The 72089-nt window shown below is 43.1% G+C and overlaps 3 pseudogenes; 1 reads left to right on the top strand and 2 right to left on the bottom strand.

Moving 5' to 3' along the window:
• Positions 844-4463, top strand: Gm9620 (predicted gene 9620; annotated as a pseudogene).
• On the bottom strand, positions 24863-26419 carry Gm7052 (predicted gene 7052; annotated as a pseudogene).
• On the bottom strand, positions 53568-54801 carry Gm7818 (predicted gene 7818; annotated as a pseudogene).

The following is a 72089-nucleotide window of genomic DNA, read 5'->3' on the forward strand; positions in this document are numbered from 1 at the left end:
CTGTACCAGAAAAAATGCCTCCTTGATTCAAAAGAAGCACTCTTCCAATGCCCCCTTGGCCAAACTGTTCACCTCCCCTAGAACCTCCTGCCACCGTTTATTGATGTTCAGTGCTGTGACTTGGACTTGTAGGAGGACTAGGATTGCCTAGACCCTATTGGCAGTGGCTTGTTCAGAGATCTCCTATTGGAGAAGGACAACAGTCTCATTTGTGAACGTATTTCATACCAATATTAAATGTCTTTTTTACTATAATTTTAGTATAGTATTTTCCTAAAATCATTGGTGCTTCTTGGTTTTTGCTGCTCTCAGTGTTTTTTGAGCACTTTGTTGTTACTTCAGGTTCTGTATCTTTCAGTTAATGTTTCCATTTTCCAAAACAATCACAGGAGGGTTTTGCTTAATATCTCCGGAGAATATTAAACTCCATCTACATTGTATTCTAATTGATATGCCCTTTCATCTTTCTTTGTACCATCTCTCCAAGATTTCCATCACCATAACTTTTGTATAGTTTAAAATCATCTCTGGTATTATCCATCTCTCATAACTGTTGAAGACTTTATAGTTTCTTACAATTTTATAAATTTTAGGAAGATTTTTCTTCTATAAAAATCGCCTGTAAATTCTTGTTACAGATTACTTAAAATCTTTACAGAACACAAATATCCTTTTATGTTTCTTCCTGCTTGAATGAGAACATGTTAGTTATGAGTCCGTATTCATGTCTCATTTATGTATTTTTTCTATCTTTTGTTAATATGAACATTCCATTTCACACACTTTAAAAAATTTGATGTGCTCTAGGTTTGAATATTTGTTCTATTTTTAATAGAACATGATCAGAGGGAAAGCGGAATCTATACCTCCGTCCGCGGTAGCAACTGAAGAACTGCTGGAGACAATCTTTCTGGACTCTGCGCTGGCGGAGGGAGTGCTTGTAGGAGGTTGGCCTGGTGCAGTTTGCACCGTGGGGACGCTGCTGTGCATGGAAGGTGAAGAATGACTACGAGCCAGACGTGCACCGTGTCCCCCCTCCCCCTCCATGTTAGGAGTTCGTTTCAAGTAGGCTCATCGTCTTCTCTTAATGCTTTCTAAAGAAGTACCGGGCAACTTTTTTAGTGAGAGGTGGACGTAAAACTTGTTTCTAGCAGTGTCCGGAAAACATCTGCTTTTGAACTGAAGTTTGTCAGACTTGAAAATCATTTTAATGGTTTTTGTGCTGCAAAACTGAACGCGAAAGTCTGGGGTTCGTTTTTTTGACTCCTGGCAAAGCCTAAATGCATTTAAAGTATTCTGAGGATGATCTGGAGGATGTTTTGTGTTTTGACCTTAAAGTATGCAGGACTTAGATAAATCTTAGATAACCTTGAGAACTGCTGCATCTGGGGAGTAGGGCCTTTCAGAGATAAAGGATGCTGGGAGAAGTTGCCAGAGTATCACTGGGCTAGGGAGCCCGTGCTAGTTTCACAATTCCTGGGAACTGGGACTGACCTTCTACTTACCCTCTTAAACTTTTTTCAAGCTAACTTTTTGGTATGTGGCTCCAGCCAAAGCTCAAAAATTATGCTCTTTTGACACATGGATGCTTTTTTGATATTTGGGGTTTCCTTGCAGTCTAGACATCCAGCTAGCAACACCATATCTCTTGCGACTTTCACAATTAATCCTGTGTTTCAGTTAGCTTGTTTTCATCTAGATGTGGCCTTGACTGGGAAATAATATTTTTTGAAGTGAATAGAGAGTGTGTCAAGAAAATTAAAAACCTTGGATATTACAACCTTGGCTTTCCTTTGGATGACTCCAGGGACATGTGAAAATAACATGAGGGTTGAAAATGACTGAAATGTGAAAGTAAGTGGCTGCTGCCCTCAGGGTTGGGAAGTGGACATCTTACAGAAGATAACACTGAAATGAAGCTTTGAACCAGAAGAAAAGATGTTTGGTTTTCACAAGCCAAAGATGACCGAAGTATAGAGGGCTGCTGTATATGCAGAGTCCTCCAGCTCCCGGTTCACGGACAGTAAACATTACGAAAAGGACTTTCAGAGCTGTTTTGGGTTGCATGAGACTCGCTCAGGAGACATCTGTAATGCCTGTGTGCTGTTTGTGAAAAGATGGAAGAAGTTGCCGGCAGGATCAACAAAACAAAACAAAACAAAACAAAACAAAAACTGGAATCACGTGGTAAATGCAAGAGCAGGCCCTAGTCTAAAGGCAACATTGAAACCAAAGGAAGTGAAAACTCTATCTGGAAACAGGATGAAAAGCAACCAGATCAGCAAACTGCAGAAGGAATTTAAACGCCACAACTCTGATGCTCACAGCACCACCTCAAGTGCCTCTCCAGGCCAGTCCCCATGCTACAGTAACCAGTCAGATGAGGGCTCAGATACAGAGATGGCTTCCAGCTCTAATAGAACTCCGTTTTTTTTCCTTCTTAAATCTTACCTACTGGAAAAGACAGAAAATATGTTGTGGGATCATCTATAAGGGCCGTATTGGGGAAGTCCTCATTGACACTCATCTCTTCAAGCCTTGCTGCAGCAGTAAGAAAGCAGCTGCCGAGAAACCCTAGAAGCAGGAGCCGGCACCTCTGCCCATCTCCACTTAGGAGTGGTGACTGAGGTTCATTTAGAAGGGAGCAAAGAGGGTTTTAAACGTTGAAAAGACCACAAAACAAACTGACCCTCCTATTTTTAACTTGGATACCTGCTATTCTGCCAAAACACATTTTCTAGAATAGTTTTTAATGGGTTACTGTCCTTACCCTTCATCCAACAAACTCTGAAGCCAGTCTCTAGCTTACTGCAAGAAAAAGAAGTGTACATAATATTTAAGATGCTGAGTATTTCATAGGAAAGCTGAATGCTCCTGTAAAGTGCTCTTTAAGTCTTTTTTTTTTTTAAATTCCCTCTAATGAATGGAATTAGGGGAATTTCAGGGGACACAGATGGGATTTGTTGTGTGATAAACCATATGTAGTTTAGTCTTTCTGTGGAGAGGCAGTGGTTGGGGCATTTTTAAATGGCTGGCTACACTTGTTTTCCCTCATGATAATTTGTCATAACTCAGTAGCATGACCTGCCCCTAGAAGGTAGTTAAAATTTGTAAATGCTAAGGCGTTGCCAGGTCCTGATGAGTCAGACCTGTACTACTGATTATTAAGCAGGACAGACTGAGCTTTCTGCAAATAGCTTGAAGGAAGAAACAGTTTCTGAACACACAAGTAGCACCGTGAAGAAACAGTTTCTGAACACACAAGTAGCACCGTGTCGCCTCCCTTTATCTTCATATTCATAAAAGACTTTATGTGGATGTTGTAAAACAGAACCAGATCTCCTTCTGGGGAAGGCCTTGCCTCTAGGATGGACAGGGTAGACTAGGGATAGTCCCAAAGCATCAGCACAAAGTAGAGAGCACATGGTTAGAAACCACTTCATCAGAATGTGAGTCCTGGGGATGCATGTGCACAGTTGATGCTGCTTGGGACACGTTTCTTAGAGGGCTTACAGTATGTAAATAATTGACATTGGTGTTAACACGACTGTCGGGGATTCACTGAAATCCACATGATTCAGTTCTAGCTCTGGATTACCTCAGTTGACCTTTGTGGAGGTTTTATCTATAGAGCAGTTCTTTGCCTTGTCATAGACCTTATTAAGGTTTGGGGGTTTGTTCCTTCGTTGTTTTCCTCTCACTATTTAAAGTTGACTAGAAGAGAAGAGTTGTGTGTTGAGGCTAAGTTGGTGGGTTGGGTTGGCTTCTTAACATCAAGAAACTGAATGGAGCTCCACACCTCTAGATCTCAATGATTCGGTTGGCTTCTCGGTGGAACCCAACTGAAGTTGTCTAATTGCCTCTTCTCAGAGTTCAGGAAAAACAGTAGTGCCACTTGAGACCTCGTAGAGGAGGTGTACGTGGCTGCCTTAGTATTCTGTTCCTCGTGATTATTTTAGAAACTGGATTTTAAAAAGTCTTTTAGAGTTTCACAACAAGGAGAAGCCACAGTTTGTGGCATCCTATAGTTTTACATTGTGTATTTCTTCCTTTTAGGAAAAACCTACCTAGTACAAGCTACCACATGCACAGACAGCCCAGTGAGTGGGCCATTTCTCCACAACCCTGGTGTAATACAGAATCCAGCCATTACCATTCTCCTGCGTTACTTTGACATGGGATTTTTTTTGTATATTTTGGCTGCAGTATTGGTGGTAGAATATACTTTGATGGATCATCTCTACTTCTGTATTTATTTATTTATTTGTTTGTTTATTACTAGACCTCAACCACAGCCTTCTCCCCCTCCACTCTCAGCCTGTAGGATGTACTGTATGTAGTCATGCACTTTGTATTAATATATTAGAAATCTACAGATATGTTTTGTACTTTTTATACTGTTGTATACTTATAATCAAAACTTTAGGGTATTGAATAAATTTAGTCTTATTAGAAAAATAAAAATAAAATAAAAAGACATGATCAAACTGGAGGCTGCTGGTTGAAGTTTGAGAAGATTGGGGATATTCTGCTATTGTGTGCATGGTTCTCTGGAGGCCTGCTAGGCATTATTGGTTTTCTATGCTGTTCATGGCCCTCTTTCTCAATGGTGCATGTGATGGTTTTATATGTTTGTCCCAAGGAGTGGAACCAGTCGAAGTTGTGGCCCTGTTGGGGTATGTGTGTTTCTGTGGGTGTGGGCCTTAAGACCCTCATTCTAGCTGCCTGGAATGAAGTATTCTGTTAGCAACCTTCAGATAAAGATGTAGAACTCTCAACCTTAATGTTATTTTTGACATGTTTACTGGCTATGGACCACCAGAGGGCAATGAAGTAGCCAGAAAAAGAGCAGGATATAGAGCTGTAATGTACATACTGTTTATTAATTTTTTTCTTCGGCCTAGGAAAGCCCATGAACTCTGGGCTTTGGTGTCCTGTGGGGCATTGGGCTATGCAAAGACAGTCTGGTCTCCAGTTGAGCTGAGGTGAACACTACGACCCAGTGTTGATAATTCACCTACATGGGATGCTTGAAGGAGTTCTCTCATGTCTCCTGGAACTCTGGCTCCTGTCAAAGTGACCACCCCCTCAACCCCCACAAGAGAAGCATGGTTAGTAGTCACATAGGCAATGTCCCAAGCTTCTCACCTTCAAGCTAAATTTCTCCCCAGTTATGTAGTAACAGTAAGATAAAGCAACCCACTATAATAGGGGCTGTTTGGCCCCTCCTCATGCTCTTACTCTCTCACTCCTCTTGCTCTCTTGCTCTCTCTTTCTGTCTAGCTTATCTTCTCTCTCCCTCTCCCTCTCCCTCCCCCTCCCCCCCCTTCCCCTCCCCTTCCCTTTCCCCTCTCCCTCTCTCCTTTCCCCATTCTTTTCTCTTGGCCATGGCCAGTCTCTCTCTCTCTCTCTCTCTCTCTCTCTCTCTCTCTCTCTCTCTCTCTCTCTCTCTCTCTCTCCACCTTTCCTCTTTCTCCCTTCATTTCTACAATTAAGCTCTAAAACCATAGACAGCCTCTGCTCATCAAGGCCTGCTGCACAGACCCTTGACTGTATGGGAATCTCTCTCCCTAACCTTCTCTCCCATAACCCTGGGGCACAGTGTGTTGCTCCAGAGCTTCCTGGTCCGGGGCTGCCCCTTGTCCACCTCCTGTCGAGTGGGGTCAGTGGCTTAGATCCCCACCCGTGGCTGACTGAAAAGCATCTAGCAGCCCTCCTACATCTGCCTGCTCAGAGTATAGGGGGAACTCTAGCTGGATGTGGGCTATCGTCCCTCCCTGTTCCTTCCCCCAACCCCTTTTAGTTCCCACAGTGCCCCTGCCCTCCATTCTTTTGTCAGTGGCAGTTAACTCCCCATACTACCCTGTTCTCTCCTTTTTCAATGTGAGTTTCGGTTGCCATTCATGGACTTAGTCACTACTACATGAGGATTAGAAGGCATCTGGCCCATGGAGGATGAGGGAACCTGATGAGGGAACCAGTCACCATTTGGATAACTGTGGTAAATACCACCACTTTTAATGCTGGTACTCTGATAACCCAGACTCACTTATAACCCCTACACAGGGAAAGGGATTTTGGTATTACAGCTGTCATCATTGTGGCCATCATTGCAAGCATTGCCAGGGTGACAACAGCTGCTGTTGCCTTGACACAGACAGCCACTATGGTGGAGACTGTCAATGCTGTTGTAGTCTCTAAGCCAGCTGAGGCACCACAGGTGTAGGAGGTACTAAATCAACATCTTTATTAAGCCATCCACAATTTACAACAACAGACTGACTTACTGGCAGAAGAGTTGGACCTTGTTAGGGACATGTCTCTATTGGCATGGGAACCATTTCACTTAATTTGCCTAGCACCTTACCAGGTACATTACACCACTTAAGCCCAACAACATTTGGCTCAATATCTTGAAGGTACCTGGCCAGACAAATTCCTTAATGATTCTGTACCCTTAAGGGAGCATATAGTCAACCTCAATGCAACTAGGGTATCTGTGCTTTCCCTAGTTGCGGTATTCTTGGGAAAAGTGTGGAGCAATATTAAGAGGCTCTTTTACTCCTTATAACCGGATAGCCTCTTAAACCATGATGGGAGGAATTGTCACACTAATAATTATTTTGTTGAAGTGTCTTGCACCACATAACTCTAAGCAGCACTTCATAAATAAGTTGACTCTCCAGGTGCTGATGGCTCTCAAAAGTCCTTATTATACCCCCCCTCCCAAGGAAGTGATCAAAGCTTGGAAGGCAGAGATCCATGAGACCACCATGTAAGATGTTCCTCGTCCCCTTGTGTGACATGCTTCTAGAGTGATATCTCTTTGAGGACTGGTAGTCAATGACAGGTAAGATCCTGGAAGACAGGACAACTGACAGCACAGTCCAGTATACTGGGAATCCTCCAAGGTGGGGTCAACAATCTTGAGGCAATGGCAGCACCCTGGCTGGAACTAGATTGCCAAAATCTAAAAACAAAAGGATTTCCAATGTAGCAGGAACTGCAGGGCCAACTCTATATAAAGGCCAGGGGCCATGCAACTGTAAAGAATCACCTATAGGAGGACCTAATTGAGGACTGCCTGAGAGAGCAATGATTGCTGGCCCAGACAATATCAGTCCACCTGGAATTGCAGTTTAGAAGAGATGCTTTCTTGGGACCAATGGAACACTGTGGGAATATTAATGGAGCTTGAAGCAGCTTGCTGCAGCATTTCTCACCTGTTCCCAGAGTCTGTGTTGTTTATTCTGAGCCACAGCACTTTCAACCTAAGGGCAGGTAGGGCCAGTCAGCAAGTAGTCCAGGGCACAGGCAGCACAACAGGACATGAAAAACACCACTAGTTTGGCTGGCTTCACGACCCTCCAGACTGGTAGTCATACAGGGGGAACTTCTGAGGCAACACACTGAAATGTAGTACCAGGAAAATGTTAGTGATCCTGAAGGAAAAAAAAAAAAAAAAAAAAACCAGACAGGAGCCAATCAGATGCAACTCAGGCAGGGTCTTTATTCTATTTAAGATAGCTCCCCCCCCCCCTACACACACACACACACATACACAAAGCACACTGCTGTCATGCAGGACAGTTTTGCTGGTGGGATAGACCCAAATATCTATCGGACCAAGGCTTTATAGTAAGCAACAAGATGGTGATAATTGTTCAGGCATCTAATGGAAAGCTACTGTGGCCTTTAACATAATTGGCTGGTGCTGACAGTCATATAAGAAACTTAATTTCTGCTCCCCTCTGCATTGATTGTTGTTAAGCAGGTTGTTAGCTTATAATGTGAGGGTTCTGGTTTGTTGAGAGAATACCTGGAGACACTCGTCTTGTTGAGGATGTAACCTGGAAATGCTTTTGTTCTTGGGGATTAGCCTAGAGACTGGAGTTAGGCTCAGGTTTTGTTGGGGGTGGGAGCTTGGAAACTAATGTTAGGTACCAGCCTGTTAGTTTACCAGAGTTCAAACTTAGGTCAGGTTCTCTAAAGTGGAGTGTATGTTTAAAGATTTGGCCTCTCAAGAAATAATGGATTGTGGGGAATTGCAGGGTGGTATCCAGTTGAGCTGAGGTCTGAACCCCGAGGTCATAATTCACCTTCATGACACGGTAGGCATTCCCTCATACTCCTGGAGCTCTGAACCCTGCCTAAGTTACCCACCCCACAGCCCCCACAAGAGAAGCATGGTCAGTAGTCATGTAGGCAATGACCCAACCTTCTGACCTTCAGGCTAACCTCCTTCCCATTTACCTAGAAATGGTAAAGACCATAAAAAGGGCTGTTCAGTCCTACCTTACTCTCTTACCTCTTATGCTCTTTCTGGTCTCCTTCTTTCCTCTCACTGTCACTCTCCCTCCCCTCTCTTTGTCTTCTCTCCTCTCTCCTTTCTCTTTGTCCTCTCCTCCCCTCTCTCCTACTTACTCACCTTCTCTCTATCCCTCTCTCTCTCTCTCTCTCTCTCTCTCTCTCTCTCTCTCTCTCTCTCTTTCTCCCTGCGTTTCTATAATAAAGCTCTTAAACCATAGAGAGTCTCTGCTCCATCAAGATCTGCTGCACACTCACTCTGATCAGTGTTGGGAACCTCTTCCCTCATCCCTCTCTCCTATAACCCTGGTGGCTTTAGCATGGTAGCTCTGGGGATCCCCAGGTAGGGTTGTCTCTTGGACACCCCCTGAAGAGTGGGATACAGGAATTCCCACACAGGGATGAGTGGAAAGGGTATATAGCAGCCCTCCCATGCCTGACTGACTAGAGAATAGGGACTGACTCTGACAGGGCGTGGCCCTTTTTCCTTCCCCCACTTCCCCAGGGCCCCCCCCTTTTTTTGTTCCCAACAATGGCAGAAATTAAATTCGAGGATCTTTGCAATTGCCACAATGTCTAAGGAGAACCATGTTTTCAAACAATAGATGAGGCAAATCCTCTACTATAGCATTCTCATGTAAAGCTGAGCATCCTGTAAACAGTTTTCATAGCTGATCTGGTTTGCATACCTGTCACACGAATGCCATTGCACAACTAATTCCCTGAAAGCTGTGCTGGCATGCAAAAACCCTGTATGAGATTAACGCAGTTCAAAGCTCAGCATGGGAGAAAGGGATCATCAGACCACTACATGTTATCAACAGCTCTTGGCTTTGGAAGAAGGAAAGGAAGTTCTTTTCAGAGATGTACTCATGTACATCCACCTAGTATGTGGATTTAGTACTTTAAAAATTGTGAATATGGAGATGTGAGGAAGCATTATGGGAGTGAGTATATGGATCTGAGGAAGATGCAGTGTATTTGATCAAAGACAGGATATATACATAAATGAGTATCCACAGACCATAAAAACCAATACTTATTTATTTCTTCAGTTTGGACACTTGAAATCACTTATCCAGACTTTACACTTACCCTCACACTAGCAGAGATACCTTCAAATTTTTCCTCGTACTTGTTACCTTGAATCATTATGTATCCTTCCCACTCTGTCTCGGGCTGCCCTGGATCCTCTCTGCATAGCCTCCCCACATACTCTTTGCCAGCCTAGGGATGCTGTACCCTCATGTCTGAACCCCACCCTGGGTTCAGAACCCTTCAAATAAAGGTTATATAGACTATATTTTCCCATTGGTATACCATCACCCCCTTCTCTTCTTGCCTGCACACTCCCTTCCCCTGGGCTAAAAACAGAAAAAAAAGAGAACAAATATCTTAACATTTAATGCCCAGAATCCACTGTACCCCTACCCCCATAAAAAATAACCCTAAAACTACGAAAAAATAATTTGGCTCAAAGAACAAACTTCATCTGTGTCTCCTAAGAAGGGAAATTTATGTAATTCTCAATGTATGGAACTACAAAACCAGAGACATGTTCCAGAAGGAAAAAGCTTCTACAGCATGTGAATCAACTCAAAATAAGATAGAAACAAAATAATTTGGGACAAAAAACAGAACAAATATCTGCAGGAGACATCTTGGATCCCAGACTCCACCAAGACTACTCTGCACAGGTGAGAGTGTGGACTATAGAAGCTAACAGCTTCTGGGACAGGTCCTGTTTCGGGCCTTCATCTTCTGCCAGGAGGCAAGTCTGATATCTGTGCAACTTCCCTAAAAGAGGAGAGCCTGCCTGCAGAGAGTGCTCTGACCAATGAAACTCAGGAGAGAGCTAGTCTCCCCTGTCTGCTGGTAGAGAATAACAGAATCACGAGAGGAACAAGCTCTAACCAGAGACAACTATAACAACTGACTCCAGAGTTTACCAGATGGCGAAAGTCAGACATAAGAATCTTACTAACAAAAACCAAGACCACTCACCATCATCAGAACCCAGTACTCCCACCTCAGCCAGTCCAGGGCACCCCAATCCACCTGAAAACCTAGACCCGGATTTAAAGGCATATCTCATGATGATGGTAGAAGACATCAAGAAGGTCTTTAATAACTCACTTAAAGAAATACAGGAGAACACTGCTAAAGAGCTGCAAGCCCTTATAGAAAAACAGGAAAACACATCCAAACAGGTGATGGAAATGAACAAAACCATACTAGACCTAAAAGTGGGAAGTAGACCCAATAAAGAAAACGCAAAATGAGGCAACGCTGGAGATAGAAAACCTAGGAAAGAAATCTGGAACCATAAATGCGAGTATCAGCAACAGAATACAAGAGATGGAAGAGAGAATCTCAGGTGCAGAAGATTCCATAGAGAACATCAGCACAACAATCAAAGAAAATGCAAAATGCAAAATGCAAAAAGATCCTAACTCAAAACATCCACGAAATCCAGGACACAATGAGAAGACCAAACCTAGAGATACTAGGAGTAGATGAGAATTAAGATTTACAACTCAAACGGCCAGCAAATATCTTCAACAAAATTATAGAAGAAAACTTCCCAAACCTAAAGAAAGAGATGCCCATGAACATACAAGAAGCCTACAGAACTCCAAATAGACTGGACCAGAAAAGAAATTCCTCCTGACACATAATAATCAGAACAACAAATGCACTAAATAAAGAGAGAATATTAAAAGCAGTAAGGGAAAAGGGTCAAGTAACATATAAAGGCAAATCTATCAGAATTACACCAGATTTTTCACCAGAGACAATGAAAGCCAAAAGAGCCTGGACAGATGTTATACAGACACTAAGAGAACACAAATGCCAGCCCAGGCTACTATGCCCAGCCAAACTTTCAATTTCTGTAGATGGAGAAACCAAAGTATTCCATGAGGGAAACAAATTCACACATTATCTTTCCACAAATCCAGCCCTTCAAAGGATAATAACAGAAAAAAACCAATACAAGGACAGAAACCATGTCCTATAAAAAACAAGAAAGTAATCCTTCAACTAACCTAAAAGAAGACGGCCACAAGAACAGAATGCCAGCTCTAACAACAAAAATAATAGGAAGCAACAATTACTTTTCCTTAATATCTCTTAATATCAATGGAATCAACTCCCCAATAAAAAGACATAGACTAACAGACTGGCTACACAAACAGGACCCAACATTCTGCTGCTTACAGGAAACCCATCTCAGAGAAAAAGACAGACACTACCTCAGAATGAAAGGCTGGATAACAATTTTCCAAGTAAATGGTCTAAGGAAAAAGCTGGAGTAGCGATTCTAATATCTAATAAAGTCGACTTCCAACCCAAAGTCATCAAAAAAGACAAGGAGGGCCTTCATACTCATCAAAGGTAAAATCTTCCAAGAGGAACTCTCAATTCTGAATATGCTCCAAATACGAGGGTAGCCACATTCATTAAAGAAACTTTAGTAAAGCTCAAAGCACACATTGCACCTCACACTATAATAGTGGGAGACTTCAACACACCACTTTCACCAATGGACAGATCATGGAAACAGAAACAAAACAGCGACACAGTGAAACTAACAAGTTATGAAACAAATGGATCTAACAGATATCTACAGAACATTTTATCCTAAAACAAAAGGATATACCTTCTTCTCAGCACCTCACGGGACTTTCTCCAAAATTGAACATATAATTGGTCACAAAACAGGCCTCAACAGATACAAAAATATTGAAAGTGTCCCATGCATCCTATCAGATCCCCATGGACTAAGGCTGATCTTCAATAACAAAATAATTAATAGAAAGCTAACATTCACGTGGAAACTGAACAACACTCTTCTCAATGATACCTTGGTCAAGGAAGGAATAAAGAAAGAAATTAAGGACTTTTTGGAGTTTAATGAAAATGAAGCCAGAACATACCCAAACTTATGGGACACAATGAAAGCATTTCTAAGAGGAAAACTCATAGCTCTGAATGCCTCCAAAAAGAAACTAGAGAGAGCACACATTAGCAGCTTGACAACACACCTAAAAGCTCTAGAACAAAAGGAAGCAAATTCACCCAAGAGGAATAGAAGGCAGGAAATAATCAAACTCAGGGGCGAAATCAACCAAGTGGAAACAAGAAGAACTATTCAAAGAATCAACCAAATGAGGAGCTGGTTCTTTGAGAAAATCAACAAGATAGATAAACCCTTAGTGAGACTCACTAGAGGGCACAGGGAAAGCATCCTAATTCACAAAATTAGATATGAAAAGGGAGACATAACAACAGATCCTGAAGAAATCCAAAACACCATCAGATCCTTCTACAAAAGGCTATACTCAACAAAACTGGAGAACCTGGATGAAATGGGCAAGTTTCTAGACAGATACCAGGTACCATAGTTAAGTCAAGATCGGGTTAATTATATAAACAGTCCTATATCCCCTAAAGAAATAGAAGCAGTCATTAATAGTCTCCTAACCAAAAAAAAAGCCCAGGACCAGATGGGTTTAGTGCAGAGTTCTATTGGACCTTCAAAGAAGATCTAATCCCAGTTCTGCACAAACTATTCCACAAAATAGAAACAGAAGGTACTGTACCCAACTCATTCTATGAAGCCACAATTACTCTGATACCTAAACCACAAAAAAGACCCAACAAAGATAGAGAACTTCAGACCAATTTCCCTTATGAATATCAATGCAAAAATACTCAATAAAGTTCTCGATAACCGAATCCAGAACACATCAAAACAATCATCCATCCTGACCAGGTAGGTTTCATCCCAGGGATGCAGGGATGGTTCAATATATTGAAATCCATCAACGTAATCCAGTATATAAACAAACTCAAAGACAAAAACCACATGATCATCTCGTTAGATACGGAGAAAGCATTTGACAAAATCCTACACCCATTCATGATAAAAGTCTTGGAAAGATCAAAATTCCAACTCAATTCTTCAACGAATTAGAAAGGGCAATCTGCAGATTCATCTGGAATAACAAAAAACCCAAGATAGCAAAAACTCTTCTCAAGTATAAAAGAACCTCTGGTGGAATCGCCATGCCTGATCTAAAGCTGTACTACAGAGCAATTTTGATAAAAACTGCATGGTACTGGTATACTGACAGACAAGTAGACCAATGGAATAGAATTGAAGACCCAGAAATAAACCCACACACCTATGGTCACTTGATCTTTGACAAGGGAGCAAAAACCATCCAGTGGAAATAAGACAGTATTTTCAACAAATGGTGCTGGCACAACTGGCGGTTATCATGTAGAAGAATGCGAATTGATCCCATTCCTATCTCCTTGTACTAAGGTCAAATCTAAGTGGATTAAGGAACTCCACATAAAACCAGAGACACTGAAACTTATAGAGGAGAAAGTAGGGAAAAGCCTGGAAGATATGGGTACAGGGGGAAAATTCCTGAATAGAACAGCAATGGCTTTGGCTGGTAAGATCAAGAATTGACAAATGGGGCCTCATAAAATTTCAAAGCTTCTGCAAGGCAAAAGACACCGTCAATAAGACAAAAAGGCCACCAATAGATTGGGAAAGGATCTTTACCTATCCTAAATCAGATAGGGGACTAATATCCAATATAAATAAAGAACTCAAGAAGGTGGACTCCAGAAAATCAAATAACCCCATTAAAAAATGGGGCTCAGAGCTAAACAAAGAATTCTCACCTGAGGAATACCAAATGACTGAGAAGCACTTGAAAAACTTTTCAACATCCTTAATCATCAGAGAAATGCAAATCAAAACACCCCTGAGATTCCACCTATCACCAGTCAGAATGGCTAAGATCAAAAATTCAGGTGGGCTTTCCTTTAGCCTTTCCACCCAGACTATGAAGTTCTTTTGGGGAGACTGTCATGGCTGTCTTCATTCTGGCAGGCACAGTCTGTGGATGAGTATCTAAGCTATTGGAGAGTGGACCCCACTGAGGAATTAGTGACCTTGAGTCATTTTTAGACCCAGGGCCTATGCCATTTGTTTGGTAGCATGTAGTATCTGCTCAAAATGTAAGCAGACACTCTCCATCCTATAGTACCATCTTGGAGTGTGGGCAGACTCTCTCCATGCCAACAGCTGTCTGGCACTCACAAATGTCATTTTCATGCTTTACACCTGGCATTTTTAATTTTTCTTTTAAAAGGCAGTGATGCAATGTTACTAATTACTCTGTATTTATCCCCTGGGCTCACACATGGCTGAGACTCTATGAGGCCTAAAATTTGAGCTAGAGCTCAGCAACTTGAGAGAAGACTATCTAAAAAGAGACCTCAGCTCTCAGATGGGAAAGCCAGGGATGGGCCTGGTGTGGGAACTGGATCTTCAGTGAAATATGCTTCTTGTCATTGCTTTAATGTGTGTGTGTGTGTGTGTGTGTGTGTGTGTGTGTGTGTGTGTGTGTGTGCTCACCAACACTTCAGACATAACCTGGTTTCTCTTCTCCCTGAGTAGGCTGTTTGCTCACTGAGGTTGGTGGTGAGCCTGGATGGGGCCTTAGCACAGCTTTTCCCCAGATTCCTTGAACCTAAGATGATAGGGGAGGCAGTTGCCTGGTGGGGAGACTCCTCTTGGATCAGGAGCTTGACTGGGCCCACTACTGGAAGAGTAGCTGGATTGTTGGTCACAAGGACAGGGAGGACACGGCTACCTCAGGAGACATAGTGAGGTCCAGGATCTGCACATATATTGTAGAGCCATACATAAGCCCTGTCTGTTCCCAGCTCTATGTCCCAGTCAGGTTAAAGCTCCATTCCCATTCTTCCAACTGTGATAGGGATGGAGACCATGGGGTTAACACAGGTCATGAGTGGCTTGCAAGAGTCAGCATGGTGCCAGGCACACAGGACCAAAGATGTGGTTATAGTACTAATCCTCTTTAGGAAGCAGGTGTTCCAAGCTGGGCATAAGTGACAAGAAGCCTCATATCCCAGAGAAAGGGTGGCAAGCCCCCAGACTCCTCTCTGTAGAACTACGGGTAGCTGTTACAGCTAAGTGAGCCTATACAATAAAGAGGGCAATCTATTTCACTTGTCTCAGAGTCCAGCCTGTGTGCATTTTCAACATGGATGCCAGGGCCATTAAGGCCACCTCCATTGTGACAGGCCTGGAAGAGGTCCAATAGATTTACCTGCTGTTGGTATTGTGTGTAGCTGAAGAGACCACATTGACAGGAAACACTTTTGGTATCATAACTCTAATTCTGGTTCTCAGATGGTCTGTGTTGTACCTTAGCTTTACCAAGCTGGCACAGAAGCCTGGATACACATCCTCCAGACCTGTGGGGACAGCAGTGACCTGGCTGCCTATCATTAGCTGAGGGTTTGATCTTTCCTGTATCCTATCACTCAGGATGATTTCAACAGGATGCGAACCAGCAGCATTGAGCCTGAGACAAAAGGGGAATCTGGAGTGGGACTACCTGAATGAGGGATGGTAGGACTACCAGAACATTCAGGAAGTCTCCCACATGATCATGAATACCTTCCCTGGCAGGGACAATAGGAGCTATTAAAGGATCAGGCCCGGAGATTCAGCTTAGGACCCCAAGTACCCTCATGGATGGAACCAGGATAGAGCTGGACATCACCAGATGCTGACCCCTGTGTCTGACCAGTGGTACTGGCTTAACAACACATCAGTGGGATGCAGGAGAAGGAGTAAGATTAAGATAAGACTAGAGATAGGGTGGCTCCCTGCTCCTTAATTGTCTCTTTCCCTGATGGGCCCTGACCATGGCCAAGATGAAGCCCCCAGGGACTGGATCTGTGAAAAGATCCACATGTTAATTTAGCCTTCCTTCATCAGACACTGACATCAGGGCAGGTAAGGCAGAGCTTGGGTCTCTGCCATGGTGCCTTATGTCCAGAGCAGAGCCACAGTGTCCTGAGCAGCAAAGCACACTAGATTATGACTGTGTCTCCCAGTTCTGCTCCCAGTGTGTGACACAGCTGTGTTCCTCCACATCACCAGGAAAGCAAGCAGCATTCAAGTGGTGGTCTGCGAACAGAGTGGTGCATGTTCCTGTGACTGGAGGATGATCCTTGGCTAGGTGGCAGCAGCTTAGATAACTAGCAACCGGCCCTAATGGGCTCTAAACCAAACAGGGCCTAAACCCTAACTAGCAAGCCTATTAATGAGTCTGCATGCATGGATGTGCAGGGTAATGGCACGTTACAATGCCCTCTGGCTAGAGAAAGGCCAGCCTGCTCCTTGCTTTCATTGCTGTGTCTTTCCTGAACTTCAGAGTTAGGTCACAGGAAAAGGGAATTGAGGTACTGAGGAAAGGAAACAGTTTGGGAAATTGAGAGGAGCAATTTTCTGAGAGGAGTCACAACTGCTGGCTCTAGGGAACATTTGGTTTAAATCTCGGGAAAATGCTTCTGGCCTCCTAACCTGTTCCAGAGAGGGGAGGTATGTGTTCTAGGAATTATTGCCAGTCTGTGGCCTGTGTGGGGATGAAGGGAGGTGTGTGACATGGGATCTCTACCCCTTCATGATGTCTGCAGGAGCCAGAGTCAAAATAGAGGATGGTAGATATGGAGAGATAACCAACCACTAAGTCAGTCGGTAAGTGATAATAAACAGCTGGATCATAGCAGCTAACCCATGACGGCCCCATTGGTTCTGTAGTTTCTACATTATTGTTCTTACACAGCTAATAGGCTGATCAATAAGTGGATCTGATCCAACCTCCCATATCAAAACATTATAGTTTCAATAGGCAAACAACAGGTAAAAAAATATAGAACTGTTAGACACTTTGTGATCTTTCTGTGAGGTCTTCTGCATCAGTGTGCCATCACACCCACAACATCCACACACAGCACTCACACCCACCACACCTACCACACACACACACACACACACACACACACACACACAGCACTCATACCCACTGCACTCACACCCACTACACTCACACACAGTCCTCACACCCACAGCACTCACACCCTCAGGGCAGGTGCTCAAGAGCCAGAGTAGACTGAAGGAGAGGTGGATTGTAGCTATGCCACTCTGGAACTGTCCACACCTCCCTGACCAGGATGACCAGCATGCCCCAGGCCCTAAATTTCTAATCCCAGGCTGAGTGGCCTTGAACTTCCACACCCCTCCTGCCCTCCCGCCCCCTTCCCACAACTCTCCATGGCCTTTCCCAAGACACAGCTGTATCAGAGGAGTGATGTTGCCTTCAGTGGCCCCTAGGATTGATCCTCTTGGAAAAGATGTAGAGGTTTAGCTGGTGAGTAGCTGGCCCCACTGCCCACTGACATTCACATCCTACAAAAGGGGTGTCTTCCTTCTCCTACCTTAGTGTTACTGCCTTAGGCCCTGTTCACACACACCCCCCAACCCTGCCCACAGGCTGGGACTTGAAAGCCCAGATGCCTAAAGGACAAAGGTCCCCACCTCAGGGAATTACATTGGAACAAAGTCTGTTCAGCAGGCCTTCAGTACTCTGTAACCTTGACTTCTGGTTTCTGCTTAGAGGCCTGAACCATTGGCCAACCCTACCCCGAGTGTCTGCTGCTGACTTCAGGAAGGTACCAATGGGATGCAACTAAACCCAGCTGCACAGGACACTCTAGAGTTCCATAGGTATAGACACAAAAGTAGGTCAGGACAGAGCCTAGGCCAAGAATGTTGCAGGGAGCCACACGGAGGGTGAGCAGGTAAGGATCAAAGAAGAGCCAATAGCTCACAGCCTTGTAGCTGGTAGCTAGAATCTGCTTCTGTATGCTGGTTGGGGCTGTGTGCAGACAAATGATTCAGGGGACTTGGTCACATGTCCCTGAAAGTCAGCTTCTCCACATAGCACTTGAGGCTCCAAGATTAGTGCTTCATCTTCAACCTGATTTTGAGGTCTGAACCCTTCATAGATGGTCCCAGGGTAGTGCTCTTTTTGCAAGAAAGAATTAATAGGACAAATGCTGTCTTTCTGAAGATAAATGAAGGCAAGATTAAACACCACCAAGCCCCAGCCTCTAAAATGTGGGTAAATAGGCACCAGACTCAGAGTGACCATGTCTTCTGTTTCATGGTGCTGGGCATCAAATGCTGGACCATACCTGTGCTGAGCAAGTAGTGCCACTGAGCTACTTGCCAAGCCTGACAGCACCCTTATGATGGTCAGCAGCTCGTAAGCAATGGCTTAATTTATTGCTCATTTCTGTGCTGCCTTCTGGCCCTAATTTCCTCCTGGTGTGGCCAATGTAGTTTCTTTCTAGAAAGTTTTAAAGTTTTCTTTTCCCCAAAGCTTGTTGATTTGGAGGCTGGTTCTTTTGTGTCCTGACCCTATATGACCCCAATACCATATGTTCTGGCTTAGGGGCAGTTGGCACATTGCCATCATGACATGAGGTCTACACTCGTCTATCCATTCCAGAGTGCAATGAGCCAAGGTGCCAAGTTCCAGCAAGCTTGCTGCCCTCAGTGAGCCAAAACACATTCAGCTGATGACCATCTCTCATATCCCTGAGCTAAGGAGAACTCCATCACAGGTCCTGAGATGGATCCTATCTGTGGCAGGCCCATAGTGCCACTGATCTCCACACATGTGATGCTATAAAGTGAAAGGGGAGAAGATCTCAATGACACATGGCAAATGTCTTCGTCATCATGTTTTCAAAATTGCAACCATGTCAATGTACTATTGGAACCCCAAAGCTTCATCTCTATTGGTGCTGAAATAGTTGTCCTGCCTGTCCCCAGCCTCATGGCTTTTGGGTGGCCACCTCTATGAAACCTCAGGTCAGAGACATTCATAAGGCAAAGGCACTCCCATCAGAAGTGAAAAGTGGAGCAGGGTTCTGGCTTCCACTGACTAATGAGGTGGGGTCATCACTTCTGTGTAGTCACTCTTCTCTGATGACCATGTCACAAAAACAGCCACCATTGCCTGCACACCCCATCCAGAGTTTCTCATCCCCCTTACCCAGTGGGTACCAGGGCCTAACAGCAGACTTTGGAGCTCCAGTCCCTGTGAATCCTGCAGAAATACTCCATGGCTGTAGCTAGACAATTGTGCTCCCAGGCGGTGTCTCTTTGCTGGACACCTAGCTGTACCTTCAGCCTGATTCTATCATAGGACCAGCAGGCCAGTCAGTATGAGAGACAGTTAACAGAGTTCAAGCCTCTTTTCAGGGAACAGAGGGACTGTGAGTGGTGGCTTTCTCTCACCTGTCTCATAGACAAATATAGTAAGGAGACTCTGGGATTCTGCCTGTGCCCATCTTATGCCCACACCGTGCCCCCATTGCACCCTATTGAGAAGAGGCTTGAGGAGAGCCTGGTCTCTAATATTCCTCTCCATTCCCTAAGGATCATGACCACAGTCTGCAGCTCTCCAAAGTCTCACGGCCAGAGAAACATGGCATAGTTCCCCATGCCTCTCCACAGGCCCAGAGGAAGGACAGAAATATGAGTTTTTAGGGGACCCACATGACTTCTCAGGGTCAGCCAATGGTCTTGGTTCCTTCTTGTCTGTGAAGACACAGGACGCAGTCCTGACCTCCAAGCAGCCTTAACTGCTGCACACACACTAAAGATGAGCTGAGCTGGCCTCTGCTGCTCTGGAGAGTATTGTAAACCACAATTCTAGGCAATTCCTGGATCTAGTGGGGGACAACTGAGCACAAGAACCCTGCCTGCTCCCTAAGGAACAGAAGACCCAGCTGGGTTCTTACTGCTCTATTCCCAAAGATAATGAAGAGCAGCTGTAACAGCCAGCCATGCTCTGGTGGGAAGGGCAGACAGGCATATCCAGGCGAAGAGAAGAATGTACTGTTGGGTTGTAGGCCTATCTGTTCCTCACAGGCATACTTAGCTATGCTACCCAGCACTTACTCAGCTCTGTCTGGAGTGCTTTGGTCCCACAGGAGTCTGTGGTGGTGAAGACACTGACAAATCCAAGGACCTAGACCCTTGCCAAGCACCTGTCCACACTTGAGTTCTGCTGGGTGTCAGGACTATGTGCAGCCATGTAAAACTAGGGACATTGACGACTTTCTTCATTGGGATCACTTGTGAACCCGAGGGCCAGATGACATGCTTGAGGCCAGGCAACGATAAGAAGGAGCAAAGTGACCTTACATGAGCTTTCGGGATAGGGGCCCCAATGAGGGGAGGGACTAGCCCTGGCTCACACTCTTCAGGAACATATGTGGTGAGGGTAGGCATGCTGAACACATGCACATGGTAGACTTCCAACATACTAATCAGTGAATGTCTACATTTGTGTATGAATGTGGTGTGTGTGTGTGTGTGTGTGTGTGTGTGTGTGTGAGTGTGTGTGTGTGTGTGTGTGTGTGTGTGTGTGTGTGTGCATGGTGTCTGCATATGCAAATGCATGTTTGCCTGTGTGGGTGGGACATGTCCTGACACCAGTGCTGCCACAAGCAGAGCCACCACATTTGGTACAGTCCACAAGTAACACCAGGGTTTTTTTTTTTTTAAACAAAAGTCTTCTAATGGAATATATTATGCCTCTCAGTCAGGACAGGTTCCCGTCATTTTGTACCAATGAAGAACACTGATCTTTTGGTCTTGCAGCTTGAGCCAGGCATGGGGGCTTGGTGCCTTTGCCTTTCTACAGTTCCCAGTCTGTTCTGTATCACCTTGTCCAGGGAACAGAACCCTCAACTCAACCAGCGCCCCGGTTTGAATCCTTGCACTAGCTGAAATCCTGGCTGACTATCCCAAAACCACCAGTTCTGACTGAGGGGAGTATAACACAGAAGGCCTAGATGAGAAGGTGCTTCCACACCCAGCCAGCCAGTCGTGAGCTCCACTCTGACAAATGTTAAAGGGTGTCCAGATGTGGCCCTCCTACCAATGGGTGCAAGTTGGCACAACTACCAAGAATCTGTGACAAGCAGTGGCATACAAGCCTCCTCTTGTCCAAGTAAACTGACATCAAGTACTTCTTTGTACCTTAGGCAGTAAAGAATCCTGAGGGCTCCATGGAAAGATAACTGTACCTATACCTTCCCAGAGCTCATGATCTGTACCTGCTTAATGGTCCCTGGACCTTCTTGACTAAGGTGAGGAGAGGAGACCCCAAACAGCCCTATCCTCTGCACCAGCAACACTGTCCTGCCAGGTGGAGGAAGCCTCCAAAACCTGAGGAGTGGGCTCTGTGTTCTTTCCCATTGCATCCAATGGGGTCTTGTTTGCATAGCCAGTGGCAGTGTCTCCTGTGGAACTGAGCCATATGCTAGAGAGACCTCTGTGTTGTTTACAGTACTTATAAGCTAGACTTTGGAAGAGGAACTAGAGATTTGTGATTAGGAGATCCTGCAGTAGCCTGCTCTGGGTCTGTGGAACATAGGATGGCTTTGCAGTCATAGGGCTCCCTCTAATGCCCAAGTCCCACCATGACACATTCTCTAGAAAATAAGAGGAGTCCAAGCGGCTTCAGGGCTAACATTGACTCTTGTTTCTCTCAGATACTTTTGCTCCTGAGAATCCCAGGAGCTGAGAGCCAGGGACAGGAAGAATTGGACCTTCCCCATACCAAAACTAGTGTCAGAGCTGGTTCCCCATCTCCTACCAGTGGGCAGACAAAACAGAATGATATGGTGGGAAGAAGGGTTGAGGGCCAAGAACTGCCTTGCCCAGACATGGACAAAGGCTGGTGGTGCTGGAATGCTAGCAAGCCACCTTCAGGGCTGGCTGGCATAGACGGGATGGCTGTACAGATGTTCACTACACCACAATGTCCTGCAGGAGTGGGTCTTCACCTGGCCAGTACAGGGAGAGGAAGCTTAGGAACTTGATTCCATTGAGAGGAGTTAACTTCTTGAAAACCATCAGCTCCACCAGTGTGCAGCCTCAGATATCGCTGTGTGAGCTAGTCATGAGCTGTCTGGATGACTAGGCAGACATACTGGTCACCTATGTGGTTGTCCTCTGCTGCCCCAACCTGCAGAGAGATATAAGAGTGTGCTGGGAGTCCTCCTGCATATGTGCTTTCAGTGCTCCTACAGCCACAGAAGCCAGCTCTACCCAGACAGTTCTAATTCTGGCATAGGCTATCTGTCCTGGGCCTGATAGGCCATCCTGTTGGTTTGCACTGTCTTAGCTCTCACAACACACTTCCCTGAATTTAACATCGTGCTGTTTCCTTCAACCATCCCAGTATTCATCAGCTCCATATCCCACCCTACCTTAGAATTGCTGATAATCCCTGATACTTTAGGGTTTTTTCCAGGCTGGGCCGTGGGCTCTTGTGTAGCTCTGAAACATCCTAGATGTTCTAGGCAGCCTCCATGCCTTGGTATATGACCTCTTTTGGTCCCCTCTGGAAGCAAGGGATGCTGCCCAGATAAGAAATCTCTCCCCATTGTCGTCTTTTTACACTTATATCTTTCAGAAATGGCTCTGAATATGATCACCATACAGTACCCTGGAAGCATCTGAGAATTTAGGAGGGCCACATTTGACTTAAACTTCTCCACTGACTGTCTGGGTTCCATCAGTCGACAGTTGTTCCACATTGATGGGCAAACTTATGCTTTTCAGCCATGACAGACTTAGCCATGAGAGTCTTTAGGTTCTCCTCTGAAGACCTTAGACATACCACAGGTAGTAGAGTCACTCACATTGTACTCTACCTAGGTTTCACAGGGCCTCTAGTGTATTATCTCTGGTGCCCTATGGTGGTGGGAACTCAAGTTTCATAGGTACTGAGGTGTCTGGTAGCAGCCCTTTAAAATAAGAGGTAAAGAAAAGTGGAAATAATATCCTGCTGTTTTGCATGGCCACCACTGGAGGGTGCAACACTGCTATGCCCCTGGCGAGACACTCAACAAGTCCACTCATTAAGGCTCTGAGCCTGAAGCAGAGAAGCACTGCTAAACCCAGTGTTGCCAGGAACTTGGCTGTCCCTGCAGAACTGCCTGTAAAGGTTTTTTATTCTTTACAGAGGCTGGGTGGATACCACTCTGCAGCTGAGCAGGCCAAGGTACTCTGATTTGTCAAGGTATGTGGGTTTATGCAGGACACAAAGGCATGGCCTACTCTGGCCATAGCTTTTACAGGTCACTGCCAGCCTTTGCAGTGTTGGAGTTGGTGTTGGTGAGCACCCTTGGACTTGAGTCTTTCTGTCTCTGGTCCCACTGGTGCCACTATGTTAATTCCCTCATGTCCTCCCTGGTTATGGGGCAGGGGAGGAGCACACATCTGTAGCTGCACTGTCTCTGCTGTCCCTATCCAGACAGTGGCTGGGAAAGACCAGGAACTCAGTGGCTGAGCAGGGAACAAAGGTCAGGGCCACAGTGCTGGGTGTGTGAAGACTGCTAGAATGAAAGCAAGCAATACCACCACGCTCAGGCAGGATGCAAGGCCAGGAGCACAGTGTGCCCTGACACAAGGGGATGAGACCCTGACTCCCCCCCAAAAATTGCTCCTTCAGACTTCCTATATGATCAGCTTTGAGGAAGGTGTTCCTCATTAAGAACATACCATGCTCTTGCTTCTGTCATCTAATTCACTCTCCCAAGAATGGACCCTTCAGGAATATTATATGTCTCCTATGAATGCTAATATTCATTGAAAGCATGTTCAGAATTGGTTCTCAGTGTGCTATCTGGTTCCAGAAATAGTCTGTCAGAAATTCTTACATAGACAGGGAAGCCAGGGTGTTTGCTGCTGCTACTACTACTCCTGCTGCTGCTGCTGCTACTACTACTCCTGCTGCTGCTGCTGCTGCTGCTGCTGCTGCTGCTGCTGCTGCTGTAGCTTCTACAACTGTGTCTTTTTCCAGGGTGTTTCAAATAGCCTCCTCTTTATACTCAGGATGTGAAAAAGTTCCCAGATGACACTGTGAAAGAGACAAAATAATTAATTCTAGACAAAAGAAATACTGAGGTAGAATTCTTAGAATACCGTGTGGGGATTTGACTAGCCTTAGTATTAAATGTATCTTTTTTTCTACTTCACAATTACAAGGAGAAATCACTTAGAAGGGTTTCCTATAAAAAAGTATACATCAGTAGGTCTTCGGAACAAAAGAACAGTCAGTGTGCACAAACCTATGCATGCATGCAGGACTTTGACCATCGTCAATAACCAGCAAACTATGCTGTTGATACTTATTCAATGACATTGCTTGTTATTAGTTCTGAAGCTTACTCAGTGTGATGTTATTTTTAAAATGTAACAATCTGCTCTTCAGCTTTTGTGATTGATTGGCAAATTGCTAGGGCCAGTATCGCCTGAGAGAGTCCATGAGCCAATAGCCCTCTAGTCCTCACCCTGTGGGAGCTATTTTCTTTAGGGAATATGGAGTCAGGGGAAGAGATGAGGTCAGCAAGACAACTATGTTCAGTGGGGTAGAAATCATTCATATTGAGACCCTGCTGGGAAGAGGAGAAATTCAGAAGAGGGAGAAGGCTTAGGGTTGAGGAAGAATTGTAACGTACTTAGAGAAGGTAAGAAGGTAAGAATTGTGTGTGGAAAATGGAAACTGGAGACAGAGGAGGGACCAACACACAGCAAACTGGGAAGGACAAAGCACAAAGGTACCTGGGCTCTGCCTGCTGCTGTGTCTCTGGAATTTCTCTCTGTGCCTCATTTCTGGGGAGAGACTCTGCTCTGCCCCAGCCGAGGTTTTTTTCTTGATGGAATGCAGCAACACAGCGTCCTGATGGCATTCCCCACCCTCCTTGTCCATCGCATGATGCCTCTGCGACAGCCCCTGCTGCAGATGGGCTTATCCTCTGCTAGGGCACTGTGGGAGAGATTCTCTTCTCTCTTCTCACTGACGCTCTCTTCACTTATGCTGCTTGGTGAAAGCATGCAGGGGACACTCATGGCACGTATGTGGTGTTGGTCCTGTGTGGGTGTCATCTGGTTTGGCCGGAAGACCAGACCATGCCCAGTGGATCTTCTGCCTGCTCTTTGCCTAACCTTCTGGCCATAGGCTGGCACTCGACCAATGGAGGATGGACAGACCGATCTGCCAAGGATGGGAGCACTTCCACTCCTCTTAATTTTTAAACACGAAGCAGCACCAGCATCCATGGAAGGGAATGGGGCCTTAACTTGACTCACTGTTGGAGCCTGGGTTGAGCGGACTTCCCTCTGGAGAGCCTGCCTTTCCAATAAATAATATGCAGCCGACACTTCATTAAATTTTTCTTTAGTGAGTGATTCTCTAATATCTTTTGCTTGGAACCCAATATACTGAATCGCATCTACAATGTCAGGATCTGGTCTGACAGGGAACGGTTCCTCATGGATATTTTTTAATCCTTTCCAGTGGCCTTTTAGCCAGGGATGCTTCATTACTTCTGTGACTGTCGGCCTATATTTGGGGTTTACTGTCATTAGGAGGCTCAACAGGTCCTCCAGCTCGTCGGACACCCCACAGGGGGCAGGGTATACACCTGCCAGCTCAGGTATGGTGACCGAGTCGAATGGGACCTTTCCAACAACCATGTAATACAATATCACTCCTAACGCCCACAGGTCACTTTTTCTTCCATCATATCTTTCCCAGAGGAATAACTCAGGAGCACCAAAAGCGTAAGCACCACAGGGCTCATCCAACAAATCTCCGGCTTTGACTTGGGTACTAAGCCCAAAGTCGATTATTTTGGTGTTCCCCTTGTTATCTATCATGATATTATCAGGTTTTAAGTCCCTATGCACTATCCCATGTCTGTGGCAGTAGCTCACTGCCGACAGTATTTGTAAAAATATTTGTCGGGCTTCGTCCTCCTCTATGTGGCCAGAATTTTTGATGTATTCATAAAGTTCTTGGCCTTCAACCAGTTCCATGATGAGGTATCCTCTTGATTTGGTCTCAATCACTTGGAGAAGGGAGACAATATTGGGGTGTTTGATCTTTTTCATTAAATTGGCCTCCTTCATGCCTGGCTGGAACCAGGGCTTGTTCTTTACAAGAACTTTGACAGCCACGGGTGTGCCTGTGAGCCGGTGCTGGGCCAGGAGGACCTTGGCATAAGTCCTATGCCCGATAGTTCTTACAACATTATATTGGGAGTACAACTCTCCATCCTCAGGCTTAATCAGCTGAGGGCTGGGAGGTGGTAACTCCTCTTCAATATGTGCAGGCATTGAATCACTACTAGTGGTACCTGAAAATAACATAAGAAGAATTAAAATCAAAATAATGAAAAAGATGTACGGAAATAGAAACTAAAATTACTTCAAGTCCTACCTAAAATAAACAAAGAGTGCTTGGAATAAAGGTAAGTAAAAGTTAGAGAACTAAATAAAAAATATGAAAAAGATATAGGGGAAAAGCTAAAGTCAAAAAATCTTAAGTAAAATCCAACCAAAAAAACTGACCCCAAACTAGAAAGCCAAGAGCACACATATACTAAATATAGATGATGAAACTATAATCATAAGACAGTGGGTCTGGGAGGGCTACAGCTGATCAATATTATAAGTGGACATTGATTGAAAAGAAATCATATGAAATAAATGAGAGGAGAAAGAATTAGTATAAGACTAAACAGATAAATATCCCCCAGCACTTCAGAGAAAATTCCATTTCATTTCAGGACCTTGTCGTCCACAACAAAACCATACTTCTCAAGAGCAAAATATTTAAAATTAAAATTCAATAACCATAAACAATAAGAAAGGTAAATATCAGTGAATATTAAACCTAAAACCAATTCCAAAATGCCATAGACTCAACTTGAGTGGCCAAGGCCACAGCTGCTTTTTTCCTGGTCAAGACTCTGAGAATGAGGCCACACAGTGTTAATGACACTTGAGTGGCTTTCAGTGTAGCCCTGAGACCATTCCAGCCTGCATCCAGGAATTCAGATTAGCATTGGCCAGGTCAGGCCCTTTGGTACCTGGTCCTTGGGCTCACCTCCACTGTAGTTCCATGTGTCCTGGATGCTGCAGCTGCTCCAGGAACCACTAGATGTCCTCCCACTGAAGCTCTCGGTCCCTGTGGGCTCATTCCCAGGCATCTCAAATACTGTATGATGGAAAAAACAAAGTATCACAAAGGGCAAATATGTATAAATTATAAGCCAATGATAACATGTAGTGAATACGTTGAGAATCAGGGACAATGTAAAAATAGGAAACCAAAATACATTGAAAATGGAGATATTCTAGAGCAGCCTAAAATGCAAAAGTAAATAATCAAAACAATAAAATACCATGGGAGAAAATAAAACCAACCACAATAAAACAAAAGCACCCATCCAAATAAATAAAAATCGAAACACCAACACTAAGGAAGCAAACAGTCAGGTCCTTGAAAATATAGGGCCCAATGCTATCTCTTGAACTCAAACCAAAATCAACCAATCAATAAATAAACAGCCAGCCATCCACACAGGCATTTAATACTGAGATTATGGGGTTGGCATATCAAATCTCTGGGAGTCATTGGTCAGACAGGCCAGAGACTTGGCCAGCTTCAGGCCAGTGAGTGAGCCTGTCTTGAAAATAAGTTTGATGTCCTACCTTAGGAACAGCAGCCGGGCTGGCTACTGGCCTGTAGACTCTCTTGCACCAAGGTGCAGGTAACACAGATGCGGGAGGGAAAGGGTGATGGGCACAGGAGCAGAAACACACTCACGTGTGCGACAGCACACAAACACACACACAAATGCACACACACAAATACACAATAGTGATCTTATACACACACAGGAACACACGCATACAAACTCTTACACAAAATCAGAACTGCACTACACACAATCACAAAGGAACAGGTACACACATACTTACACACAAGCAAACATGTAAGCATACACTACACATACACCAGGAAAAGGCACACACACACACACACACACACACACACACACACACACACACACACACACACACACAAACCAGGAAACTCACACACTCCTACATACACTGACACACTCACAGGAATTAGTATAAACACATACACAAGTAAATCTGTAAACAACCACACTCCTACACACACTCATACATACATATCTACACAGCACACTTACAAACCAATACAACCACACACAGCTCACTAGATACAATAAAGTCGCAGAGGGCACCACTCCACACCTCCTCTCAATGCACTCAAAGAAATTCAGGCCTGGCCACAGCTTAACATCTGTTGCCTGGAGAGCCTCACAAGCTCTCCTCACAAGGTCATAATAGGACCTGTTAAGACATGGTTGGAAGGACTGCAAGGCTCGGGCTTAGCTGGGCTATGGAGTGTGACATTAGGCTTTTTGAAAGCAAGGTCTCTAGGATGGTTTGCTGTCCTTGGTATCTGGTTAGAACATTTGCGGTACCCCTTCTATAGAGTCCTTATAAGTTGACTCTGTGTGTCAACTTCTCTTTGTATTCTGACTGAATGACCTCAAGCTGATGCTCCAGTTTAACTTTCAAGACTAAGCTGTCTTTCTAAACCAAGCAACCAGGGAAGATACTGTTCTCATAATTCCTCAGAAAGGCTCTAGGTTCTCCTGAGACAGGGCTGCACTTTTTACGCAGAGAACTTCCCTCCCAAGGTGAGGACTTGAATTTCAATCCCCAGAACCCACATCAAAGTGGGGTGCAACAGCAAAGTCCATAAGCTCAGCATCCCTGGGGTGGGGGTGGGGATGGGAATGGGAGACAGGGATGTGCAAGTGTGAAGACCTATCCGGAAGATGGCCTCTGGCAGAACATAAGCATAGGGATATGCATGTACACCTAGGCACACAAGGGGGTATGCATACACACGCAAACACCCTCTCCTGCACAGGGGTTGACATGGTGTATAGAAAACCAAGTCCATACTGAGTGTAGGACTCACTTTAGACATTAAGGTCCAAAGGCGGAGCGGGCATGTGTGAGGACCAGAAGCTCTGTGCTCCCTGGGACCAGAAAACAGAGTGGCTGTGCTGACACAAAAGAAATAGGGTCTGAGCTACAGACTGTGACAGGCAGGTCACAGGACCTAGGCTGCTGTGTTACTCCTCAGCACTGAGCACTGATTGGCTAAAATTCTAAAAGGGCCTCTGCTTTTCAGAGTGCTGTATGCAGTTCACTGTGTAGCTCTTTCCTTTTGAAGACTCTCTTCTGCAGTTTTGAGTCCACTTTTGAGGAACCTCATATCTGCAGACAGTATGACTGGGAGGAAAGATCCTCATATGTGGACTTCATTGCCAGGCGTGAGAGCAGAAAAGAAAACCTGCCACCACTGGTCATTGTGGCTCAGCTTCTGACATTGCAGTTGAGATCAAGTGCCCTGGAGCCCTCCCTAGCCTGAGTCAGTGATCTCAAGTTCAAGTCCCTGCTTCCTGGTTTGAAGTATCAATCACAGGACTGTTTCAGGCTAGGGGAGCTGTGAACATCATGTAGACCTTGCTGTCTGCATTTGAGGGGGACTGTTTATTACAGGACTAGGCTAGGGCTGGAATCCAAATTCGCTTCTCCCTTAAGGCCAAGGGACATTGATATTTAGCTAACTCCAGGCTCTCTGATCTTACATAGGCAGAGCACCTATGGCCCAGGGTCTCAGGACTGGCATACATACTATGGCATACAGGAGCCCTTGTCATTGCAGGGGGTGGCTGAGCTGAATGAGTATGGCAAAAAAGGGGGGGGGCTCATTTGCCTGGACCCACGGGCCTCTAGAGATAAGCACAGGCCTGGTGTGTGGCTGCTCATGGGCTGAGATGGGAGGGTGGGAGGGGACTTCTCTTTGGCTCATGTTGGCAGAGCATTGTTTCTTTCCCTGCTCCTTCTTTATGGGCTTTTGTTTACCTTGACATAAAAGGAAGGCCTGGAAGAAGTCTATCTATGGGTAGTGAGGCTGGCTGAGAACAGGCTCTCCCTTCTCCATTCTCATCCTGCTAGGGGCTTGGGGTTGTTGGTGGGTTAACCTCCCCAACATTCCAGTCTGCTTCTCAACATTGAATCCTTTCCTATCTGTCTCTTGGCTGGGTACCTGTATACAGAAGTCTTGGCTGCAGCTGTCAGACCAGGGCATAATTCCCTGAGTGAGTAGATTCCACATTGTTCTGAATTGAGACATCAACTTGGTAGATGTTTCTTTTAGTGAATATTAAGAATGCTTCCCCATGACTTTTCATTAAATTTTGTTGAAAGTCTATTTATTAGATATTAGAATGGCTACTCCAGCTGGCTGCTTAGGTTTGTTTGCCCAAGAAAGTTTTTGCCAGTCTTTTATTCTGAGGTAAATTCTATCTTTATTGCTAAAATGTCTTCCCTGGTACAGTATTCCTCTCATGGGAAAACTTTTGCAGGCCAATGGAACTTAAGGAGAAGTGCAGGTCTCCCAAAAGTTGGGTGTGCCTCAGGGACATGGCTAGTAGGGGATTTAAAGGGAGGGAAAAGCAGATGGAGAGGTGGGAGGACAGTGGAGCTGGATCAGGTCTCTACATTACCTAGTCTCAGAAGACTTGGGCGCCTGCTCAAGGGAATGGGTGTAGGGAGGAAATCGAACCTGTATATTTCCAGAGCAGCAGGTCTGATGAAGGTGGACAGAGAATTGTCCATGAAATGGAGGTCTGGGTAGATAACAGGACATTCCAGGTAACTGGGTGTGCCCAGAAGGACTAGGCAGGCTGCGGGGATGGACCAGGTTAACTTTTTTTTTTTTCCATTTTTTTTAGGTATTTAACTCATTTACATTTCCAATGCTATACCAAAAGTCCCCCATATCCACCCACCCCCACTCCCCTGCCCACCCACTCCCCCTTTTTGGCCCTGGTGTTCCCCTGTACTGGAGCATATAAAGTTTGCAAGTCCAATGGGCCTCTCTTTCCAGTGATGGCCGACTAGGCCATCTTTTGATATATATGCAGCTAGAGTCAAGAGCTCCGGGGTACTGGTTAGTTCATAATGTTGTTCCACCTATAGGGTTGCAGATCCCTTTAGCTCCTTGGCTACTTTCTCTAGCTCCTCCATTGGGAGCCCTATGATCCATCCATTAGCTGACTGTGAGCATCCACTTCTGTGTTTGCTAGGCCCCGGCATAGTCTCACAAGAGACAGCTACATCTGGGTCCTTTCAATAAAATCTTGCTAGTGTATGCAATGGTGTCAGCGTTTGGATGCTGATTATGGGGTGGATCCCTGGATATGGCAGTCTCTACATGGTCCATCCTTTCATCTCAGCTCCAAACTGTCTCTGTAACTCCTTCCATGGGTGTTTTGTTCCCAAATCTAAGGAGGGGCATAGTGTCCACACTTCAGTCTTCATTCTTCTTGAGTTTCATGTGTTTAGCAAATTATATCTTATATCTTGGGTATCCTAGGTTTGGGGCTAATATCCACTTATCAGTGAATACATATTGTGTGAGTTTCTTTGTGAATGTGTTACCTCACTCAGGATGATGCCCTCCAGGTCCATCCATTTGCCAAGGAATTTCATAAATTCATTCTTTTTAATAGCTGAGTAGTACTCCATTGTGTAGATGTACCACATTTTCTGTATCCATTCCTCTGTTGAGGGGCATCTAGGTTCTTTCCAGCTTCTGGCTATTATAAATAAGGCTGCTATGAACATAGTGGAGCATGTGTCCTTCTTACCTGTTGGGGCATCTTCTGGATATATGCCCAGGAGAGGTATTGCTGGATCCTCCGGTAGTACTATGTCCAGTTTTCTGAGGAACCTCCAAACTGATTTCCAGAGTGGTTGTACAAGCCTGCACTCCCACCAACAATGGAGGAGTGTTCCTCTTTCTCCACATCCACGCCAGCATCTGCTGTCACCTGAATTTTTGATCTTAGCCATTCTGACTGGTGTGAGGTGGAATCTCAGGGTTGTTTTGATTTGCATTTCCCTGATGATTAAAGATGTTGAACATTTTTTCAAGTGCTTCTCTGCCATTCAGTATTCCTCAGGTGAGAATTCTTTGTTCAGTTCTGAGCCCCATTTTTTAATTGGGTTATTTGATTTTCTGAAGTCCACCTTCTTGAGTTCTTTACATATGTTGGATATTAGTCCCCTATCTGATTTAGGATAGGTAAAGATCCTTTCCCAATCTGTTGGTGGTCTTTTTGTCTTATTGACGGTCAGGTTAACTTTTAAATAAACTCACAAAATACTAGAAGGAAGCAGAAGGAAAGTTCTGGAGCCTGCAGAGGAACAGAAGCTACTGTTCACAGGAGAAGTTTTAGTAATTGGAAGAAGACACTATCTTATATCTTACATGATGCCCAAGATCACTGTGTGGTCCTGCAGCACAAGTATATGGCCCATAGTGGTGACAGTTCCTCTCAGTAAAAATGCTGGCACAGAAATAGATGCAATTATTCTGCTGCCCTCTGTCCATGTATGCAGCAGGAGGCACTCCATACCTACAAATATGCTGACAGTTCCTAAGCATCTTCCTAAAGAGGACTCCTGGACAAATGCAGTTTCAGGACATGGATGGCCCTGCTGGGTGTCCTCAGTAGGGTAGCATGCTTGCTCTGTTTCTAAACTATAGAAAAATACACTACAGTAGCAAACAGGCATCTTTCCCTCCTATGTCATGTCCTCTCAAGCAAGCTCTTTCTCCTTCTTCTTACTCCTCTTCCCTATCATACATCATTCCTATTCTTTCTTCTTTATAATTCCAAAGATATGGGAAGCCATTGACAGATTTTAATTCAGTCTCAGCTTATGCCATTGTTTGCAATAAGACCAGATGGACAACAGGTTAACTTTTAGCAGTAAAACCAAGAAATACTAGAAAACATGAATGATTTTGAATAGTGAACACATGAACAGAATCCCTAAGCAAACAAAAGGGAGGGTCATTAATATTTATTATTATAAATATTATTACAAGTAGAAGTATACCCAGGCAAGTAAAAATCAAACACACACACATCAGACGAGCAAGAAGGGTTTATAAAACAGTTAACACTAAATACACCCTTGATATAGCAGTCTACAGGGATGATGGGACAAAAATGAGAGAGAAATGCAAAGGGATATTTCTACAAAGAAGAAAGCAACAAACCCTGGACATCAAGGTGCAGTCAGCCCCTGGCTACTGAACACCTGGATGAGGTCAGCCAGTGATACTGGACAATAACATTCTCTAGCCAGTGGCCACTGGACATCACAATGAGGTCAGCCAATGGGTACTGAACGTGGGAGTGTCCTTGGCCTTACTACATTAGGATTTCTGTCCCATGCTATGCATGCTCACCCAGCAGTTCATAATGACTGAAGTCTGCTGTGTATCACAAGTGCAGGTATAGGTAGGTGGTGTGCCTGTAGCCCTCTGGGGAGAAGGAGTTGCCTGTTTATGAAGATCAGCCAGTACAACAACTACTGCTGACTGTTGGCATGGATAGATGAAGAACAGCCTAGGAAACTAGAGCAATGCAACTCTGGGCCTGTATTGGGGGTGGGGGTATTTCCAGAGCCTAGATCATAAGAGTGATGACTTTATCAGTTATTCCAGGCATATCTATCTGGTATAGCCCAGGGCACCTTGGGCTAAAGATGGCTATAAATGGGATCCAGAAAATAAGAAACTTCCTGAAAATGACCTGATTGTCCAGTTCTTGAGTGTGAAATTTGCAGATGATGATGTCAGGTCACAATCTTACAATGTTGACTGTGCCTGGATCCACTGATGAATTCAAAGTTTGAATTGACTCTTGAGAGGGGTGACCTGATGGTAGAAGTGTGTGGCTAGAAGATTAACCTTGAAGTCTCTCTCTTGCCTGGCCCTACCGAGTCTCTTCACAAGGATGACAGGAACAGCTTAATCTCCACTACCTTAAATCCCACCTTGCCTCAGGCACACAGAAATGTATTTATCTCACCTGGATCTGAAATCACAAACCAAGAGAACCCCTCCTTCCTGGAGTTGATCCTCTCAGGTGGTCTTTCACAGTGACAGAGAGCTGGCTCACACACTTGACAGTCAATACTAAACTTATACCTGGTAACTGTAGCCTTGGCTCAGAGCTCTTCCTGCTGTATTGCTCTAAGGGCAAGAAAAGACCTAGAATCTATGAGCAGTGGGCCCCATGCCAAGCTGGAGCCTTGTCGAGTGGATGTGGTTCAGCACTAGAGATTTAGAGAGGAAAGAGAAACCTGCCCTCTTTATGAACTTACTGATGCTTAACATGGCCAGAGGTCAGAGCACTGACCTCTCTCCTGAGACTTTATGGCCACAGATAGGAGGATGACAGCACATTATTTCCAAAGACAGAGAGTCAGGCAGAAGATTTCCAACCTGATTCTGGGAGTGAGTGTCTCACATCTCCACAGTTACCTCAGAGGCTGCTATTTTCTATTTAAAGTCACACACCCACAAACACGCACAGGCCCATGTAACACACATACATACACACATACCACTGCAACACACATGCAGGTCTATGTAACTAACACTCACACACTCACACACACACACACACACACACATACATTCACTCACTCACTCATGCAGACCCATAGACATCTGTGCACACATATCCATGCAGACACATAAAAACATGTCTATACAGGCACATAGATACATGCACAAGCACACACACACACATGCAGATACACACAAACAAATGTCCATGCAGACACTCTGCTATACACACATATACACACATTCAACCATGAAACACACACACATACACATACACTCACCCATGCAGACCCATACACATCTGTGCACCTATATCCACGCAGACACATAAAAATATGTCTATACAGACACATAGATACATGCACAAACACATGTCCATGCAAACACTCTGCTATACACACATATACACATATGTAACCATGAAACACACACACAGACACACACACGCACACACACACACACCAGTAGCAGTAGCAGCAGTACACTAGGGCAGCCTCAGGGCAGAGCTGTGTCCACCATTTCTCTCAGTCAGTATAGTTGGTCCACATGTTTATGGGTGTCACATCTTACCCATTTAAGTACTTATCCTGATGTGTCTGTAACCATGAACTGGCAACCACTGAGCTTCTGGATAAGGGTGGGCATGTGTGCAGAGCACTGATGGGTCTCCTTTCAACAAGGCTCCCTAAACCAGGAGGAAGAGGGCCAGCTCTGTGTAGTGTCACATTCTTGAATGTTTGCCACTGTGGTTATCTTGGTGCTGCTGTTTAGAATAGGCCTAGGCTGTGCAGGAACCTGGCCCCATGTTCACAGGTGCTCATAGAAGTGCACACATGGATAAAGCACTACAGTGGAGGTGAGCCATAGGACCAGTTCTGTGGGTCATGCTAATCCGGATGAAGGGCCATACAGAGGTCACATCCCAGGTAAGGACTCCATAGAGCCCTTGTGTCTCCTTGCACCCTGCCCACCTAAGATTTCCAAATCGGGTCCTCAGGGTCCTGGAGAAGCCTGTACAAGCAGCCCTGGAGGTACAGCCAGGTTTGGGAACACTGGGTTAAACAGTGGTTCTCTGCTTCAGGACAAGAGCTTTAGTGAGAGGGCTTGCTGAGTGTGGTTCACAAGGTTGAGAACAGTGTGGAGCCCTCCAGTGTTGGAGATGCAGAACTGCAAGACATTATTTCCACCTTTCTTTACCTCTACCTTGTTCTAATGGGCTGCTACCAGATGCCCTGGAGACCTAAGAAACTTGAGTTCCCACCACCATAGAGCACCAGAGAGACTAAACCCATGGCTCTGCAAAACCTAGAGAGAGGACAGTATGGGCTCTGTGTTCCTGGACTGGCTCTGGACTGGCATGAAGGCTGGCTGACCAGGAAGCATGCATGGTGCTGGATTCAGAGAGTTAGGAACAGATAGAGACTGGGAGGAGAGAGCATGAGAGTCAGTCACTGCAGAGTCCAGGCCCAGAGTGATGCCAGCCCATTTAATAAAGGTGCATATGCCCTCCCAAAGGGCTCCTCAGCTCAAGGCAGTACTCTGAAGAGCTGACCAAATAACAAGTCTTGTGTGTGACTCTCCACCTGTGGTATGTGTAGGGTCCTCAGAGCAGAATTTAGTCTGTCATGGCTGAAAAGCATAAGATTGCCCATCAACATGGAGTAAATGTCAGCTGATGGAACCCAGGCGGTCAGTGGAGAGGATTGCCTAAGTTCAAAGTGGCCCTCCTTAAATTCTCAGACGCTTCCAGGGTTATGTGTGTTGACCACATCCAGGGCCATTCCTCAAAGAGGGAAGTACAAAAAGACAACAATGGGGAGAGAATCCTGGTCTAACTGGAATCCCATAGGCCTGTGTGGACCCAAAGAGGTCATATACCAAGGCATGGAGGATGCCCAGATCATCTAGTATCTTTCTGAATCACACAAGAGCCCACAGCCCAGCCTGGGAGAACACAATTGTATCAGGGATTACCAGGGATCCTAGGGAGGGTGGGATACGGAGATGATGCATGCTGGGATGGTTGGAGGAAACAACATGAGGTAACCTAGAGGGAAGTGTGTTCTGAGAGCTAAGATAGGGCATACCAACAAGAAGGCCTATCAGGCCCACGACAGGTCACCTATTTCAGACTTAGAAAGGTCTGAGTAGAGCTGGAAGTCCTGGGATTGTAGAAACAACAAAAGTTCAGGATGAGAACTAACACCACACTGCGGCATCTCTCTGCAGGATGGGGAGGTAAAGGATGACCACAGGGGTGATCAGTATGTCCTCAGTCTGGTCGGACAATGTGTGTCTGCCCAGTCATACAGACAGCTCATGACTAGTCACACAGCGACACCTGAGGCTGCACACTGGTGGAGCTGCTGGTTCCTCCAGAGAGTAACTCCTCTCCATGGAATGAAGTTCCTAAGCTTCCTCTCTCTGTACTGGCCAGGTGAAGACCCACCCCTGCAAGACATTGTGGTGTAGGCAAGAGCTGTACACCTGTCCCGTCTGTGCCAGCCAGCCTTGAAGGTGGCTTACTAGCATTCCAGCACCACCCGCCTTTAGCCATGTCTGGGCAAGGCAGTTCTGGACCCTTAACCCTTCTGCCCACCATATCAGTCTCCTTGGCCTGCCCACTGGTAGGAGATGGGGAATCAGCTCTGACACTAGTCTGGGCATGGGGAAGGTCCAATTCTTCCTGTCCCTGACTCTCAGCTCCTGGGATTGTCAGGAGCAAAAGTATCTGAGAGAAACAAGTGTCAATGTAAGCCCTGAATCCACTTGGACTTCTGTCTGACCTTCTAGAGAATGTGTCATGGTGGAACTTGGACATTGGAGGGAGCCCTATGCCTGCAAAGCCAGCCTAGGCTCCACAGACCCAGAGCAGACTACTGCAGGATCTCCAAATCACAAGTCTCTAGTTCCTCTTCCCATGTCTAACTTAGAAGTACTGTAAACAACACAGAGGTCTCCCTAGCAGCATGGCTCAGTTCCACAGGAGACACTGCCACTGGCTATGCAAACAAGACCCCATTGGATGCAATGGGAAAGAACACTTAGCTCACTCCTCAGGCTGTGGAGGCTGCCTCCACCTGGCAGAACAGTGTGGCTGGTGCAGAGGATAGGGCTGTTTGGGGTCTCCTCTCCTCACCTTAGTCAAGGAGGTCCAGGAACCATTAAGCAGGTGCAGTTCATGGACTCTGGGAAGGAGTAGGGTTAGTTACCTACCCATGGAGCCCTCAGGATTCCTTTACTGCCCAAGGTCCAAACAAGTATTCGATGTCACTTTACTTGGACAAGAGGAGGCTTGAATGTCACTGCTGATCACAGTAATTGTGATCAAACCGCGGACCCATTGGTGTGAGGGACACCCTTCTCACATTTGTCAGAGTGGAGCTCAAGTTTGCCTGGCTGGGTGGGGTGGCATCTCCTCATATAGGCCTTCTGTGTATCCTGAGCTCAGCTAGAACAGGTGGAGTTGGGACAGACAGCCAGGATATAGGCTAGTGCAATGACACACACAGGGGAGCTGGCAGAGCTGAGAGTTCTGTTCCCCGGACAGTGTCATATAGAATAGCCTGGGAACTGTAGGAGAAGGAGAGTCCACAGGCTGGCTCAGGCTTCAATCCCAAAAGATCAGTGTTCCCCATTGGAACAAAATGAGGTTAACTAGCCCTGACTGAGAGGCATACTATCTTCCATTAGAAAACCTTTGGGAACAAAAATACTATTAAGTGAGGTCTGTGTCAACTGTGGGTGCCCAGCATGGGGAGGGAAGGCTGTCAGGACATGCCCCTGGACACACACTCAGGAACATATGCAAGTGAACATACAGGCACACACACATGCATGTGAGCATGCACACACAAACAAACACACACACCACATTAACAGTGCTGAATACACCCATATAGACACTGATTAGTATGTTGGAAGGCAACCATGAGCATGTGTCCAGCATGACGACCCTCACCACATATGTTCCTGAAGAGTGAGAGCCAGGGCTATCCCCTCCCCTTGCAGGGGCCCCTATCCCACAAGCTCAGGTAAGGTCACTCTGCTCCTCCTTATGCTTGCCTGGCCTCAAGCATGTCACCTGGCCCTGGTGTTCACAAGTGATCCCCATGAAGAAAGTCGTCCATGTCCCCAGCTTTCCATGGCTGCACATAGTGCTGACACCCAGCAGGAGTCAAGTGTGGACAGGTACTTGGCAAGGGTCTAGGTCCTTGGCTTTGTCAGTGTCTTCACCACAACCGAGCTCCTGTGGGACCAAAGCACTCCAGACAGAGCTGGGTAAGTGCTGGGTAGCATAGCTAAGTATGCCTGTGAGGAACAGATAGGCCCAACACGCCATAGTACATCCTTCTCCGGGCCTGGATATGCCTGTCTGCCCTTGCCACCAGAGCATGGCTAGCTGTTACAGCTGCTCTTCATTATCTTTGGGAATAGATCAGTAAGAACCCAGCTGGTGCCTCTGGTATTCAGGGAGCAGGCAGGGATCTTGTGCTCAGTTGTCCCCCACTAGATTCAGGAATTGCCTAGAATTGTGGTTTTCAATACTCTCCGGAGCAGCAGAGGCCAGCTTAACTCATCCTGAGTGTGTGTGCAGCAGCTAAGGCTGCATGGAGGTCAGGACCTGTGTCCTGTGTCTTCACAGACAAGAAGGAGCCAAGACCATTGGCTGACCATGAGAAGTCATGTGGGTCCCCTAAAAATTCCTATTTCTGTCCTTCCTCTGGGCCTGTGGAGAGGCATGGGGAACTATGCCAAGTTTCTGTGGCCATGAGACTTTGGAGAGCTGCAGACTGTGGTCATGATCCTAAGGGAATGGAGAGGAATATTAGAGATCAGGCTCTCCTCACGTCTCTTCTCTACCTTTCTGTCACAGTACCAGTACCATGCAGTTTTTAACACAATTGCTCTGTAGTACAGCTTGAGTTCAAGCATGGTGATACCACCAGAGGTTCTTTTATTGTTTAGAATAGTTTTTGCTATCCTAGATTTTGTTGTTGTTGTTGTTATTTCACATTATTATGTAAATTGCCCTTTGTAACTCTGTGAAGAATTGAGTTGGAATTTTGATGGGGATTGCATTGAATCTGTAGATTGCTTTTGGCAAGATAGCCATTTTGGCTATATTAATCCTGCCAATCCATGAGAATGGGAGATCTTTCCATCTTCTGAGATCTTCTTCAATTTCTTTCTTCAGAGACTTGAAGTCCTTATCATAGAGATCTTTCACTTCCTTAGTTAGAGTCACACCAAGGTATTTTATATTATTTTGACTATTGTGAAGGGTGTTGTTTCCCTAATTTCTTTCTTAGCCTTTGTGTAGAGAAAGGCCACTGATTTGTTTGTGTTAGTTTTATATCCAGCTACTTCACTGAAGCTGGATCCATAGCCCCCACAGAAGTGTGGCTTTTAGTCATGAACACTGTCCCAAGTTTCTGACCTTCAGACCTCCCTGTTATCTAGCAACAGTTAGATAAAGGCCCACCATAAGTCTGGATGCTTGGCCCCACCTCACTCTCACCTCATCCTCTCCTCTCATTCTCTCTCCTCATCCTCTCCTTGCCCTCTCCCTTTTGCTCTCTCCCTCTTACTCTAGCCTTTCTTCTCTCTCTCCTTTACCCCCTTCTATCCTCTTGGTCATGACTGGTCCCCTCTCTCTCTTCCTACTTTCTCTCTTTCCCCCTGCCTTTCTATTATAAAGCTCAAAAACCATCCTCTACTACCATTTCCGGGCAATGAGGGTGTAGGGAAAGAAGGGGGTGGGGAAGAGCCCACGTCCGGCCAGAGTTCCTCCTATGCTCTGGGTAGGCAGACATGGGAGGAATGCCAGACGCTTACCACTCAGCCCCAGTGGGCATCTAAACTACTGACCCCACTCCATGGGGGGGGATTGGACAAGGGGAAGCCCCCGATACCAGAAGCCCTGGGGTGCCATCCTCGGCCCCAGGGTTATGGGAGTGAGGGCAGAGGTAGAGAGGTTCCCATGCAGGTGAGAGTCCTAAGTCTGGGCCTTGACTAGAGCACAGGAAGGCCTGATGGGAGATTAGGAACAGTTCTTTAGGAGAAAGTCTATCTCATCATCCAAGCACAGGGGGCCTTGATGAACAGAGACAGTCTATGATTTTAGAGCTTTATTGTAGAAAGCCAGGGGGAAAGAGAGAAGGAGGAGAGAGAAAGAGAGAGAGAGAGAAAGAGAGAGAGAGAGAGAGAGAGAGAGAGAGAGAGAGAGAGAGAGAGAGAGACACCATGGCCAAGAGAGGAGGGAAGGAGAGAGAGAGAGACACCATGGCCAAGAGAGGAGGGAAGGAGAGAGAGAGAAGAAAGACTAGAAAGTAAGAAAGAGAGTAAGAGGGAGAGACCATAAGAGAGTGAGAGGAGAGGATGAGGAGAGAGTGAGTTGGGGCCAAGCAGCCCATCTTACGGTGGGCTGTTATCTTACTGTTGCTAGGTACCTGGGAGGAGTCTAGCCTGAAGGTCAAAAGCATGGGACATTGTGTACATGAGTAAAAGCCATGATTCTCCTGAGGGGGCATGGAGCCTGTAACTTTGACTTGAGTCAAGGTTCCAGGAGAAATGAGGGAATGCCTATCATTCCATGTAGGTGAATTATCACCACTGGTTTTAGACCTCAACTCGACTGGAGACCACACTGTGCATAGCCCATTGTCCCACAGAATACGTTGCTTTCTCTATGTATGGTAATTGAGAGTTTTTCTGGGTATAGTAGACTGGGCTGACATTTGTGTTCTCTTGGGGTCTGTATAACATCTGTCTAGGATCTTCTGACTTTCATAGTCTCTGGTGAGAAGTCTGGTGTATTTCTGATAGGTCTGCCTTTATATGTTACTTGACCATTTTCCCTTACTGCTTTTAATATTCTATCTTTATTTAGTGCATATGTTGTCCTGATTATTATGTGTTGGGAGGAATTTCTTTTCTGTCCCAGTCTATTTGGAGTTCTGTAAGCTTCTTGTATTGTGGGGAGCGGGTGTGGCGGCAGTCCCAAAGGCGCCAGAGACTGCAGCTAAGTCATATGACTTTCACCTGACTTCCTCATATAAGACACAAACATCTTGAGTGCTGCGCAGGTGTACCAGGATACAGGTGAATCCAATTTGGTGGAGATTTGCCCCTGCTGCCCTGATTAGCTGAAGCCTCGTGACTGGCGAGGGGGCGTGGCCTGCGGTTCGTGGATGAGAGAGTATAAAAGGAGTGAGAGGCCCAGGGTTCGGGGGAGATATAAAAACAAGGGAGATATAAACAAGGAAGATATATAAACAGGGGAGATATAAACAAGGGAGATATATGGAGAAAGAAGAAACAGGACTGAATAAATGTGTGCAGAAGGATCCTGTAGCAGCGTCGTTCTTCCTGGCCAGTTGAGCGCGCGCAACAAGTGGTGCTGAAACCCGGGAAAAGAAACATCTTCAGGCATGAGCGAAGACCCCCTGCTACAGGGAGGATTCAGAACTGCATAACGGGGAAGAAGTGGTTAATAAAGGTTCCCGTAAAACAGAGTGTTGAGAAGGATCCGGCGTGGATTCAGAACTCTTCAGCTGGGGAAAGGTACTGATGAAGAGAAAGAAGAGAGATGAAGACTGAATAAACTGCTGTTAGAAGGACTGGTGGCCGTGTCGTTCTTGCTGGTCGAGAGCGGGCGTGACAATTGGTGGCCCGTACGGGGAACCAACTCCCCCACCGAGTTCAGAACTTTCAGCAGTCAGTGGTTGCCGGCAGGGTAAGTTCATGGTGAGTGAAACTTGCGACCCCAGGAGTTTGGAAAGGACCTCGGATAAAATAGAGGTGAGCATAAAGTTGCCAGGAAGTAGGCACAAAGTAACCCAGGAGTTTGGGAAGGACCTCGGATAAAATAGAGGGGAATATAAAGTTGCCAGGAAGCAGGCACAAAGTAACGATAGGTTCCCGGTTTTGGGATAAGTTAAGGTTCCCGGTTTGGGGACAAGTTAAGGAACTATGATAACCTCAGTGTAGTGATCAATAGATCCTCGCTGTGTAGTTATGCTTTTTTCTCCCATTGACCCTTTGTGGGTAGGTCTGATAGTTTTGGTCTTGTTTGTTCTGATATATGGACTCTGTTACTGTTTGAAACTGTGTGTAGAGGCAGTCAAGACAGGTCAGAAAATCCTTATAGAGCAACAAGAAAATATGTCGGAAGAGGAGAAGGGCTTAAAAAGAAAAAGGAAAAAGAAAGACACAGTGTTATCAGGTGGACAGAAAGGACAAAATAAAAGAGCTGAGGCGGAGGAGGAAGGCGAATTAGCTTTTGCTCCCCCTCCCTATGCCTCCTCGTCAGCCATCTATGGGCAGACCTTCTGTCCGGAGGTCTGGAAAGAGGATAGATTCTCCTTGCTGGGATGTCCTATTTTCACTGATCAAGCTAAATTTGCATGGGATAGAGATATGCTGCTTGATCAAGGTAGATTTGCACAACAACAGACAGGATATCCAGTGCAGGTGTTTGAGCAGGTGAATCAGATTCCTATAAGGGCGTGGAAATCATTGCCTAACAGAGGGGAAGTTAGTGAAAACTTGACTCTCATATTGACTCCCCAGATGGACACACAGGTGATTGAGGTTATGGTCTCATCACCACGAGGTATTGTGTCCATCCCCCCTGGGGATCGAGTAGATCAGGTGTTGACGTGGGCGAGAGGGTCTGTTTGTGTGTTTCCACAGGACCAGATGGAACCTCTTTGGGTGCTGGAGAGATTGGTGAGACGCTGCAAGAATGAGCGTCCTGATCCAGTTGCCCCTGTGGATGTGGTGGATGATCCCACAAGCACAAAGGATGGAGCCGAGATGGGAGATCCTTTCGGTATTCCAGAAGCCGATACCAGCTCGACATGACATTCAAATTTTTCCACGCTTTTTGATCCCTGAATTCCCCCTAAAGAGATAGCCCCGCTGGCCATCTATCCCTTGCTTCAGGGAAGATGAGCGGGGATGAGAGCCCTGGGATGTATGCTTGTTATAGTGTGTGTGTGTGTTTTTTGTGTTTGGCACATGTGTTAGGTGCAGAGTGTGCGGCCCGCACTTTCGCCATGGTAGCGTAGGCTTTTGCTGCAGTGGAGGCGGGGCAATCTCCTCAGATTCGGTTTGCCACTCTAAAAGAAATTATGCTGCGTTATGCCGTGGGGTGCGAGGCTAAGCACTGCACAGAGGATAGCTTGCTGTTGGCATCCTGTGGAAGGCACGTCTGATTGCATGAAGGTTCAGTGTCCTAGTTCCCTTCCCCCAGGAAAAACGACACGGGAGCTGGCCAAGACCTCTCTGGGTGATGAGCCTAAGGGATGGTTTTGTGTAGGGCCCCTATGCTTGCACACTGGGGATCAGACCTCTACCTTCACCCATGAGGCTTGCTTGCAGCAATTAAGATCTGGCCATAGGTTAATTAACATCCTGGCCTTTTGATGCACCTGCTGCAAGCAAAACACAATCTCCCCAGGTGTGGCTTGGCATGATAGAGAGGTAGTCAGTGATAAGACTCCCTGGGCATGTCACCAACCTAAGACAGGGATCAAACCAATGCTGTTTGTCACCCAAGGACGGGTAAGGGGCATGGCTGCTGGGGGCTATCTACAGACATTCTCTCTGCCAAAAAAGAAAAAAGGGGGAATTGTGGGGAGCGGGTGTGGCGGCAGTCCCAAAGGCGCCAGAGACTGCAGCTAAGTCATATGACTTTCACCTGACTTCCTCATATAAGACACAAACATCTTGAGTGCTGCGCAGGTGTACCAGGATACAGGTGAATCCAATTTGGTGGAGATTTGCCCCTGCTGCCCTGATTAGCTGAAGCCTCGTGACTGGCGAGGGGGCGTGGCCTGCGGTTCGTGGATGAGAGAGTATAAAAGGAGTGAGAGGCCCAGGGTTCGGGGGAGATATAAAAACAAGGGAGATATAAACAAGGAAGATATATAAACAGGGGAGATATAAACAAGGGAGATATATGGAGAAAGAAGAAACAGGACTGAATAAATGTGTGCAGAAGGATCCTGTAGCAGCGTCGTTCTTCCTGGCCAGTTGAGCGCGCGCAACATTGTATGTTCATGGGCATCTCTTTCTTTAGGTTAGGGAAGTTTTCTTTAATAATTTTGTTGAAGATATTTACTGGACCTTTAAGTTGAAAATCTACATTCTCACCTATACCTATTATCCTTAGGTTTCATCTTTTCATTGTGTCCTGGATTTCCTGCATGTTTTGAGTTAGGATCTTTTCGCATTTTGCATTTTCTTTGATTGTTGATTCCATGTTCTCTATGAAATCGTCTGCACCTGAGATTCTCTCCTAGGATTTCTTTCCTAGGATTTCTATCTCCAGAGTTGTTTCCCTTTGGGTTTTCTTTATTGTTTCTACTTCCCTTTTTAGGTCTTGGATGGTTTTGTTCAATTTCATCACCTGTTTGGTTGTGTTTTCCTGTAATTCTTTAAGGGATTTTTGTGCTTCCTCTTAGAGGACTTCTAGCTGTTTAGCGGTGTTCTGCTGTATTTCTTTAAGTGAGTTATTAATGCCCTTCTTAAAATCCTCTACCAGCATCATGAGATATGATTTTAAATTAGAATCTTGCTTTTCAGGTGTTTTAGGTATCCAGGACTTGCTCTGGTAGTATGTTCTAATGATGCTAAGTGGTCATAATTTCTGTTAGTAAGATTCTTTTGTTTGCCTTTTGCCATCTGGTACTATCTGGTGTTAGTTGTTCTAGCTCTCTCTGGCTGGAGCTTTTTCCTCCTGTGATTCTGTTAGCCTCTGTCAGCACTCCTGAGAGTCCAACTCTCTCCTGAGTCTCAGTGGTCAGAGCACTCTCTGCAGGCAAGGTCTCCTCTTGTGGGGAAGGTGCACAGAGGTCTGGAGCTCTGCTCCAACTCCTGTCTGAAGATGAAGGCCCGAAGGAACCCTGTACAAAAAGCTATGCTGCTTCTGCAGCCTGCGTGCTCTCCTGCCAGGACTGGTCTCTGAGAGACCTGGGATCCAAGATGGCATTCTCACCTGGTCCTGGGGTAAGTACCCTCCCTGGAGGCCAACCCTCCTCTGGTGGTCTCAGCTCTGCCTCCTGGCTGAAGATGGAGGCCTGAAGAGACCCTATCTAAGAAGCTCTGTTGTTTCTGTGGTCTGCTTGCCAGAATACAAGATGGTATTCTCACCTGGTCCCAGGGTCAGAGACCTAGAGGGACCTTTTTCATAGAGAACAAGAAGTTTAAGCCAAACATGTTTAGGAGCCAATTCAACACCTTTGAGATCATACAGCAATTGACAATATTCAAACTCAGCGATGACCTCTGTCTATATGTTAATAACAATGCTGGAGATAGTATCCTGAACATGATTTTAAAAGGGATGAGACTGGTGGGACCTTGTAAGTTACCACGGTCCTGGATTGAGCTAAAGCTAAAAGCCCTAGAGACCCTCAAGAGATGGTAGGAGCTTTTCTTGCTCTCAGGTACCAGGCCCCTGTAAATAGCCACATCTCACCCCCACCCGATTGATTTGTGGCCATCAGTCATGTAAGGGCAATGCCCCAAGCCCCTCCCCATTTAGAGGATGTGACCTATGGTCACTTAGGCTCAAGGCAGATCTCCATTTTAATGAGGTACCTAAAGGCCTGCAGGGCTTAGCCAATAAACTTTTTTCCCAGACATTCGTCCCTGCAAAACTTCAGGCCCACCCTGCGAAGTGAGGTATGGTTTTACACATCAACTTCCCATCATAATAATACATGATTTGGAACCATGGACTGCCTCTTTTCATCGTGATCTGCCATGGGCAGTCATGGAGACAGATTTTGCCTATAAAGGCCCTCTCTAATGTCTATAGAAGACTTCTCTGCATTCTCAGTCACAACTGTCACTAAGACTACCACCAAGCCCAAGACTGCTGCTATCAATCAAGAAATATCACCACAACCAGAGCTGCACACCCCTCAACACCTGGCCTCAGTCTAGATCCAGCCTGTAGGCCCCCACTCCATTCTCAGCTGTTCTGCAGCTTCCAGTGGTGCTTGTGAAGAGAGAGCTTGAGAACCAGAGGACCCCAGTTTCCTTGAAGACCCAGGGACCCCTACACCAGTGCTAGCTGTCCAGCACCTCAGACTGCATCTTCCCACCCTCACAGTGGCGCTTCCCTATGTCCCAACCCCACCCCACCTCCCACCCCACCCCAGTGACAGAGTGGGGTAAGCATGGTCAACTCCTGTGTCCTGCCTTCCTGAGTAGCTGTGACCTGTGGCAGAGTGGACAAGGGACCCACAACCCTATAAGTCCCATCTGATAAGGGGAGAGTCATACCTGGTAGAGAGCAAAGACGAGAGTTACTCAGTCAACACCAGTTTCTTAGGTCAATATAGTTAAGGTCTCTTTTAGGGTCCTGTTTATCTTTTCTACCTGTCCTGACTTCTGGAGTCCATATGTATAATAACCAAGCAGCTATTGATGGCTTTGATTTTGAACATGATGAAAGATGAATTACAGGAGTCAGGTTACCTGGACCAGGGCATGATGGTCCATGAGACCTCTCTAGTAACATTGTTCAAAACCAAAGAGAGGAGAGTGATGGGATCTAGCAGTGATGAGAAACACTAGTATGACTGTGGGGGCGGTCTTTGAATAGTCCCTAGTCAGCAGTGCAATGGGATCATCTGATGTGTAGGGATGAGAAACAGGCTTATTGAACTGTAACATTGGAACAATTAATTGTTCTGTTCCTTTGAAGAGAGACACACCTCATATGCTGCTGTATTTACCAATTAGAAATCTGATGAACTTTAGAATATATGAACTGGAAATAATCAGAGTATTTTGTTGTTGTTTTGTTCATTGTACGGGTACCAAGAAGAATCATCTGGTAGAGGATTGATATTATGGCTTGTTTGCAATGATGGTTCTCATGCTATTGAGTCAATTACAAACATCTACATTTTAAATTCATACATGCATATTAACCACCCTGTGCATGGAACTGTAGTGTTGGTCTGGCCTCCCTGCCTCCAAATATGCATCACTGTTTTTGAAGTATAGAGTTCTGGGCTCCAGGTATACTGTGTGTCGTAAAGTTCCTGAGAAACTGTGGTACTTCTTAAGGAAGGGAAGTCTTCAGAACATTTTGTGTTCCTCTGTATGTTCTTTTAGAAGTCACAGGAGTCTGAAACCTTGACAAAAGTTTGTGTAGATGTTACCTTTTGTACCCTTTAAACTTTGTAAATATCACTGCATCCTGGTACCTACAATTGGATTGATCCTGGCATTTGCCACTACATTCCATTTCTGTTAAGGGTATAAAAAGTCAATAAAATTGTCATACCCTCAGTTTTGCTATTGCCCCATGAAACCACTTCTGGTTTAATTTCTCACACACTGTATCAAGACGCTTTGAACCAGTAAATAAGTGGGTGCATTCTCACCTATATTCCATGACCAACATATTCAAGAAAGTGCCTTTGCCTTTAGGACTGGGCATTCCCAGAGAGCCGTTAGGAAACTAGTCATATGAGGAAATAGTGCAGATATAAATGATTCAGAGAATACACATTATTCAATACAAAGTAATTGTTTATAAAAATAACATTTACAAAGTAACTTTGTGCATTAATTTTTCTATCATACAAATGTCCTCGATAATGTAAACACAGCATTCTGAAATGTGTCATTATATATTGCATTCTTTTGGTATTTATTTATTTATTTATTTATTTATTTATTTGAGACAGGGTCTCACTGTGTAGCTCTATTTGGTCTGGACACAGAGTCACAGAGATTCACCTGCCTGCAACTTCCAAGTAGAGGGATTAAAAGCATGTATTACCACATTTGGGTTTACATGGTGACTTCTGTCTTGTTTGTTTGTTTGGTTTTAATTATGGGAAAACCTTTATTTGCTAAATATTTATGGCATGCATAGGTAGGAATTCATATTGAATTTGAAACCTATCGATATAATACAATGTGAGAATGTTGCTATTTCTTATCTTTTTTATATTTACAAATTTCCTGACTTCTTTGTGTTACACCTTAGCGTCTGAAATAGCACAGAATGTATGCATGTTGTGGGAGGATATCGTGACACATTTTTACAGTTAGGAATTGTTCTATCAATGAGAACTAAATTAGAAATCATCTATTGAATAATATCATTCAACTATATGAGAATCATAGACTCTAATTATCTTTTGTTTTCTTGCTCCAACAAACGCACTGTTCTCATAAATGAACAGCCAAATTGGCTCAATGTTATTGTTTGGTCTTGGTTTTCTTTTGTTAGATAACTGTATCACTCTGTTGCCCTGTCTGGCACAGAAGTCACCATAAAGATGAAACCTGATCTTACAGTGGATTTGTCTGCCTCAGCCTCCTGAATGCAGTAATAAAGGCAGTGAATCTATATGCTGGCTCATACACACACATTTAATTTCAGGATTTGATGACAGTTTTGTGGCATCAATTGCTACTCTATCTGGGCTAATGAACCTAAATTAGAAGACAGTGGAAACTTCAGTTTGTAGACTTTCTCTTAACAATACTGAGAATGCAAGCAGTAGGACAGACAGGTGATGTCAGTGTTAGGTATTTTATGAACTCAATCCCCTCTGCTTGATGACATTTATATCATTATCTAACTCCTCACAGATTTCCAAAGGCTTGGGAAATTTGTAAAGTGCTGTACAATGAAAGGCATATGACCTTCTATCCATCAAATACCTCACCATATAAGTCACATGTTCATTGTTGAAATATTGGTGATTTGTTATCTGTGCTGTAGTATTGAAGAGTAAGCAATTGATGCATACTTTTACAATAGTAAAAATAACAAGAAAAATTGAAGGACTCATATAGTTAGGAAAGAGTTAAAAGAGCCCTGCAGTAGATTAAAATTCTATGCTGTGAAAGTATTAGCTACACATTAATGGCTATGCTCAACATTGCAGTATGTGTTTTCTCCATCAAGAAGATAGAAATAGCAAATGACCGAATGGGAAAATTCAATTAAAACATCTGAAACGTGGGAAACATTATTGAAGAGTTGGGAAAATATGAAAGCTACAGGATTTGGAGTTAGCTATGGTAAACCATAATGTTATTTATATTGCATTTTGAATCATGAATATATGATAGCCTGGTCAACCACACAAAACCAACCCCAAAACATACATGAAACAAGAGGTGGAATAAAATCTGGAGGAAAATACCTAATTAAAAAAAACTGAAAAAAAAATCTGGAGAACCAGGGATTGGATAGAGAATGATGTGTGTGTAATGGTTCAAGCTCTCTGCAAAACTCCATTTGAAAAAGACATTTTCTCTTGAAAATACAAGTGGTAGAACAGAGGCATTAGAAAGTAGGGATGAAAATAAACTCAGAGTTTTGAAATAGCCATAATAGTAAAAAGTAAATCTTGCCAAAATGTTTTCTGTAATATTTTTTTATTTATATATTCACTTTGCATCCCAGCATTAGCAACCTACCCCTCCTAGTAACCCCTACACAGATCTCTCCTCCCTTCATCCCTCCCCACTCACATACTCATTATGCCCACTTCTCCATCCAACCCCAGCACTTCCAGTCACTGCTTTCCTAAGCCCATTAGGCACATCCTCTCCCACTAAGGCCAGACAAGGCAGGCCCATTTAGAGGAATTGGACAAACAGGCAGGCAGTCAACAGATTCAGGAACACCACTATTTCCAGTTGTTGGACCAAGCTGCACATCTGTTACATATGTGCAGGGTGCCTAGGTCCAGCCCATGTTTGCTCTTTGGTTGGTGGCTCAGTCTCTGGCAGCCCCAAAGGGTTCAGGTTATTTGACTTTGTTAGTTTTCCTATCAGCTTCCATAACCCTCAATCCTTCGCACAATTGTCCATAAGGCTTCCTGAACTCCATCCAATGTTTATCTGTGGGTCTCTGAATCTCTTTCCATTAGCTGCAGGGTAGTGCCTCTCAGAGGACAGTTATGGTTGGATCCTGTAGGCAAGGACATCTCCAATTCCAGTTGTTGGGGGATCTGCATGAAGAACAAGCTGTGCATCTGCTACATATGGGCAGAGATCTAGGTCCTGCCTGGGCTCATTCTTTGGTTGGTGATTCAGTTCCTGGGAACCCACAAGGGTCCAGGCTAATTGACTACATTGGTATTCTTGTAGAATCTCTGTCTTCTTTGGGTCCCTCATTTCTTCTCCCAACTTTTGCATAAAACAAACGTCCCTGTTTGGCTGTGTATCAGCATCAGTTTCAGGCAGCTGATGGATAGAGTCTCTCAGAGGACAGTTATACTAGGCTCCCATTTGCAAGCATAACAGCGAACCATAAATCATGTCAAAGATTGATGCTTGCCCATGGGATAGGTTTCCAGTTGGACTAGCTATTGATTGGCCATTCCTTGAGTCTCTGGGTCCAAAGTTTTGTGAGTGGGATGGTGTCATTATTCTTCCACTGGGGGTCCTGCCTGGCTACTTGAAGTTGCCTCTTCAGGTTCTGTGTCCCCACTGTTAGGCATCTTGGCTAAGGGCACCCACATTGACTACTAGAAATTTTCACCATTTCCAGGACTCTGGGACTTCCTAGAGATTCCTCCACTCCCAACCTCCCCACCTCCAGCAAGTGCAGATTTCCATTCATTCTCCTGGTACTCTCTCTAGACTCTCCTCACACCTAATTCTGACTCTCCATTCTCCTCCCCATCCCCTCTCTCAAGCAGTTTCTTCCCTCTCTCTCCCTCCTATGACTATTTTATTCCCCCTTCTAAGATATATTAAAATATTCTTGCTTAGACCTTCTTTCTTGTTTAACTTCTTTGAGTCTGTGAAATATATCATGGGTATTCTGTACTTGATGGCTAGTATTCACTTATCACTGAGTATATAGCAAGCATGTCATTTTGGGACTGTGTTATATCACACAGGATATTTTCTGGTTCCATCCATTTGTAGTCTGAATTCATTATCAATATTTTAAGATTATTTTGGCTTGGCATAAAGACTTTCTCTTCTTTCTTTTAGCTCTTCAAAATGAATTTCCAGGACACTTTGGGGGTTCTTAAACTTTACTTCAACATGTATCTCATCTATTGTTCATAGGTTACCTCTTTAAACCTTCATGGTTTCATAGTATTCATAGAAATGGACTCACATCTGAAATTAAGATGAAGATACTACATGAGTAATGCCAGTAATTCGGTTTTGTTTCAGGATTAATGTTCTGGTGTGTGTATGGTATTAGCATTCTGGAAAATACTTAACAAAATAAACTCAAATCTAATTCATTACTTGATGCATATAGAACTGAGAGTTAAAGTGCAATAGGAGAGGAGGACTTGACAATGGTCTGTAGTTTTGCCCATGGATACTTTTTTTCTGAAGGTAGAATTCAAAGAAGAGAGTAGCATTATTGCTCAGGCTCCCAAGGCATCTACATTCTGTCTGTGGGGAGCCATTTTAACTGAAACTAATACTACTATGGCAGAAATCCTGAAACAATGAACAAAATCTTCCCTATTTTATTTAACACAAATGCATTCTCTTTAGAACACTGGTGCCAACTCTCCTAATCCTACATTACTTTCATATAATTTAAAGTACTGTTATGCAAGCAGACTCATGTTGAGACAAAAGAAGGGTGTCTCACTCCTGAGACCACTGAAAATACATTTTCTTATGGTTTTTAGCAACCCCTCTGAGAAGTTCATTCTACCCTCAAAGGTGTTGCTACCCAAGCTTTATAAATATTGCTCTAATATTCATTTTATAAGTTTGCAGAAAATATTAATGGGTTCAGCACACTTTTGCCAGGAACATTTTCTTGGGAGATGCCACACACACACACACACACACACACACACACACATTCATCTAACTATTCCAATTGTAAAATGGAAACAGCCAAGATCATCTTGTTAAACCAGTGAGATTTATTGGAGTTACATACAGGACTTAGGGGAAGCAGTTAGTAAATGAGAGCACAAGGGACTCAAAGACAATTGCTATCCTGAAACTTAAAACCAGCATAAGAAAGAGATAATAAGTAGTGGACATTGGAAGCAAACCGCTTATCTGTAGGCATCTGAACAGGATAAAGAGCATCTTATCTTAGTGGCTCAGTTTGTCAAATCCTCTTTTAAGAAGTATAATTGGAGTGTGTTCATTTGAGATAAACATACAGAATGCTGTCAGTTTCATTAGCTATTTTGAGGCATGTATTTCATAGCTTCTCTTTGAAATAGATCATTTCAGTCTCCAGGAAAGTTTATACAACTCCATATTCTTTTAGCTTCTCCATCATGACATATTTAAAAGTGAACAAGTAAAAACTTTTAATGAAAGATTTCCTTCATTGCTGTATTTTCCATTTCTCTGAGCATAAATGCTGGGTCGCTCCTAAGATTTGAGGATTATTTAAATGTTTTCCCAACTTCCTCGCATATATAATAATTCTCTAGTGTGGAGCTTCAAGTGTTGCCAACAATACCGCTAGAATAAAGCACATGCCATAGTTTTTCCAGTGGACACTTTTTTTCTGAATATAAATAACCAGGTATTTTCTTAGGTCTGAGATTTGGGTAGAGACCTTTCCTCATATATCACATTCAGAAGGTTTTTATCCTGAATGCATTCTTTCATGTATTTTAAGTGGTGAACCAACACTGAAGGATTTGAACTATACTATATCTATAAGTTCCTTCTCCTATATGTAGTCTCTGATGAATTCTAAGATGATCTTCCTTGGAAACGGGTTTTTCTCATTCACTTCATTTGTGAAGGTGTCAACTGTGTGCATTCTCTGATAAGAGCTAATATTGTTTTTGGCTAAAGCATTTGTCACATTTATTATATTTGTAAGGCTTCTCTCCTATATGAATTCTCGAATGAAGATGACGATAGAATTTTTGGGTAAAGCATATGTCACATTCACTTTTGTAAGGTGCTTTCTCCTGTATGAATTCTCTGATGTTTTCTAAGATCACCTTTATAGGTAAAGCATTTGTCACATTCACTACATTTGTAAGGTTTCTCTCCTGTATGAACTCTCTGGTGGATATTAAGACTGCCTTTTTGGGTAAAGAATTTGTCACACTCACTACATTTGTAAGGTTTCTCTCCTGTATGAATTCTCTGATGAATACTAAGACTGCCTTTATGGGAAAAGTATTTTTCACATTCACTACATTTGTAAGGCTTCTCTCCTGTATGAATTCTCTGATGACTTCTAAGGCTGCTTTTAAACCTAAACCATTTGTCACATTCATTACATTTGTAAGGTTTCTCTCCTGTATGAATTCTCTCATGTCTTCTAAGATCACCAACTAGATTGAAACATTTCTTACATTCACTACATTTGTAAGTTTTCTTGCCTGTATGACGCATCTGATGAATACTAAGACTGCTTTTTTGGTTAAAGGATTTGCCACATTCACTACATTTGTAAGGTTTCTCTCCTGTATGAATTCTCTGATGTGCTCTAAACGAGCATTTCTGGGCAAAACATTTGTCACATTCACTACATTTGTAAGGTTTCTCTCCTGTATGAATTCTCTGATGTCTTCTAAGATCACCAACTTGACTGAAACATTTCTCACATTCACTACATTTGTAAGGTTTCTTGCCTGCATGACGCATCTGATGAATACTAAGACTGCCTTTTTGGGTAAAGGATTTGTCACATTCACTACATTTGTAAGGTTTCTCTCCTGTATGAGTTATCTGATGTTTTCTAAAAAAGTATTTCTTGGCAAAACATTTTGCACATTCACTACATTTGTAAGGTTTCTTTCCACTTTTGGTTTGTTTCAACATGAGGATTTCTTTAGAGTCAAAAACATCATCAAGCTTTGCACTATTGTATTCTTTCTTTCCTATGTTGATTCCTTGATTTTGACTAATGGTAGAGCACAAATTGAAACAGTTTACATGGTTTTTATATTTGCAAGGTTCTCTGTTGTTTTCAGTTTCGTGTCTGCTTAGGTTTGATGATTCAACAGATGTAGACCTGAGGTTAGTTTTATAAGGTATACTTCCGGTGAACTCATGGATGACTTTGCCAAGCTCATGACATTCATAAGATTTCACTTGGATATTTGCATGCTTGTGGACAATATGTTGTAGGTCTTGATCCAACATGTTCTCAAATTTTGGACACATGCAGTGATTCTCTGAAAAAAAGGAATGCATTTAGAGATGACAGGGATTAGTGGATGAATAAGACAATATCCCATGTTTCCTGAAATTTTCTAATGTAAATTAGTGATTCTCAAGGATGGAACTCTCAAAAGTGGACTTTCTTGTTTCACAATCATTACATGGATGCTTAGAGCAGTCTCAAAATTCATGCATAACAAATGACAGGAAACATTAGTCTCTATTTTTTATTTACCACCTTGCTTGGCAGAAAGTAAAAAGAATACATGATGTAGAAAAAAAGGACTTTGAGAATGAATCTCCCTGAATGACCATGTAAAAAAAAAGTTTCTCTATTTTCTTGTTTATGTTTTGTGACAGAGTAACAAAGTGTAGCTTGGGCCAGCTAGGAATTCATTATGTAATCCACATTGGCATGGAACTCATGATATAAAAGCCATGCTGTACCAGGACTAAACATAGAAACCATTGGCCAAAAACTAAATAATAAGTAACAACAAGATTCACACAAGTAATAGCTCTTTCTCTATTTAGAACCTTCCTGATTTTTAAAATTCATAAACAATTGAAGACTTTAATGCAACAGTAAAATTACTACAATTGTAGCAATATATTTTCTTGCTCTGACTATTGAGTGGTTTTTAAACTTTGAAGTTTTGATTAAAAGTAGATACCATGTTTTGAAAGATTACATAGAATACAATACTGGATACTCTTCCAAAGAATGAAGAGAATTGTAAAGGAAACACAGTGAAGAACTTATGTTGGTAACCAGGATTTCCTTTATTCTGGGAGTCTTTAGATATGTCAGAGGGTTTATATAACCAAATAGTAGGTAAATTCACAGAATGAGTCAGGAATTATACAAGAAGAGTATTCTTACCCACAAAAAACAGATTATTGTAATTCTCCAACATCACATCCATGTACAGTGCCCTCTGAGCACAGTCAAGACATTCCCATTCCTCCTGTGAGAAGTCCACAGCCACGTCCTCGAATGTTAACTGACCCTGTAATGGAAAATTACCTGTTTATCATATGCTGCTGGACAAAAGTGTTTTCCTAGATAAAAACGACCAAAAGAATAAGAGGCACACTGTGATAAAAATGAGTCATGGGAAATATTTGAGGACAAACAACATCTTCTAGAAGTGCTATGGAAATGTTTCAGAAGTTAAGCATTGTTGCTCTTATGAGACAATGCATAGGATGACATACTATATTGAGTACATTCCTAAAGTCTCTCTCCTTCATGAATTTTCTGGTGTTTTCTAAGAACTTAGCAACAGCCACTATCACTTCATTTGGAAATTTGTGTCCAGTTGGGATTCTATAATTCTACATTGTTTCCAAGGACACACATGAACTACACAGGAAACTTTAATTTATAATCCTTCAAAATCTAATACTGTCTTCTGAACTTAACAGGTTGGAGTAAAATATAGCAACATATGCATATATCAGTCAAATGTACCAATATACATAAAAGAAAACTGAAATTTAATTTTTAAAAAGGATGTTACTTAAAAGAGTCGTAGTCTTTATTGTACTCTCCTTTTCTCTGGAACAGGATTACATAATGGAGTCATAAACAGCAAGTTTGTAGGTAATATAACATACACATGTGAGGTCCACATGGAAGAATGTACCATTATGAAGTATTGGTTTCTATCAAACAGAATCCCAGTGTCACATCACAGATGGTCAAGTTAAAAGGAGTAAAACTGTGCTTCTAAATTCTACAGCTGTCAGCCTTGCTCAACTATGAACACTGTATCAATCTTATCTTCAGCTGCGCCTCACCTGACTCTATTCTAAAATGCTTAGTCGACATCCTGCAGCCTATGTGCAATGCTGTACTCTATCTGGAACAAAGAGGTAGAATGTGAATGCAGAATTGTCAGATAAATTATGAACCACAGTTTTTTTCTTTAAACAGAAGAGTGTAATATCAGTGAACACATTCAACATTCCAAAGGACACACAGATTCAAGTACTTTGTAAAGGTATTTTGTGAGGCTATATTCGCAACAATAAAAGATATAAAAGAAATAGAGATATGGACTGCATTAAAATTATCTAAAATTTTCTCAAAGTTGACATATGTAATACAGATAAATTGTAATAATAACAATTTGATACATTCCATGTGGTCTTTTACTACAGAATAATTAGACATGTATATATAAATAAATGATATATGTGTTGATGCACTCAGATGAAGTAGAATAATTTTCTTTGATGAAATTGTGTTTTGAAATTAAATTATACTCTTTTAAATACATTATTGCTAGTGAAACTGACTTAAATGAAAACTTATAATATCTAGTTTTAACTTTCTTTTCCTTTCTTTCTACACACATTGCTGCGAACTCGCATGGCTGTCTTCAGTCTCAGGAGACTGATGCTGAATTCAGGGATTCACAGGCATGTCACTCACTATACATAAAAACATACAGACGACCACTTATATACTTAAACACTTAAATAAAAATGTTATTGTATGGCCTGATCAGGGGCACAAGTCCCTTCCGGTCCACTCCAGCACCAGGGTGCCTTGCCTGCGGAGTCTCCGGACACCCGCAAGGACCCACACAGGATCCTTCACGGGATCCGAAGACCTCTGGTGAGTGGAACACAGCGCCTGCTCCAATCCAATCGCACAGGACCTGAGACTGCATTCACTAGGGAAGCAGACAACCTGGCCTGATCTTTGCACAAATCCCTTCCGGTCCACCCCAGCACCAGGGTGCCTTGCGCGTGGAGTTTCCGGACACCCCCAAGGTCCTCACAGGACCCTCCACAGGATCTTAAGACATCTGGTGAGTGGAACACAACCTCTGCCAGGAGGCAGGTTCGAACACCATATATCTGGGCACCTTCCGTGCAAGAAGAGAGCTTGCCTGCAGAGAATACTCTGACCACTGAAGCTAAGGAGAGAACTAGTCTCCCAGGACTGTTGATAGAGGCTAACAGAGTCACCTGAGGAACAAGCTCTAACCAGAGAAAACTATAACAACTAGCTTCAGAGATTACCAGATGGCGAAAGGCAAACATAAGAATCCTACTAACAGAAATCAAGACCACTCACCATCATCAGAACGCAGCACTCCCACCCCACCTAGCCCTAGGCACCCCAACACACCCGAAAAGCAAGACCCGGATTTAAAAGCATATCTCATGATGATGGTAGAGGACATCAAGAAGAACTTTAATAACTCACTTAAAGAAATACAGGAGAACACATCTAAACAGGTAGAAGACCTTAAAGAGGAAACACAAAAATTCCTTAAAGAATTGCAGGAAAACACGACCAAACAGGTGATGGAATTGAATAAAACCATCCAAGACATAAAAAGGTTAGTAGACACTATAAAGAAAACCCAAAGTGAGGCTACTTAGAAACCATAGGAAAAAAATCTGGAACCATAGATGTGAGCATCAGCAACAGAATGCAAGAGATGGAAGAGAGTATCTCAGGTGCAGAAGATTCCATAGAGAACATCGGCACAACAATCAAACAAAATACAAAACGCAAAAATATCCTAAATCAAAACATCCAGGAAACCCAGGACACAATGAGAAGACCAAACCTACGGATAATAGATAATGATGAGAATGAAGATTTTCAACTTAAAGGGCCAGCAAATATCTTCAACAAAATTATAGAAGAAAACTTCCCAAACCTAAAGAATGACATGCCCATGAACATACAAGAAGCCTACAGAACTCCAAATAGACTGGACCAGAAAAGAAATTCTTCCCGACACATGATAATCAGTACAACAAATGCACTAAATAAAGAGACAATATTAAAAGCAGTAAGGGAGAAAGGTCAAGTAACATATAAAGGCAGGCCTATCAGAATTATACCAGACTTCTCACCAGAGACTATGAAAGCCAGAAGAGCTTGGACAGATGTTATACAGACATTAAGAGAACACAAATGCCAGCACAGTCTACTATACCTGGGCAAACTCTCAATTACCATAGATGGAGAAACCAAAGTATTCCATGACAAAATCAAATTCACACATTATCTTTCCACGAATCCAGCCCTTCAAAGGAAATAGCAGAAAAAAAACAATAAAAGGACGGAAATCACGCCTTAGAAAAAGCAAGAAAGTAATCCCTCAATAAACCAAAATGAAGACAGCCACAAGAACAGAATGCCAACTCTTACAACAAAAATAAAAGGAAACAACAATTACTTTCCTTAATATCTCTTAATATCAATGGACTCAATTCTCCAATAAAAAGACATAGACTAACAGACTGGCTACACAAACAGGACCCAACATTCTCCTGCTTACAGGAAACCCATCTCAGGGAAAAAGACAGACACTACCTCAGAGTGAAAGGCTGGAAAACAATTTTCCAAGCAAATGGTCTGAAGAAACAAGCTGGAGTAGCCATTCTAATATCGAATAAAATCCACTTCCAACCCAAAGTTATCAAAAAAGACAAGGAGGGGCACTTCATACTCATCAAAGGTAAAATCCTCCACGAGGAACTCTCAATTCTGAATATATATGCTCCAAATGCAAGGGCAGCCACATTCATTAAAGAAACTTTAGCAAAGCTCAAAGCACACATTGCACCTCACACAATAATAGTGGGAGACTTCAACACACCACTTTCATCAAGGGACAGATGGTGGAAACAGAAACTAAACAGGGACACAGTGAAACTAACAGAAGTTATGAAACAAATGGACCTGACAGATATCTAAAGAACATTTTATCCTAAAACAAAAGGATATACCTTCTTCTCAGCACCTCATGGTACCTTCTCCAAAATTGACCACATAATTGGTCACAAAACAGGCCTCAACAGATACAAAAATATTGAAATTGTCCCATGCATTATATCAGATCCCCATGGACTAAGGCTGATCTTCAATAACAACATAAATAATGGAAAGCCAACATTCATGTGGAAACTGAACAACACTCTTCTCAATGATACCTTGGTCAAGGAAGGAATAAAGAAAGAAATTAAAGACTTTTTAGTGTTTAATGAAAATGAAGCCACAACATACCCAAACCTATGGGACACAATGAAAGCATTTCTAAGAGGGAAACTCATAGCTCTGAGTGTCTCCAAAAAGAAACTAGAGAGAGCACACACTAGCAGCTTGACAACATATCTAAATGCTCTAGAAAAAAAGGAAGCAAATTCACCCAAGAGGAGTAGACAGCAATAATCAAACTCAGGGGCGAAATCAACCAAGTGGAAACAAGAAGAACTATTCAAAGAATTAACTAAATGAGGAGTTGATTCTTTGAGAAAATCAACAAGATAGATACACCCTTAGCTAGAATCACTAGAGGGCACAGGGACAACATCCTAATTAAGAAAATCAGAAATGAAAAGGGAGACATAACAACAGATCCTGAAGAAATAAAAAACACCATCAGATCCTTCTACAAAACGTTATATTCAACAAAACTGGAAAACCTGGACGAAATGGACAAATTTCTAGACAGATACCAGTTACCAAAGTTAAATCAGGATCAAGTTAACGATCTAAACAGTCCCATATCTCCTAAAGAAATAGAAGCAGTCATTAATAGTCTCCCAGCCAAAAAAAGCCCAGGACCAGATGGGTTTAGTGCAGAGTTCTATCAGACCTTCAAAGAAGATCTAATCCCAGTTCTGCACAAACTATTTCACAAAATAGAAGTAGAAGGTACTCTACCCAACTCATTCTATGAGGCCACAATTACTCTGATACCTAAACCACAGAAAGATCCAACAAAGATAGAGAACTTCAGAACAATTTCCCTTATGAATATAGATGCAAAAATACTCAATAAAATTCTTGCTAACTGAATCCAAGAACACATTAAAGCAATCATCCATCCTGACCAAGTAGGTTTTATATCAGAGATGCAGGGATGGTTTAATATACAGAAATCCATCAACATAATCCATTATATAAACAAACTTAAAGACAAAAACCACATGATCATCTCGTTAGATGCAGAAAAAGCATTTGACAAGATCCAACACTCATTCATGATAAAAGTCTTGGAAAGATCAGGAATTCAAGGCCCATACCTAAACATGATAAAAGCAATCTACAGCAAACCAGTAGCCAACATCAAAGTAAATGGTGAGAAGCTGGAAGCAATCCCACTAAAATCAGGGACTAGACAAGGCTGCCCACTTTCTCCCTACCTCTTCAACATAGTACTTGAAGTCCTAGCCAGAGCAATTCGACAACAAAAGGAGATCAAGGGGATATAAATTGGAAAAGATGAAGTCAAAATATCACTCTTTGTAGATGATATGATAGTATATATAAGTGACCCTAAATATTCCACCAGAGAACTCCTAAACCTGATAAAAAGCTTCGGTGAAGTAGCTGGATATAAAATTAACTCAAACAAGTCAATTGCCTTTCTGTACACAAAGGATAAACAGGCTGAGAAAGAAATTAGGGGAACAACACCCTTCTCAATAGTCACAAATATAAAATATCTTGGCATGACTCTAACTAAGGAAGTGAAAGATCTGTATGATAAAAACTTCAAGTCTCTGAAGAAAGAAATTAAATATCTCATAGATGGAAAGATCTCCCATGCTCATGGATTGGCAGGATCAACATTGTAAAAATGGCTATCTTGCCAAAAGCAATCTACAGATTCAATGCAATCCCCATCAAAATTCCAACTCAATTCTTCAACGAATTAGAAAGAGCAATCTGCAAATTCATCTGGAATAACAAAAAAGCTAGCATAGCAAAAACTCTTCTCAAGGATAAAAGAACCTCTGGCGGAATCACCATGCCTGACTTAAAACTTTACTACAGAGCAATTGTGATAAAAACTGCATGTTACTGGTATAGTGACAGACAGGTAGACCAATGGAATAGAATTGAAGACCCAGAAATGAACCCACACACCTATGGTCACTTGATCCTCGACAAGGGAGCTAAAACCATCCAGTGGAAGAAAGACAGCATTTTCAACAAATGGTGCTGGCAAAACTGGTGGTTATCGTGTAGAAGAATGCGAATTGATCCATTCCTATCTCCTTGTACTAAGGTCAAATCTAAGTGGATCAAGGAACTCCACATAAAACCAGAAACACTGAAACTTATAGAGGAGAAAGTGGGGGAAAGGCTGGAAGATATGGGCACAGGGGAAAAATTCCTGAATAGAACAGTAATAGCTTGTGCTGTAAGATCGAGAATTGACAAATGGGACCTCATGAAACTGCAAAGCTTCTGCAAGGCAAAAGACACCGTCAATAAGACAAAAAGGCCACCAACAGATTGGGAAAGGATCTTTACCTATCCTAAATCAGATAGGGGACTAATATCCAATATATATAAAGAACTCAAGAAGGTGAACTCCAGAAAATCAAATAACCCCATTAAAAAATTGGGCTCAGAGCTAAACAAAGAATTCTCACCGAGGAATTCCGAATGGCTGAGAAGTACCTGAAAAAATGCTCAGCATCCTTAATCATCAGAGAAATGGAAATCAAAACAACCCTGAGATTCCATCTCACACCAGTCAGAATGGCTAAGAACAAAAATTCAGGTGATAGCAGATGCTGGCGAGGATGGTGAGAAAGAGGAACACTCCTCCCTTGTGGGTGGGATTGCAAGCTTGTACAACCACTCTGGAAATCAGTCTGGTGGTTCCTCAGAAAATTGGACATAGTACTACAGGAGGATCCCGCAATACCTCTCCTGGGCGTATATCCAGAAGATGTCCCAACTGGTAAGAAGGACACATGCTCCACTATGTTCATAGCAGCCTTATTTATAATAGCCAGAAGCTGGAAAGAATCCAGATGCTCCTCAATAGAGGAATGGATACAGAAAATGTGGTACATTTACACAATGGAGTACTACTCAGCTATTAAAAAGAATGAATTTATGAAATTCCTAGGCAAATGGTTGGACCTGGAGGGCATCATCCTGAGTGAGGTAACACAATCACAAAAGAACTCAAATGATATGTAGTCACTGATAAGTGGATATTAGCCCACAAACTTAGTATACCTGAGATATAAGAGACAATTTGTAAAACACATGAAATTGAAGAAGAACGAAGACCAAAGTGTGGATACTTTACCCCTTCTTAGAACTGGAAACAATATCCCATTCAAGGAGTTACGGAGACAAAGGTTGGAGCTGAGATAAAAGGATGGACCATCTAGAGACTGCCATACCCACGGATCCATCCCATAATTAGCCTCCAAACGATGACACCATTGCATACACTAGCAAGCGTTTGCTGAAAGGACCCTGATATAGCTGTCTATTGTGAGACTAGGCCGGGGCCTAGCAAACACATAAGAGGATGCTCACAGTCAGCTATTGGATGGACCACAGGGCCCCCAATGGAGGAGCTAGAGAAAGTAACCAAGGAGCTAAAGAGATCTGCAACCCTGCAGGTCAAACAGCATTATGAACTAACCAGTATCCTGGAGCTCTTGACTGACTATAGCTGCATATGTATCAAAAGATGGCCTAGCAAGCCATCACTGGAAAGAGAGGCCTATTGGACACGCAAACTTTATATGCCCCATTACAGGGTAACGCCAGGGCCAGAAACGGAATGGGTGGGTAGGGGAGTGTGGGGGAGGGTATGGGGGACTTTTGGAATAGCATTGGAAATATATTTGAGGAAAATATGTAATAAAAAAAGTTATTGTAAAGAAGCAGTGCCACAACTCCTTAGAGTTTTTCCCTATGCAATACATAGCTTGGAAGAGAGGGAAAACATATCCATATGGTGGAGGGAGCATTCTTCCCATTAAAGAAAAAAAGAGAACAAATTAAGAGGAACATTCATTCATGACTGAAATTACATGGCATATAAGAAGTAATAAAGCAATACTCCTCAGAAAACCCTACTAATATATTCCATAAATAAAAAGGTACACAGAGTAGTGCTTACACTACTTCTAAAAAAGGAAACGAAGGAGTAAAAGAAAATATTCATCTGTATATTGAGAACTGACAACACTGAACATTGCACAGCCTCTTAGAAACAAACAAATTTCATTTGTCAACACACTCATGTTCACTGTGTAACACAAAAGGCCAAAAAGAGATGCCAGAATACTGCAATCTGCATGTCCTCACAAACACATCAATGTTACGGTCAGAGAAAGCTACATACTCCTTCCATCATTTGTTCCTCTATGGAGTTGAAATATTTACTATTAGGACATAAGACAGTGAATATATTCTAATTCTACTTCCCCATAAACTCTACTCATCCATATATTGCTCCGTGATGTCAGTGACCATGTATTTGAAAAGCTACATTCAGAAAGATGTTTCTAGAAACCTTACTATTCCTGAAATGCAACTTATGTAGCACCTGAGACCTCTTTTCCCCAGGAAATATAAAAGGGCACCAATGTAAAAATTAGTCATTAAAATATTATTTGAGTATCGTCTACAATACTTTCTCTACCAGAACTGCAGGTCTTCACTCCTTGGAAATTTATGTTCTCATAGTATAAAATCCAGTGAAAATAGAACAGCACAAGGCTGTGCTTGTCCCATTTGAAGTGAAAGATATAAAGGCTTAATTCTGACCATTGGCGAAGAACAAGATAAATTAAAGAAGCCAAACACTTTTGGTAACATTACCAGAGGTAGAGAACTAAAGTTTTAAATGGCTTAAATAATAAGAGGAATTTCTAAGAAATGTAGACAAGACACTGACCTGAGGAGCATTTAGGAGAGAAGCATTCATTCTTCTTGTTACTCTTACCTGAAAAATTAAAAGTGAAAATAAATACACCTCTGTTATGAACAATGCTAAACCATATAAAAAACATAAAAATGAAAATGATACCAGAAAACTTGTCAACATTCCTACAGAAAGGAGAACATGGATGATATATTTAATGTGACAAGGAAAATGACTACAATCTGAGGCCTTTTTCTAACCTCGCAGGCAGCAGGCACAAACAAGAGCACATGCAAACCTTTTGTAAAACACTACTACTCAGAGTTATTACTGGAAACTTTTCAAGGACTAGAGTCATAGGCTAATGACCAGTGGGGACCAAATGAATGCCGAGCATTAAATAGAGTCATCACACTAGAACACAATATCTGACCATTTGGTCACATTTCATTTCATTCTACCTTGCAGATACAGTACATCTATTTTCCATGTGTGTCCTACTGTCCTGATGTACAGACACAGATTCAATCCATCAAATATCATGTTTTGGGTTTTTTTCCAAACTGATAAATCATCATCAGGTCGAGTTACAGTCACTTCCATCATCATCTAAGAAGGCTTTATATTGTTCCTGAGTTAAAATGTATCTTTCCAATAACTCTTTTTTTCAATGTGGAATTCTTTTCTAAATTGCATGCACACCTTTGTTGGGGAATATTGACTACTAAAATGCATGTGAATGCATTTATAAGAAGGATATTACAAAGCAGGACACACCTGTCTTTAAATGGAATGTCCATGTGCTAAATGTTCTAAGCCAGTGGTTCTAGGCCTTTCTAATGCTGAAACCTTTTAATACAGTACAAGGAACTCATGAATTAATGTATGTACATGGGGTAGGCCTATCTGTAGATTGATATAAAAGGAGTATATCAGTTCCAAGGCAATCAGAAATAGATCATTTATGGTAGCCTTAGGTGACTCCTGTGAAAGAGTCTATGCCCCAAGGCATCATGACTCTCAGGTTGAGAACTGTTCTAGGCAATGTCAAGACAGAATCATCAAGATGTAGGTATGACAGAAACTCTCTGAGGGCTGCTACTCATAAGAGGATATGCATGAAGATAAAGTGAATCATTTCCACAGTACACACAGATTTATAAAGAACTCATTCTATATCATCTTTTGCCTGAGTATATTTTATTCCATATGTTATTTAATCTTCATGGCTCCACGGGAAAACATAATTTTCAGTGCAATAATACCCATTATGATAGTGCCATTGTAAAATGAAACAGTTCCTGGCTGCTACAGATTTCCCCTATGATGATAACCCTTGTAATTCCACATGAAAGTAAAAATGTGTGACATGGGTCTCCTCTTATATATACTTATACATATATACATTCACACACAGGCATACAAATTATATATGTCTAAAAATAAGAACTCATTCTGAATGTTGACATAGTATTACTACACAAAGTTGTGTTGATAGTAGCATATATGTAACTCTTTTTATGTATTATATTGACCCTACGTTTCTCTCATATCAAATACTTCTCCAGACATTTAACAGCCACTTGGATGGTCTCTTTCTATGCCACTGCCCAAGTAGTTTAGTGTGACAATGGGAAATAGTAGATGGATGGCATGCTGTGGAAAGTCATACAAAATTAATGAGAATCAAAGCGGAAAAGGACGATTTTTCTAGAAAAAAAAGTGACTATCAACGTTTATGTCATAAAACTAGGTCAGGCAATGAGCAAGTCCTGACACAGTATCTCCACTAACAATGTCTGCGGACTACACAGACTCAGCAATGAAATCTCCAATTCTTTTAGAAACCCTGTAATAATCTTAAACAGGGGATATTCCAGAATATGCAGAATAATGAAAGAAAGAGGGTGTTAAGACAGTCATCACACAAAGCTGACTTTACCTTGACTTAAAAAAACAGATGAACAAAAACAAATTACAAAGGAAAAAGTTATAGAGTAGTTGCAAGGATTTACATTAACAAGCAGATTCTCTTTAATGGATACAGAAAGGGAACGAGTTGATTTCATACCAACAATGTAAGACTGTTTCAAGATCCACAACACAAATAATTCAAAGCACAAAATATGTAAACCAGTGAGGGAAGACACACCACCCTGTCAACACATCCATAAAACGTCTGGGGCAAAATGTCACACGGGTTCACTATGAAAGCACTGAAGAATATGAGAACAGAAGGAATATACCTCAGCATAATCAAGATATAGTCAACATTCTAACTAATCGTTACATAATTTGAACACAGTCTCCATCATTCCACTGTATTCAGAAGAAAGAAAAGGACGTGCAATAGCTTCACACTAACTCATAACAGTGTATGAGTGCTTACAAAGAGCAAGTAACACTTAGAACATTTTCCATGAACCAAAAAAGAAAACAAGGGATGTGCTCACAGCTCCGCGGACTTTCCCGGTTCGCCGCCGTCTCCCCTGCGGGGGGACCCGGCCTCCGCCGCCCGCACATGGCCCTGCTGAGGTCCCTCTGCCTCCTTGTGCCTCTACCGCCGCGTACGCAGCCTTCCCGGGCCCTGCACGGGAGAAGCGGGCGGGCTCTGCTGCCATGACAGGCTCTGCCGCGCACAGACGGGGCTTCCTCGGCCCGCAGCTGTTTCCGGGGTCCCCGGTTCCCCCCGCCGCCGCCGCGTGACTTGAGGCCCGCCGGTGTTCCCCGCTGCAGAACTGTGACCGTTCACCGCAGCCGCAGAGTGAGGTCACTGCCACCGCCCACAGCCACGGAGCGAGGTCACAGCCGCCAACGCATGCACGCACGCACACAGATGTGGATGCGGTGGTCAAGGTGTCTCTGCGACCCCCACCAACCCCGCCCCGCCGGACGGACACCCCAAGGTGCAAGGAGAAGGCCTTGAAAAGGCCGCCTTTGGGAGAGAGGAGGGTCGCATGTGACCGCGAAGATGGAACCGCCATCCCTGTAGTCCCTCCCCGTTCATATATACGTATGTATTCATGAATGCGTATGCAAACGATGCTTAAATGTGTCTGTGAATGTCCCCGCCAATAAAATTGCTCTTCATATGCCAAAAAAAAAAAAAAAAAAAAAAAAAAAAAAAAGAAGAAGAAGAAGAGAAAACAAGGATGCAGTTTTTCCCAAATTACATAATTTGGGAAACATGATTATTCAATTCAAAAACTATAAACATTTCACAAGAAAGCTCCATTCTGATAATACTCTTAATAAGCTATATAAAACTACAAGAAAATATCACTTGGTTTTATACATTGCTGGAGAATATGCTGAGAAATCAGCAGACCACTCATTGTGGTGTAGAATTCAAATTGCTAACAGGGCCTTGTAAGCTACTGGGCAAACAACTCATGAGCTATTGTCCTCAGATACTGAATGCTAGCTAGTGCTGCAAAACAAACATGTCCAGCAAAGTAGGCTCACCAGCACAACAGTCCCAAGACAACTTTTAAGTAAGAGAAGACTTTCTGGTTTGGTCTGAGGTCAGCCACAAAGGAAATGCATAGCTGGTATTAGAAACCAGCCAAAAGGTAATGACTGGAAAGATCACAGGCCCAAGACAGAACCTATCCCTGATTATATATATATACTGGAATTGCCTTGAAATGATTCTACTTACACCATAGCCTGGTGCTGCTTGAAAGCCTAATAAATCATACAAACATAGTTTGCAACAAAAAATTGTCATTTGAGAGACTACTGAGTATAATGAATGATGTGTGTGTGTGGGGGGGGGGGGGTGAAAGGTGGTAAAAGCTGGAGGAAGGGTTATGGAAATCCATACTGTCATATACCAGCACAGTTGTAATTATGGATACATGACAGCCTTGCTACCAATACAAAACCTGCTTCAAAACATACATGAAACATGAGTGGGATGAATAGGATGAAAATGTAACAAGGGATGGGAAAGGTGATTAAGAGAGGGTCTTGCCCAGAGGTACTATGTGGCACTGTTGGGACTTTTCACAAATCTATGAGACACATGACCACGTCCTCCTCTGTTCAGAACCATGGAGCTGCCTAGGTCCCACACACACTGGAGTGAGTGTGACAGTGAGAATTTCACTCAATGTGTTTGGTTTCAATGCACTTTGCATATGAAAAACATGGAAGAGGTTGCTGGGTAGGACAGAATTAAAACAGAACCCTTAATCCAACATATTCTACTAACGGAGATGCATTTTCCGGCATTCATTGTCTAAGAAAGTCATGGACATGCTGGTGTAGAATTCAAATTGCTAACAGGGCCTTGTAAGCTACTGGGCAAACAAGTCATCAGCTGCTGTCCTCAGATGCTGAATGCTAGTTAGTGCTGCAAAACAAACATGTCCAGCAAAGTAGGCTCACCAGCATAATAGTCCCAAGACAACTTTTAAGTAAGAGAAGACTTTCTGGTTGGATAAATTACCCTGAAATTAGGATGGATCCTGATAAAACGTACTGCTACATACCTATCTACATCATCCATATGATAAAGCTTTGCCTCATTACAATCGACATGAGATATTTGCCACTCTGGAGTCCAGGTACAAAAGCAACTTTATTTATCACACACAGGGACCACTCTTAACTCTTCCAATGCTGACATGAGGGGGTCTGTCAGCAATCCTGTTCCGTATCCAGGCTCCATATTCAGTCCCACAAGAGGAGTGACAACTCTATGTTCCTTCCTTTACTGTTATCTTGACAGTTTTCAATACCTCCAGATCGTTTTGTTTCTTTTCTTAAATAAGGTTTATTATTTTAAGTTGAGTATTTTTGCCTCCTCCTTGGTCTGTGCAGTTCATGCACACAGCCTCTAGGTGGCAGAAGAGAGATGGAGTCTGAATTATGGATAGATATAAAGTTTCCAGGCAAACACAGGGAACAGAACCTGGAAACTGGAAGAAAAGCACTCTTAACAGCCGAGCCACGTAACCTGCTCTTAATTATTCCTTAATTAACTGCTGTAGAGACTTAAATCAAAGAACAGTGAGATAGAATTCATGGAGTACCAAGGACAATTTCTTACAGTGCCAGGGTGAGTGCCAGCTCAGGAAAGACAATCACACAGAAGTGATGTGACAGAGACACATTAAAAAGTTTGGCAGCTTCAAGTTTCTCTCCATTTAGTCTGATGTTGGCTATTGCTTTGCTGTATATTGCTTTTATTACTTTTAGGAACGGGCCTTGAATTACTGAGCTTTCCAAGACCTTTAACATGAATCGGGTGTTGCATTTTGTTAAATGCTTTTTTAGCATCTAATGAGATGATCATGTGGTTTTTTTTCCTTTGAATTTGTTTAAAAAAGGGAAGGAATCTATCCTTCAGCTGTGATACCATTTACAAGCTAAAAGGATCCAGTAAGGAACTGCTCAAACATGGTCAGACATATAAATTTTTAAAAATACATATACTTAGTTAAATTTAAAAAAATAGATGAAAGGAGTAGAATTGACTTAGTTTCTGCAGTTGCCTTCTGCCATTACCTGTTCAAAAACTGTCAACCCAATTGGGAAGAGGGTCCAGAGTTCCAGGATCTCACAGGTACCCTATTGATATCAGGTTTCCTGATGCTGTCTATGCACCTGCTGCACCCACACACACACATTAGAGTTAAAGTCTGAGCATTCACCCTTCCAATCACAGATGGAAATTCTTTCTCCTGTTTAATGCATTTGTCTCCACATTTGCTCAATATCAACCTAAGTTTTTCTTTTACAAAAAACATAATGAAATGACAGATGCTGACGAATGATATCTGACAGTCAAGAACATGTGACAGCTCGTATGTGAGCACTATTCATCATAGTTGGCTCATATTTTGAGATTTATTATGAAGTCAATCTTCTGTCTGGAATCTCCATGTTACACATTTTTAATAATAAACAACATTCTCAATTAATGTGCATGAAGAATCTCATTTCTGATAGTCAATGTCTGCACTCAAGGTTCTCTAGTAATTTATCTTTCAGGAAAAGAAAAAGAAAAAGCTGAGGAACATAGAGTCAGTAGGGATCAAACTTCCTGCATTCACCATGCAAGTCAGTGTACAGATTCTTCAATAAGGAAACAGCAAAGAATTCACATAAGTTTCAACTATCACAGGCGGTTTTGTATGAAATAACTTCTTCCTGTACATTCCTGAACTGATAAATAAATACTCACTGATTGGTAGGTACTTAACAGTAACAGCATATCAAAACAAATTACAGACATGACATGACACAAGGGTAGCATGTTCTCTTTCAAACACGGAAACACTGACAAGGTTTCTGATTTGTAAAGATTCAAAGCAATGTGTTTATGAACAAGGTAATCCCGACTATAGGTAGAATTTTGAGAAAGCACAGACCATTCTAGACCTTCAAAATATTAAACCAGATTTCAAAATCAAAATTATTTCAGTTGAAACCATTAATAAACAACAGGAGAAATCAATGGTAAGATAAGACACACAGTTTCCCATTCTGTAGATATACTAAACAATCCTTATCAAGGTCCTGCTAGCATTGTATCAGTAAAAGGGAAACTGACCACAAAAGGAAATGATTATAAAGGAGCTACTGAACCCTTCAAAGTTAAAAGATTAGGAAAGAAAACTTGAGACAATAATGCTTAAATGAAGGTAATTAAATTTAGATATTATTGATATGTACACCAAAAAAGTGATACAAATGGAATAAGGATATCATCATACACATGCAGTCAAATAAAGTATACTTTCTGTTTGTATTAATTATTACACAGAAAGTCAGTAATGTGTGTAATAGGCTAATCATGAGATGATTCACAGTAGAATATTCCAAAACCATTTCTATACAAACAGAATGGGTGATCTCACTGCTCTAAAAAATGTTTATAATGTTTCTATTCTAGCTTATGAGTAGGAATGTTTTGCACCATGTGTGTATGAGCTCTGTGTTTGTACATGGTGGCTGGTGAGGTCCAATGAAGGCACCAGATCTCTTGGAACGGAATGCATAAAATGTTTCTGGACATCATGGGGATGCTGAGAACTATACCCATGGCTCTATGAGATGAGGAAGTGCTGGTCACTACTGAGACATCTCTGCAGTGCTCCTCCCGTCCCATTTCCTCTGTCACTTGAGCTCCCCACTGATTCTACCACAATTCCTCCAAAATATCCATGATCCCTTTGCTACAGTCTTTCTCTATACCTTATAGGAGTCTTTGTTCTGCTTCACAGTGGGTACAAGTTTGGCTAATCAGTTAGATCAACATATAAGAAAAATATTCTTCATCTGGTTTTCTAACATGTTACAGTGCCAGGAGACAAAGAGGATTCTATAAATGATTCTCCAACTGTGCTGTACTTTATTAATACTAAAAATGATCTGCAAGGATCTTGGAGTCAGGAGATGATACATAGACCATTGGAGGGTGCTACTTCACCTGAGCTATCTCCACTGCTCTCAGCACTGTATCTAGTGAGCTCACATCACTGCTGTATCTACTTGGTAGATCACAACCATGCACAATGTGATCTGATGGCCTCTTCTGGCAGGCACATGTGAAGGTGTACACTCAGAGAGAGTAATCATATACAGAAAATAAATAAACCTTTTTTAAAATATAAAAATACAAGTAGAATTTAAAGAGGTATTT

The sequence above is a fragment of the Mus musculus genome, chromosome 17, assembly GCF_000001635.26.
Source record: "Mus musculus strain C57BL/6J chromosome 17, GRCm38.p6 C57BL/6J".
NCBI lineage: Eukaryota > Metazoa > Chordata > Mammalia > Rodentia > Muridae > Mus > Mus musculus.